The following is a 72,089-nucleotide window of genomic DNA, read 5'->3' as shown; positions in this document are numbered from 1 at the left end:
AATACCCACCTTTGGCAAGGTTGCTGATGTCACGCACCTTGAAATACACCTCTGGGAAAATTGTAGACCAGTAATCTCCATAGCACATCCAGTAACATCGTATGGCCATAGTGTGGCTAAGGAGTTAGTTGGGAGTTCTAACCCCTGACCTGCCAACTGTGTGTGTATGTGTGCATGTCTGACTGTGTAGAGAGCAATTCTTTTAGGGTACACACACCCCTTACATTTCACATACCCAACTTTGGCATGGCTGCTGATGTCACACACCTAGAAATACACCTGTGGGAAGGTTATAGACCAGTAATCACCATAGCATGTCCTGTAACTGCATATTGCTATATTGTGAATTAGAAGCATGGTAGGGTTCCATCCTCACACATGGCAGTTCTGGATGTATTGTGTGTGTCACTGTCTGTGTAGGGAGCAATGCATTTTAGGCTAGTCTCACAGTCATTTCAAATGCCCTACATTGGCAATCCTGCTGATGTCAGTCATTGTGAAATACACTTTTGGGCAAGGACTACTCCAGTAATATCAATGGCACGTACTATAACTGCATAGTGCTGTAGTGTAATACACTAGTTAGGTAGGGGTTCTACTCCTAAACATGACAGGTGTGCATGTGTATGTGTGTTTGTAACCCGTATCCTGTGTAGAGGTGGTTGTGACTGTGTGATGCCTGTGGCCAATGTGGAGCAGGTTTTGCATATTTCTTATATGGTGGCCATACTATATATCACAATGTCCACTGTACAGGGATAACACATGTGATATGGCTGAGAGTCCAGGGTGCAAAGCCATACCCAGACATGTGACATCAAGGCCAGGCAATCACAGTTAGCAACCCCAGTACTACCCAGAGCACACTCTCACCCCATGTGTCATACACACACACATGCCTAGGTAACAGCCAATATGTGGGTAGTACACTGTATATTGGCCACTGATAGTAACTGGAGTGACAGCAGTGGGCCACAGAGGGCATGACACCTAGTCCATCTGTCCAATATGCACATACGTGCAGACAGTGCGCCTCACCCATATTCCCCAATGGACACTTGCACAACCTGTGGTGCCATTACATGTGACCCACAACGGACATACCATGCCTGACAACATGCCTGTATGGACAGATGTCACTGACACCAAGGAATGCTGATAGCATGCACTCCATGTAAGTTCAGGGTAAAGCTTCTGGCCATTACCAGCTCCTGCCACAGGTGGGCAGGACTAGCACATCTGATGATAATCTGTGTCCACAACATGGGCCGGACACCCCAGATACAGTTCCACATGTCACTGTACATGCATGTGGGAGGTGTGCACATCTGAGATGCCATCCATGTCATGGATGAAGGAACACAGACATAGCAAGTGATGCACAGCATTGCCCACACACAGTAGTCACCAAGGTAACCAGATGGGGGATACAATACCCGCCTGTGTGGGTAAATGCAGACACTACATCCCTGAGCCACAATGCAGACCGTCATGTGGCCTGATGTCAAGATACACCCATCATCTAGCATTGGACAGCCGTCTGGTGCAGTCGAACACCACAAACCTGTGCAGACATGCACCCATGCATGTCAGTACTGGCACCCTGTGTGCTTTTATGTGTGTTGCATGCTGCAGATGTTCACGTCCACACTCCCTACAACCCCCATCGGCATACTGCAGCATGTTGTCTGATGTCAGACACCTTCCCATACCCTTTGCCCGTACAGCCCCCGTATGACCTGTGTGGTGCATGGGATACCTGCACAGTGATGTGAACAACCGATGAGTTGTACACCTGGCCCTGCTACGTGTGTCAATGTGTGTGTGTGCTTGTGAGAGTGTGGCTGTTGTTGACGCTGGCACCTGTTCATGCTAAAAGGCACATGTATGCCACCTACCGTACAGCTACTGTATCCCTGTTGCAGATGTCACTCACCATCACATATATGTTCTGAGTGCTTCACAACAGGTAACTCATGTGACACATCCAATAATTGCAGCGTACTGTGCTAGCACTACATAGTTGTCAGGGATTTGATACCCTGTGCTGCTAGGTGTGTGACACAAACATGATTCAGTTTTACCCTCCTACCCCTCCCTGACATGTATTTGCCTCTGTCTGCATCCCCCATCCCCTCTCAGGTGGACGTGGAGACCTACACCTGCTTTGCTTAGGCAGCAGCATGTGTAATGTAAGTAATGCTCATGATCAGCTGATGGCTTCTGCAGGAATCCCCAGCCCTCCCTTAGCTGATTGCATGTGAAACAGCTGTAGTAACATTCCCAGAGCCAATTGTATGGAAACATACTCCAATATCTAGGAACATCATGGTGGTGTTGGCCCTTTTCACCCACTGTGAGCAGGAACTAGATCTGTTGTGTGTAGCAAACAGCATCTCAGATGGATTGCTGTGTACCTCTAACAATATCCGCTGTGGAAACAGTGCAACAAACAGGATGTGGATGTACCTGACCTGATTACAGACTGTAAGTGCCACTATACTGCATCTGGAGTAATGTTGCTTTAACAGTGTTTGTATGGATATGGCTGTTGTACATGTCTCAGTACCTGCCATGTCAGTTCCATGTTTATGGGGAATCTCCATCTGCAGGGTCAGCTGCAGCCTGGGCAGTGTTGTGTCCATGGTTGCATATGTCACCCAAGGAAAATCTAGCTGTCGACTGCTGAAGGTAGTGTGAGGATTACAGTCAGTAGATGGAGAAAGCTGTGGTAGTCACAGATGTCATATCCCTCAAAAGACATATGTTGCAACAACCCTGTAACAACAGTAAATGTATGTGGCTATCACAGCAACATGTCAATATTGGTCCTATGTATGTGCTCCCAGCCACACTTTGTCAACCTCTGTACATATGTCTTGCATGAAGTGTGCATATGTGCTGTACACCATACTTTGTAGCATCATATCTGAGAACAAGCCACTGATATATCTGACTGCTACACATGTTATGTACAGTAGGGGTTACATTACATGACATTACCTGCACAGTCTGTGGATGTTCATTCAGTACTGAGGTCTGTGTACCTATGGTGAATTTTGACAGTGTGTGTAGTGTTGATATATACCTTAGCCTGTGTACAGACTGTGGTAGATGACATTGTTCTAGTTCCCCTACTATCAGATGTTACATGCTGCCCCACTGTATGGTACTGTAGTGGCGTACATGTTTGTAGGGCCATAAACACGTGTCCCATACCACAAACAGCCACCAGACCAAACTGTGTAGCAGGCCAGTATATGTAGGGTCAGTCTGTTAGTGGCACATATGAGGATGGTGTAGAACACATAGTCCATATTCTGTAATACCATGCTAGCTAACCATCTGTGGCTGTGGCTGTGTTCACATTGGTTGTGGATATGCATACACTGTCACACAGGTGTATCTTACCCTGTGCTGTGACATGCCTGTTGAGCCTGCTTTATATGCAGGTATATGTGCATTCCCCCTTGGGAGATGTAGGCCAGTGTTGAGCCAGTCTTGCCTGCAGCCTGCACAGTGCATTGTGACATGCCTAGCAGCTGAGTGTACCTACCCAGTGGGATGACATCTGCAGATACTAGCCAGATGTCCTGCTGCCGGCCCTCCCCTAACAGTCATGTATGTCAGACAGGGCAGTGGGATACAGTGCAGATGTATGTCAATACCTATTGTGTAGGATGTGGCCATGGCACCCCTGCACCAGTGGTCATACCATTACAGGCCAGGCAGGGTTGTGTGAATGCATGACCTATGGTGGACATCATATACCGGTTATGTGTTATACCCATCTAAATGGCCATCCACATCCATATTGTCAGGCATGGTACACATGTGTAGCACTAAGGGCTTATGTGTATACCTCTGGGCTGTACAGACTGTGTCGGACCTTCCACATATATTGGCCAATATCTCTGCTGCAGTCCACAGTGGCGTTACATGCTAGCAGCAGTACTGTACTCTGATATCCTTTGGGTGTCTTTCAGTAAACAATGGCACGCATGTTATAAGCAGATGTGACCTCCCACACACACCATGTCTGTGAAGACAATCCCAATGACAGTAGCTATAGTCTACTAGTATACCTGCTATACATACCTGACATCCCCTGCAACTACAGTGGGAACATACAGGCTGGGGTTGGCCTACACTTCATGTCCAGGACATATGATGGAAATATATGTACCTATACCTATCCAGATAGCCAGATATACATGATTACACATGTGTACTATACCTAATTAACACTGTCATGGCAACCACCTACTATAGATTCCCACATCATGTGTGCATGGTCCCATTACATTTCCTGTGTGATGGGCATCCATCCTGTGTGTGGGCAGCATTGCTACCAACAGCATGTAGCAATACCTCTTACAGGAGAACTGGCAAACTCAGGGCAGCTATGTATTTGTAGGAGGATCAGGAAGTACAGACAGACTGTGAGTACAGTTGTGTTATGCTTTGTACAGTTCTGGTGTTACAGGGTGTGGGTGTACATACTAGTTTGCTATGGAATGCAGTCTGTCTGCATAGCACACAACTGTGGGCCTATCATCATGCCTGCCATAGCTGTGCCTATCATGTCGTGTCTGTCCACCACACAGGTCTTGTGTCAGATAATACAATGGCAGTGTGTGTGGTGCATGTTACCGGTACATGGCTACATCCATGATCATCTCTACCATCAAATCCCTGACTAAGGGTATGTTACAGACTATCCTGTTACACCTGCACCTTGTATAGTGTATGGCAACAGTTGTCCACATATGTGCCTGTATTCCAGCCTCTGTCCATCACCTACATACCAAGCTTTGCACTTATGTCATGATGTCAGTGGTTGATCCATAGTGGACTGGCAGTATAACACACTGCCATGTATGCCATCAGTCCACTGCTGTTGTAACCCCCACACATATGGTGGGGCTGGGGCCATATATGTGTGGGTGCCACCTGCACAATACATGTGTGCCGAGCCTAGTGTATGTAACAGTGGTATATGGCCCTGTATTATTGAGTCTAGGGGGGAGCACCAGAAATGACCTAGGCTGCTACAAAATGTGGGGGTATCAGGGCTGAACTGCCTTAAGGTATCTAGATGTACAGTACCATATACTTCACGTATATACACATTACTGACATGGATCTGGCTAATGCAGGACTACTTCCCCTGCCATACAAACTGTTCTGTTTGTTGGTGTGCTTGTGATATTGCCAGTTATGCCATGTTATGTAGAAGTTACAACCCATGTGGTCATATGACGTCTATACCACCTACTGTGTTTGTACAATGTGTAGATAGAGGCTGTTGAACTATGCACCTGGATTACATACTGTTGATTGTTAGGCATTCTGTGGCCCAGTGTGTCTTCCCTATTGTACAATTCGAATGGCTTGGCCTGGATAACAACAGCTGTGAACATTTCCAGACTATTGTATGACTGTAACTGGTCCACTGTAGCATCACTCCGTTGATATAGCTGTCAGTGTCTGAACAGCTATATGGCATGGCATGTAGAACTGTAATAGTACACAATTAAAGGTTTCCATGTCTGCAAACCTGTAGGTGTTGTTTTACCTGTGGCCTCTCTGTGGGTGTATGTTACAGGCAATGATTTTCATTGGTATAGGTGGCACATACAGTGTCCAGTTGTTCAGGGGTCAACTGTAGGCATAGTGGCTGTTCCATATTGTGTGCACCTTCCACTTATGTATCTTACTGTACATATAACTACGTGTGTATGTATAGTCACATGTATATGTACATATATATGTGTGTGTGTGTATATATATATATATATATATATATATATATATATATATATATTTTTTTTTTTAGGTATAGATAAATATATATTTATAAATATGTATACCTGTATCTGCATATCTGTGTCTGTGTATCTGTAGCCTGGTAATGTTGATGGCTTCCACATAATACATTACCCATGGGAGCCAGACTGTACTGCATGATATATTACCAATACCACACCAACATCATACAGGTGGAAATAGTAAAGATAACATTGTGTGCCCATGTTACCAAAGGCAGGCGCCCGGTCTGGTGGACTCCAGCCATAAACAAACTCTACAAAAGAGGAGAAAGCTACTACATGACAGAGCAAAATCCCTAAATGGGAAGGCATCTCTGATCAATACTAGCAAAAAACTACGATCACTCATAAAATCATCCAAGGCCAACTTTGAGAGAAAAATCGCTAATGACACAAAAGACAATCATAAAGCCTTCTTTAGCTATGTTAGAAACCTGGGTGGAAACTCCCAGATATGCTCAGAATTAGTCCAAAATGATAAAAAAATCACTGAACCCACAGACACTGCCAACATACTGGCAGACAGGTTCAGTGCAAATTTCTCCCTCCCTCCCCCAAAGGAGAAATATCTATCCCACCAGAGTCTAGCCTCCCAAACATCTCAGATGCCCAGGTGAGAGCTGCTCTCTCTAAAGCAAAAAGACAGCATCAATGGGACCGAACGGTGTCCCGGCTGTGTGCTACCACGAACTCAATGAGGAACTAAACCCACACATAAGGCTGCTGTTTAATCTTAGCCTTACTACAGGATACACCCAAAGAATGGCGACGGCAACTGTGGTCCCACTCCACAAAGGCGGTGCTTCTCGGACCCTGGAAATTACCACCCCATAAGCTTGACGAGCCTTGTCTGCAAAGCTATGGAGAGGATCATAATGGAACTCATAAATAAAGACATTGGGGACCTACAGACACTGGATCCTACCCAATTTGGCTTTGTCAAGGGCAGATCCTGCCTCTTGAACTTGGTCGACTTTTCAAACAGTCACTAAGGCCATTGATGAGGGTAAGGCAGTTCACACAGCCTACCTTGACCTAGCAAAAGCGTTCGACACAATACCCCACTCGGGCATCATAGAAAAGCTCACCAGCTTAGATGTAAACCCATATGTCACAAGATGGGATGCAAACTGGCTCAAGGACAGAACACACAGAGTTAGAGTTGCTGGTGCCATGTCAGACTCTAAGCCGGTCAAGAGCGGTGTCCCACAGGGCTCAGTCCTGGGCCCCCTCTTGTTCGGCATTTATTTTTCTGAAGTGCAGGCAAACATAGGGGGATTGTGGCTGACAAAATTTGCAGATGACTGCAAACTGGGCACCATAATTGACACTCCATCAGACACAGATATCCTCCAGAAAGGTCTCATAGAAATGGATAACTGGTGCCAGAGCCATGGCCTTAAGCTAAATGCCAAAAAATGTATAGTCATACCCTTTGGGAAAAACAAGGTAACCCCTAATTACCACATAGGTGGTAATCCATTAAACATGGAAGAAGTTATCAGGGACCTGGGGACCCAAGTTGACAGTAACCTCTCTTTTGACACTCACATTGCCAAAGTGGTTAGGAAGACCTTCTACATTGCCCACCTGATCATGAAGGGATTCACATCCAGATCAGGAGAGGTCATTGTACCCCTGTACTCTTCACTTATCAGACCAATGATTGAGTACAACGCCCATTCGGAATGTACCTTACCCGACACCTGCAGCAGTTGGAAAGACCTCAAAAGTTCCTCACCAAAAGGATAAAGGGGCTCAAACATATGCCATATGATGCCCGACTGAAGAAACTCCAGCTCTATTCAGTCGCATACCGTGCCTGCTCAGAGGCCATGTCCAACCCAGAAGGCCATGTCCAACCTAATGGACATGCTCCACCTCAAAAATCCAAATCCACCAGAGCCACGAGCAAGAGACTTAAACCTCAACACGGATATAAATAGGACGTGCTGGAGGGACAGTTTCATCACCCAGAGACTCCTACACTATGGAACAGAATCCCAGTCCATGTGAGGCAGAGCCCCTCACTGACTCTGTTCAAGAGAAATCTTGACGAGTGGATGGGAGATCGTAGGTTTACCCCGGGAATCATCTCTGTATCACTGCTGGACAGAGGCACAGCAAACTAATGGGTATAGTATTCTCATCCTAAGGGGTGGTGAAAGCCACACACACTCTGGCTAGGCTTATAAATGCCCTAGGGCAGATAGCCTAGTATGAACCTATGAACCTATGTTGTCACTGGCCCTGGTTATGGGATCTCCAACACTTGGTTGTGTATTGCAGGGTGGACGTGTTTGGCTGGGGGATGCCTATTTGTACAACTCGTATAGTGTGTGATGCTACTCAACCCCATTAACGTAACATGTAGCCTGTTACACTCCTCTCCCTAACAGCTACATGTGCCTTGCAGTACCAGCACAGCAGTGTTGTACCAATGGGTCGGTAGGCATGGGGATCCCATTGAGGTCTGCCACGTGTGTGTATGTGTGCATATCTGTAGGGTACACCATTCAGAGTCCAAATACTCTTATTACAATACACATTGCCACACAGTAGTACGGATATTGCTGTAGTCACCCATAGGTGTGGCAATGCAATGCAACACCCTACTATGCCTGTGGCATGTGCATCACATGCATATCCCTGTGGTACCACTGTTGTGATATGCAATGGGTTGTTTTGGCGTCATGGCCAATGTGTGATAGTGGATATTTCAGAGTATCAAGATGGGGTTCCAGTGTGTACAATATCCAGTGGGGGATGTGCGTGCTGTGTACACTGTCTTTACACCATGGTACACCTGGTATATGGCCCATGTACCACTCTCAGGTGGCCAATGTCACCATTGCCCATACATGTAACAGATAACAGGATACAGCCCAATTACACATATGCTGTATGCAGCCTACCTGTAACACATTGGACACATGGACTAGTTCGTTAGCAACTATACAACCAGGTCTCTAAGATATGTATACCTGTTATGTGTCAGTCAATGTGTATATTATCATATGACACACTATGCATTCTCCATATACAAACATTACATCCCCCATTACCATAGTGTACGTGTCTGTGGATGGTCTGCATGTAACACGTGACCCGGTACACACCTCACCCTACAGATGGTGTCATGTGTGCAATGACATCCACACAGTTCAGTAGCACTACATACCTGGGTAGGGGTCTAGATACAGTGTCGCCAAGTAAGGATATGTGCGTATGTGGATGGGTTGACATATGGGTGCAGATTATACCTGTACCAGCAAGCCACTGGTCAATTTTGCATGGCCAATAACTGTTATACATATCTGTGGCATGTGTGCAACTGCACACCACATATGTCATGGCCATGTTGTCACCACACTGACATACCCTTGTGGAATATGACTGAAGACCATCCTCCTGCTTACACATGTACACCTACAGCACAAATGGATGACAGTATGGGGATAACAACTGGTGTTACCAACAGCTGAGATGCATCATAGCTGCATGGCTACACCACCTGACATGTATTCAGTACACAATACCCCTGACTACATTCTACACTGCAGTACAATGTGGCACTCTTTCACAGTCACAGTGTGCATCAGAACCATGTTAGCGTGTCCCTGCATTGATGTTCTGGATGACAAGGATGTGGCACAGGTATCATCATATGCACAGGGTGTGTTGCAGGTGTGCCAGAGGCTGAGGGTGGTCCAAACATGTGTCACTATGTGTGTGGGTGAGGGGTGTGGTTCATTGATTGGGGCGTGGTGATGTGGTGTGTGTCGGTATGGGGTCACCCTAGGTGCAGTTGCATAGTGTGTGGGTATGCATGCACACAGTTCTGCCATTGGCTGCCCTATACGGGTGATGTTGGACAGCTGTAGACCCTACCTGGCAGGGTGTGCAGTTCACTGCCTCCGGCCATGGACACGCCGACTGTGCCTGCCAGGGACTACATGGGCACATGCAGGTACAAACTTTGAGGTGCTACTCTCCCCTAATGATGACATATGTCCGCTGGAACCATATCCCACCTGGAACTGGCCAGGGCCATATGCATGAGGCTTGCTGCGGTGTGGACAGCAGCCCCAGTGGTGTGCTGGGGCTGGTACTGCCACTATGGTATTGGCTGGGCATCCTGGCATGTCCACATTGACTGCCAACTGTTGGTGTCTCTAGCCTATGTCCATGCAGCCGTCGCACCACTCCCACCACACGTTCTAGCACAGACATACCACGGTCGAGGAGGCCAACCGTCTCACCCCACTGTCTATCCATGACCTCGGTATATTCATGGAAGGCATCAGCGAGTTCATGGAGGTTGCCATTTACAGCTGGGAAAGCAGACCTCTGCGCTCTGTCTGGTGTGCATTTCTGTACGTGCCTGTGCCTCCATTATGGCCTGAAACATGCTTCTGGTGGTATCAGTTGTGGTGCCTCTGCCAGGGGCATGATGACCTGCGGTCCTCCCATGAGCACCACGGTACATCTGCCAATGTGATGGCCTTCCGGACATCTGGCTATGCCGACTGCGACCCGACACAGTTGGCATGGACACCACACTTCCTTGGTCATTGCCACCAAATGCCAACTGTCCCTATGGCCACATGTGATGTAGTTTGTAGGGGCACTGTAACTGTATGCAGGCTTGGGGTGGCTATGAGGGTGATGACACATGGTGCAGTGTCAGCCTCTGACAACCCCACCTGTGCCTCACCTGTACCATCATCATCATTAGTGTCTGTAGGGACACCTACCTCAGTTTGCATGCAGGAGGGACCCTGACCCACCTCTCCACCTGTGGGGGAAACAAATACACACGTTAAGACCTGTACAGCATTGCATAAGAGTATACACACTCACACACACTCACACTGACAGCCACCTTACTACCTCACTTTCCCTGGGTTTATGGACAGTCCCACAGTCAGTTACATACATTCCCCATCCTGCATGGCACTTGCTAATATACACGCATCACTACTGCCCATTAACATATCATTCCTCTCTATGCCTACACATGTGGTTACAACACCTGACCTGTTACTCCATTGCCTCTCTGACTTGGGTGGGGTACGTTGTACATGGCCTCACTGCTGTCACCCTGTATTACCCTGTGTATGGACAGTAATGGTGTATGAGGCCCCCATATGGTTGGGACTGCTACATTCACTACATATGTCACACATCAGAGCCTCATACTACAGTCTTGCTCAGTCCATGCCATATCTGCTGCACAAGTGACCCATCATGCGGACAACAGTACTACCTGGATACACTCACTGATGTGCTATGGTAATTCTCCATTGCATTTGTAGTGCTGCATATGTGGGTAGCCAGTTACCTATATGCTGCTGGCAATATGATGTGTATACCTGGTATGTACTTCACCTCCCAGTGCATGCTTCATGCTACAGACCTTGTTATGCTATCAGCTGTCCTGTGTTCACATACCTGACAGGTTGTCCTGGTGTCCCATGTCTCACTCCATGTATAGCACAATCCCAAGGGGAAGTACTGCCATGTGGTCAACCCCACTATTGCCTGTGCATACATGGATATACACAAACACACACACACACACGCGTACACACATAGAACATGCATTGTCCACACTCCACTAGATGGCACTTACAAACACAATCGAGAGACACACACACACACACACACACACACACACACACACACACACACACACACACACACACACCCACACTCCTACATGTGGATTTGCACATTTGTACACAAAGTCCTCCCATTACCCTTCTGTCAACATGCACCACATATGGTGCTCAACAACATGCAGTACAACTATAGTGACTTCACGCTAGCAGCAGTATACATGTGTGTGAGGCATGGGCTGTTTGGTAGGGGATGGCCCTTCCACCTGTTAACACTGCACTCATGTACAAAGTTTTACTGTGGACGTATTCCGCACTCTGCCTTGTACTGTGCACCATACCTTGCAAGTGTGGAATCCACTGATGCATCTGTAGTACTGTGTTGGCTATGTCAGCTCCAATGCTCACAGCCCCTATGTGTTATAGCAACTCATATCTGGAATGATATGTGAACAGCTATCAGTTGTGGATGCCTGATGTCTGTGTTACAGACACAACATCAGTAGTGCATGTATGACTATTACACTGACAACCAGCAGACCCTACCATGGCTGTGGGGGGTGCCCTACACATGTCCCAGACCTCTGCATGGCTGCAAAGTCTACTCATGTGCACATCCCTTGAAATGTACACACTGCTGTCATGAGTGCTGTGGGGGTCAGGGTTACATCTGCAACATTTAGTTAACCGGATTGTGTGCAGCTGCAGCCATGGTGGTGTTGAGTCACACATGTCCCTACTGTAGACCATGTGTCCTGCCACACTTCATATCCCTGTGGACACATTGCACATTGACAGGATGTACCCTTCCAATACCCGGGCATCGTCTCTACTGTGATGCAGTATATTTCACAGCAACAAAACATGAACGTGTACAGCATGTAGTATGGGTAGGTGTGTTAGACATGTGCATGGGATATCCCATAGCTATTACATGCCAAGTTTATCATCATGTATGAACACGAACCATACTCACCAGCTATGAGCTGCTGCCGTGGTGGTACGCTGAAGGGACCTACATAGGAGTGTGTGAAAGCTGATGTCAAGGGCCACAGCTGTGGCATTCAAAAAAGGTGAGTGCAGCATTACATTACATCAACAGTAGAATTACACAATATTACAGCTTATACATGATTGTTTATTACTACTACACAGCAGCAGACTGTGTATATGAAATCTCAGATTTGCATGATGTACCTGTACAGATGCAAATGCATACACAAGAGTGGGGTACTGATGTGCCCTGGGGCCTTACCTGCATGCTCCTCAGCTGGTGTATTGTTGGAACCCACCTCCAAGATGTGTCCTGCCAGGTGTTGATGCTGCAGGTGGCCAGGTGCCACAAGGCTGCTGAGAAGCTCCTCCACAGGGGTGAGGGGTGGATGGGTGGGTTGCCCCCGCCTGTTGTGAGGTGGTCCTCCCTTACGGCAGCTGCACGCCGACGTACATGTTGAAGCAGGTCGGTGCAATGATGCTGGACCTGCTCATAGCTGCAGTTATGCAGTCTGACATCACTGACCCTGTGGACTAGCTCGTTCCACAGGGTGGTCCTCTCCTGCTTGTTATGAGCTGTCCGCCCAAACAGCAGTTCATAGTGCTGTACCAGGTGGTCGATAATGATATCTCTGTCTCAGTGGTGCTATATGCTGGAAGACAACTATTTGACATGTTTCTTGGAAGACATAAAGATGGAAACAGGTCTGAGCCACCCATACAGCAGGGTTACCATAGTTCTTAATACACATATTTGTCTCCCCCAATCATATCAGCTACAACAAACCATTCACACACTGCAATTGTTATGTCAGCTGCTTACCTACCATTGGGACATATGTTGTATTGTACCAAGCTTTGTGCTTTGTGTATGTGCCATGCTTTGTGCTATGTGTTTGTAGCCATGCTCCCTGTGGGGACACTTAACTTTGCTGTCCTGTTACAGACTATTTCACCTGCATGCCATTGTCAGTGCCACTATATATATGTGTATAAATATACATCTATGTACATATATGAGTAGATATATGTTGTACGTTGTTGATATACCTATGTTTATATGAGTGTCTGTGTATCTGTACACATACACATCACATTCTGTATCACACAGATATGTGGAGTGCATAGAGACATCTGGTCCACATTCTGTAACTGTCTTTCATTCACAGCTGCACTGTTCTGTCTTGCTGTAACACAGACAGGTGCAACATGTGAACACAGACTAACATTAGGGTGGTAAATATGGTGTGAGATTGCTGGTTCACCTATTACACATCTATGGCATTTGTGCATGCTACATTACACATTAACATGACTGTCCTGCAAGTGGTGTGCTCTGACACCCATGTGTCTATCATGATGGCAGTACTTCTACCACCAGCTATTGTCCACACTAACATAACATACAAAGATATTATGGCTGACATCTTTGTCATTCATTGCTGATCTGCACAGTTGGCGGGTATTTCTCACTGCTTACAGGGACAGACAGTATTGTCCAGAGCAGTTGTTCAGTGGGACAACATTACAGGAACTACAGATGGCACATAACATTCAACATCATATATCCTATTAATCGATACCACATACTACATTAAATTACATACAGTTATGTTTTACAAACCTTTTATTTTTTGGATGGGTGTGATGCCTTCACAGTTTTGGCTTGTAGGTTCTTGTTTCCCACTATGTGTGAGTTTTGTTTTATCTTTTCTTTTTTTCCCTCTCTCTCCCTCTCCAGTACAGCGATTGAGTCGGTTTAAATGGATTGCAGCATGGTTTTTGTAGGTGATGCACATGATCAAGTGATGGGCTCTGCACTCATCAGTGTGCAACAGTTGCTGACTGCGTGCAGTCTGCTGTGTAGTGATTCAGTTAACCATTGTCATGGCAACTCAGTACTATAAATTGCTTATTCATGTGGGCATTTTCCCTTCACCTTTCCAGTATGGAGGACATCCTTCCTGTATGTGAGCAGCAGTGCTACAGATGGCAGGTTGCAGTACCTATTAAAGTGGGGCTTGCAGACACAGGGCAATTACACAATCATAAGAAGTTCCAGACCTACAGACAGAGTGAGTAGTGTTGTTATGTGCATTGTATATTGCTGGTCTTGCAGTGTTTGTGTGTACATAGTAGTTTAGGATGGAATGCAGTCTGTCTGCATAGCTCTCAACAGTGGGCCTATCCACATGATGTCCAGTGGATTGTCTGTTTGCTTTTGCCTGTGCACCACACAGGTCTTGTCCTAGATATATCCCCGGCAATCTGTCTGTTGCATGCTATCAGTACATGGCTACTTCCATTTGTGTTCCTGATGTGTTATTCCTCCATAAGGGTATGTTGCAATGAATCCTTAACACCAGCAATTTGCAGGGTGTGTAACAGCAATATTACATGTATGGCCCTGTTTTCCTGCCTCTGTCCTCCACATATATGGCTGGCTTTGTCCTGCTGTGATACGGTTAGGGGTTGTTTGGTATTGGCCTATCATTATTTACTGCTAGCATTCCTGCTATCATCCCAGTCATACCGTGGACTCCCACAACATTTGTTGGTCAGAGTCCATACATGTGATAGACACATAGACATTAGCACAGGTAATAAATGTCCCCCTAGGCCTTGAATACAGGGTGTAACTGGCGGCTGCTGAACTACATCTGTTATTGTTTATTGTTGCCTATCTTGACGGTAAATCCTTTGTCTACAGTTGTACAAATTGACGGGCTTGGGATGGACAGCATAGTGGGTTATAAATCGGCACTGTCGGCATATACTATTTTGTGTGGACCTTGCATTCCTCACTGATTAAATAAGTCCAGATCTATGTGCTGTAAGTAATGGCATACATTATTGTAAAATACACCATTAAAGTTTGTCTGTGTATACATACCTGTTTGTCGTCTCATGTCCTTTGAATAGTGAGTGGGTCTATGTGTAATGCAGTACTCCTGTTTAAGTATAAATGTCATTTAGTAGGTTATACAGCAAAATGATGTGGATATACTGATTTCACATAGAAAATAGAATGTGCTGCAATGGGACTCGAACCAGGAATGCATAAGCGTTAGGCAGATGCTCTGCCCACTACACTATTGCAGTTCTGCTTAATTTGTATATTTCTACCTTAATGTCATACCCATGCTCCCTTTCCCTGGCTCCCGAGCTCCATGTACACAGCATCCAGTTGCTAGCCCTGCCATACCAAACCTCCACACATTTCCCTCTCTGCACGTCTTGGTACTCCTCCATTTTACTGTCTCGATGCAACCTTCTGCAGGCTCTTCATCCATTTAGTCCATGTACATTCGAGCCTTCCCTTGATCCTCCTCCAATACTGGTGGAAACATCATTGTCACCCACAAAGTCTGGTTTGTCCCACCAGGGATGGACCTATGGTTGTGTCACGAGTAGAATTTGCTGGTCTACACTGTTTCTCCCACTGGTAGCATCCTGCTAGGGGTTTGAGAAGCAGCAGTTTGCTCATACACCAGACCAGCCTCATCTCCCACTTCCTCAGATGAAGCATGCCCCCATGGCATGCCCCGTTTTCCATTCCTCTCTTCAGTATTATATAAGACTACTGTTCTCACAGTATGTGTGGTCAGGCACTGTTCATTAATACTCACAGACTGCTCGGAATACTGTGATTGAGCAATGTGCACGTTTGTTGGTATTAATCTACATACTTACATACATTTCCTATACTGTTGACTGACTGTGCCAGATGATATGTTTGTGATAACAGTAGCTGATTGTATATCTGCCATGCCTTCGTGGTAACTCACTTGGAATATACTGTGCAGGGTGGGGGGTGACCTGGGAGTGCTGATTATGTTGTTACTGGCCACGATGAGGGCTGTGGGCTACAACATGCCTAAAGCACTGGGGGGGGAGTGTAGGTGGGTATGCGCTGGTGTGCATGAAGCTCAGGCTTGCTGACCTCCGGTTATGGCGGCTTACACTGGGTTGGCCTCCACATTGATTAAACAGTGCGGGCATTGCTTACCTCCACCCAAACGGGCATACTCCCGCTTGCTGCCATATACCCCCGTGCTACTTCATGAACATGTAGGTATTATACATGCTTAAGTCAGGTGTACATGTCAGGTATGACTGTTCGCCAAGGTCAGTGTAAGGTGAAGTGGGATTCCAGTTTAGCAGTTCTGGATAGGTTACACTCAGGTATTCGGGTTAGGTTTAGTTATGCCATACACATGTGTTGTAGAGTAGATGTGAATAATGAAGGTGTAGGTGGAGGGGGGGATATTTTAACTGTATAGTAGGCCATTCGACTGATTAATGGGGGAGCAGTAGTGCAGGTTTGCAGGGTGTTGGGATATGCATGCGAGGCAGGACAGGAGGTGTCGCTGTCAGTAGTTGGTGTAGGGGTGTGGACTGTTAGTTGGGGGGGTGGACTTCACCAGGTGGTGAGCAGGTGGTGATCCAAGTGTGCTTGAGTTTTCCCTTCATGTGTTATTTACATGTGTCATCTGGGACAGCTGCGGTAATACACCTGGCATTGGGGGTTCCAGATTCTGCCAATATAGTTGTGTGAAGGGTGTCACCTACTTGTGACTGCGAACATTACTAGGAATGAAACAGGGGTCGATAGGTAAGTGATGTTATTGGGCCACACAAAGGGGCTGATAGTAGGGGACATGTCCAGGGATGTGCAGAATAGCTGATGGGAAGTTCCACAGCTGGCCATTTCTTCTACAGTGACAGCTGTGTATATACCCTGCATTTGGGGATAGGTCTGGACACACACACCCATGGGTAGGGATGAGGACAGCAATAATACCTTGTGATGCCAGTTAGTTCGACTTACATGCCTACAGTGGGGTGTTGCGACTATGTGTTCTTTGGTGTCATTTAGTGGGTTTGCAACAATACATCTGGTTATACCATCCTTTGCCATGTAAACTAGATATTGCTGCTGTGGGACTCATACTGGACGTGGCTGCTCATTAGGCGTTGGCTCTGCCCAATGCACAATATTGCTTACATCCCTGGGGTGGTCCACATAGAACTGCTGCAGCCAACACCTGCATGCCTAGGCCCATAATAACATTCCCATAGTTCCCCACCCGCACCTCCTCTTTGGCACTCTTCCTTACTCCGGGTGAAGGTCGGGTCTGAACACACCAGTACACACTGCCCACTCCCCAATTCTCAGGACCCATCACATACGTTGTCTCTCCCCATGGGTCATCAGGCTTCCACAACCTTGTAGTCCGGGTACAAGCATGCCCGGCCATAGGTTATCTGTGTAATGGCTGGAAGGCCAAATAGCCATAAAATTTTTGGCTTGTCCCACAAGGGACATTCTTGTCTTTGTTTCAAGATTAGACTTGGAGGGTCTCTCCCACTGGTAGTATCCTGTCTGTAGTCTGGGAAGCGGTGGTATGTTTAGTTTTATTGCGTGTTTGTATATTTCACCTGTCTCGCTGGGGGGGGGGTTGATGCTATGTGTTACACGTTTGTTAATTGGGCCCCTCCCCCCCACTGGCACGGCCTGTGAACATATGTATTCCTTAATAGCTGCATCATATCCTAGCTATATATCTGTGTATATTTACACGCACACATACATACACACATATATATATATATATATATATATATATCTGTATATGTATATATATATATATATATATATATATATATATATATATATATATATATATATATATATATATATATATATATATATGTATATATATATATATATATATATATATATATATCTGTATATGTATGCATACATATATATATATATATATATATATATATATATATATATATATATATATATATATATATATATATACAGTACAAAAACAAAGCAGGAGGTAGCAGCCACGGCTATGTAAAATAACAGCTTTATTAGTAAAAGAGGTGAGCGCTTTCGTGGCACCAGGCACTTCATCAGACAATCAAAGAAGAGTGAAACACAGCATTTATACCAAGCTTATCATTGCCATCAACTACCCAATTAACCCTTAAAACCATATACCTAGTATAAAAAGTTTTATACCTAGTGTAAAAATTTTTAAAAGCTTAAAATTAAAAACAGCTTGACAATAGAAACAGCATATCACATCATACAACTTAATACATTCAATATAAAAGTATAAAAAAGTATAAAAGGTCGAGGGGGAGGGGGTTACTACCTACTATTTCTTTAAATCTCTATTTAGAAGAATGGGTTTAATATTAATTTTGTCATTCAGGCCTACCCCAATGCTAACTCATAGCCTTATAACCCATTCTAGTTCCCTAGTTTCTACTCTTATTCCTAACTTCTCCACCTCTGTTGTCGGTATAGACTTTATCTATTAATAAAAATAAAAATTTGTGTTTCTTATCATAGTCCCTCACATGCCTGGCTAAGGCATTTGTCTCTATTCCTCTGGTGATATCATATATATGCTCCCGCATCTGGTCTGTAAGCCTTCGCATTGTCATTCCAACATAGAAGGTAGGACAGACTGTGCAGTGTGCCAAGTATATAATATTCATACTGTCACAGTTAGCTAATATTCTGAAGGTAAACTCCTTTAGATCTGAATGTAGAAATCTACTTCCAGTGTCGAAGAAGATGCAGTAATTACATTTACTGCAGGGGAAGGTTCTATATCTGACTACATTTTCTATTCTTGTTTCCATGGGTTGTGGTCCACATAATAATCTTTTTATAGATTTTTTTATTCATAAAAGCAAATCTCGGGGTCTCATCTACCAGCCTTTTAACATCATCATCAGCACATAGTATATTCCATTTTTTTCAATATACTTCCTGCAAAGATTTAATGTTACTCGAGTAGGATACTTGTACTCTCATAGGTTTCTGACTAACAGTTCCTTCATCTATGATGGTATCCATATTTGAAAAATATGGCTTACCTGTTCCTTCCCTTGCCTCAGATAGACCCACTAATGACTGTTGTATTTCTTTTTCACTGTACCCTCTATGTATGAACCTTTCCTTCATGTTCTTGATCTCTTCCTTATACTTAGTTTGATTAGCTGTCATTCTTGATGCTCTCAGACCTTGGCCTCTTACAGTGTTCTTAAATATATGTCTCGGGTGCATGCTCTGTCTATGGAGATAGCTATTCCTATAACATTGTTTCCTATAGATTTCAGTTTCCAGAACACCTCTATCTTTTTGAAGTATCCTGACATCCAGATATTCTATAACATCATAGGAATGCTTCATTTAAAATTTAAGGAAGCTGGTACTATTATCTGTTTTGTGGAAGAATGATAGAAATGAGGCTACATCCCCTCCCCATAAAATAAAGAGATCATCCACAAATCTCCTGTAGAACATCAGATGCCTTCCCATCTCAGTGAGTAGGAATTCTTTCTCCCACATAGCCATAACAATATTTGCGTAGCCATTTGCACATGAAGTGCCCATGGCCACGTCATCCTTTTGTCTATATAAATTTCCTTCAAACAAAAAGATATTGATCTCAGTTCCATCAACAGTGATAATAAATCAATAACTTGTACATCATATATTTCGTCTTCCATTAAATACTGTTTGAAGAGCTCAACACCTTTACTATTAGGGATGACTGTGAATAGAGATTTCACATCCAATGTAATCATGAGCCATCTATCCTCCACAGCAATACTCTTACAAAATGCATGCAGATCTTTTAAAAACTGTTTTGTATCAATTAATGTAAATACATTCTTTTTCAACACAGTTTTAAGGTGGTGCTCCACAAAAATGGACAAAGGTTCAGTACACCAGCCCCTCCCTGATACAATGGGTCTCATGGGGGGCACTCTGGGATGTTTATGTATTTTGGGGAGTCCTTGCATGATGAGTAGAGCAGGTTTGTCTGCTATGAAGTACTTGAATAGCTCTTGGCTAATAACTCGACACTATAATCATTCAAATAATGCATTGTATATTAACACGCTACTTACATGCACCTGTTGAATATCTACTTTCTGATAAGAAATGTCATCGTTAAACATTGTCAGCATAGATTCCTTATAAAAAACATAATCCATCACCACTAGAGAACCACCTTTATCAGCTGGTCTCACTGAGATGGAGCGATCATTACACAAAACCTCCAAAGCTTCTTATTCTTCTCTGTTTAAATTATAGAAGCATTTCTTAAAAAAATACCACTATCATATTTCTTTTATACATGCTTTTTCAAATGTCTCAATAGCAGCATTGTTAACAGGAATATAGCTACTTGGTTTCTTAAAAATGTTCACACAGCTATTACTCATATTATTGCCACCAAACTGAGATTTAAGCATAAGATTCCTAGTAAACATTTTAAGTTCTATAATATTGTCAGTCACATCCATTCTACTTGCCAGTACAAAGGATTTCCCTTTGGTCAATACACTTATCTCAGAATCAGTTAAAATCCACCATGATATATTCCATACTAATGGATGTTGGATTGTTGCCACATTTTCTTGAGCATCATAGGTTGTTCCTCTTCTATGGACGCTTTCCGTTTCATCCTTCCTCTGCTCGTGGAGCGGTTCCAAAAATTTGTAATTCATATAGGACATGGTGAAGAAAGAGCCATGCTGTCAGATGGAACGGATGATATATGGCTACTGTTAAAGTTAGTAGATACATTTCTTTCTGCAAATTTGCTGCAAGCTCCTCTCTCAGGCCTCTGTATCTCACTGCTGCTTGTGGAATCAGAGGGAGGTGTAGCAGGAACTGGCATTACAGCATTAGAGTTCTCTAGTGTATCTCTAATAACAGAATTGGCAGGCTCAATCAGTTGATTAGGAACCAATTGAGATTCAATGGGCTGAGTAGCGCTACTGCTATTCACAGCATTGTTATGCTCTTTGGGCCAAGCAAAGACACGCCCACTAGAAAAATCTTGTAAGTCTCTTTCCACTTTCTTTTTCCTTATAGCCCATCAGTTGCTGATCATAAACAGATATAAGTTTCAAGACATAGTCTAATTTTAAATCAACAATAGCATGCGAATATTTTTCATAGAGTTCTGCTTGCAATTTACAGACATTGGTTCATAGGTTCATAGGTTCATACTAGGCTATCTGCCCTAGGGCATTTATAAGCCTAGCCAGAATGTGTTTGGCTTCTGCCACCCATTTTAAATGAATTTTGCTATGCCCTTTTTCGAGGTTAGTATACTATGCCTCTGTCTAACAGTGACACAGAAGTGATACCTGGGGTAAACCTACAATCTCCCATCCACTCATCAAGATTCCTCTTGAAGAGAGTCAATGAGGGACTCTGCCTCACCTGGACTGGGATTTTATTCCAGAGTGAAGGGAGCCTCTGGGTTATGAATCTGTCCCTCCAGCATGTCCTATTTATTTCAGTGCTGAGGTTCAAGTCTCTCGAGCGCGTAGCTCGATGGGATTTGGATTTTCTGAGGTGCAGCATGTCCATTAATTCCAGGTTGGACATGGCTTTATATGTCAGGCACAGATCACCTCTGAGCAGGTGGTATGCCACTGAGTAGAGCTGGAGTTTCTTTAACCGGGCAGCATATGGCATCTCTTTGAGCCCTTTGATCCTCTTGGTGTGGTACTTTTGGGTCTTTCCAATTGCTGCAGGTGTCTGGTAAGGTACATCCCAAAAGGGGCATTGTACTCAATTATGGGCCTGATGAGGGATGAGTAAAGAGGCACAGTGACCTCCCCTGATCTAGATGTGAATCCCTTCATGATTAGGTGGGCTATATAAAATGTTTTTCTAACCACTTTGGCCACGTGATTGTCAAATGAGAGATTGCTATCAACTTGGGTACCCAGGTCCCTAATTACTTCTTCCGTACTTAATGGATTACCACCTATGTGGTAATTTGTGGGCACTTTGTTTTTGCCAAAGGGGATGACTATACACTTTTTGGTGTTTAGCTTGAGGCCATGGCTCTGGCACCAGTTGTCTGTTTCTATGAGGACCTTTTGTATGATGCTTGTGTCGGCTGGAGAGTCGATTATGGCACCCAGTTTGCAGTCATCTGCGAACTTGGTCAGCCACAGTCCTTCCGTGTTAGCCTGTACATCCGAGAAATATATACCAAGTAAGAGAGGTCCCAGGACTGAGCCTTGTGGGATGCCACTTGTAACTGGTTTGGAGTCTGACATGGCTCCAGCAATTCTAACCATGTGGGTTCTGTCCTTGAGCCAGTTTGCAACCCATTTAGTGACATAGGGGTTTATATTTAAGCTGATGAGCTTATCTATAATGCCCGAGTGGGGTATTGTATCGAAGGCTTTTGCAAGGTCCAGGTAGGCTGTGTGGACCACCTTCCCCTCGTCAGTGGCCTTGGTGACTGTTTCAAAGAAATTGACCAGGTTTAAGAGGCAGGATCTGCCCTTAACAAAGCCGAACTGGGTAGGATCCAGTGTCTGTAGGTCCCCAATATCTTTATTTATGAGGTCCATGATGATCCTTTCCATAGCTTTGCAGACCAAGCTAGTCAGGCTTATGGGGCGATAGTTTCCAGGATCTGTTGAGGCACCACCTTTGTGGAGAGGGACCACTGTTGCTGTATGCCACTCTTTGGGTACATATCCTGTAGTAAGGCTGAGATTGAACAGTAGTTTTATGTTTGGGTTTAGTTCTTCTTGGAGTTAATGTAGGACGCAACCCGGGACACCGTCTGGTCCCATTGATGCTGTGTTTTTTGCTTTGGAGAGGCAGCTCTTACCTGAGCATCTGAGATGTCAGGGGGGCAGCACTCTGCTGGGATAGATATTTGCCATTTTGGTGGGAAGGGGGGGAGAAGTCTGCGCTGAACCTGTCAGCTAGGATGTTGGCAATGTCTGTGGGTTCTGTGTATTTTTTGTCATTTTGGACTAATTCTGAGCATATCTGGGAATTCCCACCCAGGTTCCTAACATAACTAAAGAAAGCCTTGTGATTATCCTTAGTGTCCTGTGCAATTTTTCTCTCAAAGCTGGCCTTAGACGATTTTATGAGTGCCCGTAGTTTTTTGCTAATACTGATCAGAGATGCCTTCCCTTTTTGGGATTTTGCTCTATCATGTAGTAGCTTCCTCTTTCTATTGTATAGTTTGTTTATGGCTGGGGTCCACCAGACAGGACGCCTAACCTTGGAAGACTGGGTCTTGGTTTTATTTGGGATTGCATGATCCATGCATTCCTGAAGGTGTTCATAGAATGCGTATATAAAGGATTTTGCGGTCTGGGCCGTATTTTCCACAGGCCCGAGGGCTTTGAAGGATTTCACCTCGGTTTTGAGGAGTGTGAAATTTGCTTTAGAGAAGTTTTTCACTGTGGTTTTCTTGGCAGGGGCTGGGGTCGGGATGCGAATATCTAGTGAGATTAGTTTATGGTCTGATCTTACCAGTGAGGGATAAACTTCTGGTCTGGAGCATAGAGTACCCATGTTGGTGATGATCAGGTCCAGTATGTTTTCCCCTCTTGTGGGAGTGGCAACAAGTTGTTCCATAGCATTTGAGTTTATAAATTCTAGGAACCTTTGGGCTAGGGTGTTGGAGCTAGATTAATGCTCCCAGTCTATGTTAGGGTAGTTGAAGTCACCCAATATAATGGTGTTTGGAGAGACCTTCATATTTTCCAGTGTTCTCAGGAAGGCCGAGTGGGGTTCCTGGGTTTGGGAGGGTGGTCTGTAGCAGGCTATAAACTGGAAGGCAGTTTTACCCACTGTTAGTTGCACATGGAAAGTCTCTGATGCTTCGTGCTGTGCCACCAACCTGGAGGTGTGGGTATCTTTGAATATTGATACTCCCCTCCTTTTTTGGGTCGGGCCCAAATTTTGGGGCCGAAAAACATGGTATGAGGTATAACATGGTAGTGCTGGGGTGCTCTTGGGAGCCTTGAACCAGGTTTCTGTTACTGCACAGATATCGATGTTCTCCATGCTAAGGAGAGTTTTGAGTGCATGCACCTTGAGGTTTAGACTTCTGGCATTGAGTAGCATTACTCTTAGTTTCTTATCCCTTGTGATACCTATGGAGGTGGGTTTGTCTTTTGAGCCTTGCCTAAAAAAGGCACTATGGGGGTGGAAAGAGCCTTTGCCAATATCCGAAAGCCCAGGGGTGACAGGTGCAAGCCGTCCATAGCGAAGCATCGTGGCTTGTCGAGCATGTCATCCCAGGCAGACAGGCATTGGATCCCCTTTGAATGACATCAATACTTAAGCCAATGTTGGGAATTGATCATCTCATCTTCATATTGTGTGGCATCATTTGGTGAGGTAAGAGATGCTACAGGGGGTCAGGTCGCCTACCAGCCTGGGCTACATGCTCAGAGAGCTCCTGTCTCTTTGTACATTCAGGGGGTACATCATCACATCCATCTCACCACAGCATGGACAATGAGTGAGTCATATTTGTATTTGGCTTGCCTTGAGCCTGAGTGAGTGTGTGTGTGTGTGTGATCCTGGCTCGACAGGCAGGCACCGTGACCTTCTCCTTGTTCAGCCTGGTTCTCCTCTGTGCCCAGTGTGCCTGGCGATAGTCACCTATTATAAGCAGTGGTGTTTGTGTTGTTTACTGGGTGTGTGGACTGTTCGTTGCCTGGCTTTGTGAGCTATGTTGTTTTGTTGTGTTGTTTGGTAACTGTTTTGGCTTGGTCTGCTTTTGGGTTGCTTCTGCTTAGGGTCAGACTTTTATTTAGAGCTTTTGCATGTTTTTCGTTTTGTGTTTTGGTTTGTTGTCGGCATAGGTCTACGTTTGTCGTGGTGTGGTACTGAGTGTGTTTGTCTCTCCTTACTGGTTTATTCTCCTACTGAGTGACTGAGGTTATATCCTCCAGTTTGGCTTTATTGGGTTGCATCTCTGGCTATATGGTTGCATTGTTGGGAGGTCGAGAGGGTTGAAGGAGAGTCAGGGTTTAATGGTGTACATGGGAGATTGACAACATTCCCACCAGAGCTGGAGAGGATTCACATGAGAGAGAGGGAGATGACATTGACAACTTGGACAGGCTTGAACAGTATTGGGAAAAAAAATATAATTGGGAAACAAAATTTTTTAGGAACAGTTTAGTTAATTGTGTTAGTGTGAGTTTTTTAGTGCTTTATTATATAGCTTAGACTATATAAGTGCCAGGCTTTAGAGGTGGAAGGTTATTATGGAAAGAATGAGAACTAGATTTAGAGTAGGAAGAGAGGTTTGGAAGAAAAGTGAAACCGAATTGTGTTTAAGCCCCATGGCACTAAACAATGCAAGGGGAAAGAAAGAGCAAACTTGTTTTATACAGGGGGACTTGAAAGAGCTAGAAAATGGCCCAAAACGGCCAATAGACTACCAGATTCTTGTGCTGGGAACACTCCTCCAGGGATAGATAGGCTGCTCCAAGCTCCCCACTGCCACTGGTGAACAAAGAAGCCTCCCTTTATCCAATAAAGGAAATAGGCAACACAGGAACTTTCCAAAAGTCCAGAATATAGCAAAGCCTGTATTTGGACTACTCTAGGTCAGGAAAGATGGGAAACAAGGATAACATTTTTTTTTTTTTTTTGCAACAAACAGCAGAAAAATGCAACAAATATGTAACACAGGCTAGCGCACTTGATTGTGTAGCCTCAACAGGTAAATGCAACAAACAGGACAAACTTTAAATTACAAGCGCAAAAGCTCGCTAAGGCTGGTTTTAAAGCAGGAGGTTAGAAAGAGATAGGAAATGGTCCAAAATGGCCAATAAGCTACAGGTCACTGGGCTGGAACCACTCCTCAAGGGACAGATAGGCTGCTCAGAGCTCCCCACTCTCACTGGTGAACAAAGAAGCTTCCCCCTATCCAAATAAGGATATGGCCAACACAGGAACTATGACACAGCCCAGAGATCAGCAATACCTGAAGACTGGACTATTCTAGTTCAGTAAAGGTTGGAAACAAGGATTTTTTTTTTTTTTTTACAAAGTAGCAGAAATTAGGTACAGAAACACGGTAAATGCTTTAATTCGGCTAGCGCACTTGAGTGTGTAGCTTACCAGTTAAACTAAGCAAAAACAAACTTTAAAAGTGCAAAAAACTCAGAAATACAGACAGGAATGCAATAAAACAACTTTGCAGAGCTTATTTAGTTAAAGAAACAGAGAAGTCTATATATACAGAAAAGCAGCTAAAACACACAAACACTCCAGATGCAGTGCAACCTAGAGCACTTGAGTTGTAGCAATATTAGGCAATTACAGTTATAATAAATGCTCTGAAATATACTCTATATTTCCAAAATGTTTGAGAAGCACAGTCAGAACACAAGGAGGTTCAGGCAAAAAAAAAAATATATATTTTTTTTTGAAAGGGAAAAAGGAGAAACAGAAGGCCTTATCAAATGTTCTCTCTGTACTAGGTAGAATGAGCAAATGACACAAGACAGGGAGGAGTGTCAAAGATCAGATTTACAGTAGGGGCGGGCAACTGCGCAAAGCCATAAAGTTTTTAAACAGATAAAAGTATTTAAACAGATAAAGATTTGTAAAGATACAGAATGCTTTTAACTGCAGACAAATCAGTTACTTGTGCAGATTAGTTAATAGCAATAAAATACACTCAAAGACTAGAAAGCAGACAATAAAAGTGCTATATATTAATTGTTAAAAAAAATTGGATGATATAGTGAGTTCTTCTGGCTTAAAGACATCTATTAGTAGCTGCATATAATTGTGACTGGTTTCTAAGTTAATCTGCTGCCACTTTAATAATAAATCTTTGTACACAGTTCCATATGTGGGCATTTTCAGTACCCTTAAGCCCTGAGGAACTATATTAGACAGGCTTCAAAATAAAGTCTCAGTGACTGAAGCCGTTTCAATTTCTGTAAATCATTCTCAATTTTAAACAAGTCTTTTCCTCATTGCAGCAACAACAAGTTACCTCCAACAACAATGAAATGAACAGTTTGACTGTCTGATGAAGTGGCTGGTGCCACGAAAGCGCTCACCTCTTTTACTAATAAAGCTGTTATTCTACATAGCCGTGGCTGTTACCTCCTGCTTTGTTTTTTACTGTTCATTTCATTGTTGTTGGAGGTAACTCTTGCCAGCACCGTTTGGTTTTTACTGCGGATTCATTTACATTACGAGTGGTGCTGGACATGGCAGAGGGAAATGTCTCTATTATTGAGCTAGATTATGCCCCTGAAAAGGGTAATCAAATGAATTTTATACAAAGGAACCTGCATGAACTTCTTGAGGTCAAAAACAACCCCTTGCTAGAGGTAGAGCCTCTAGTGCAAGATTTGCAGCAAGAAGAGCACAGTGAGTATGTTGTTGCTGCAATGAGAAAAAACTTGTTTAAAACTGAGAATGATTTACAGAAACTGAAATGACTTCAGTCACAGAGACTTTATTTTGAAGCCTATCTAAAGCTTAATATAGTCCATCGGGGCTTAAGGGTACTGAAAATGCCCACATATGGAACTATGTACAAAGATTTATTATTAAAGTGGCAGCAGATTAACATAGGAACCAGTCACAATTATATGCAGCTACTAATAGATTTCTTTAAGCCAGAAGAACTCACTATATCATCCAATGTCTATAAACTGCAAGAAGAACTCTATGAAAAATATCCGCATGCTATTGTTGATTTAAAATTAGACTATGTCTTGGAACTTATATCTGTTTATGATCAGCAACTGATGGGCTATAAGAAAAAGAAAGCGCAAAGGGACTTGCAAGATTTTTCTAGTGGGCGTGTCTTTGCTTGGCCCAAAGAGCATAACAATGTGTGAATAGCAGTAGCTCTACTCAGCCCATTGAATCTCATTTGGTTCCTAAGCAACTGATTGAGCCTGACAATTCTGTTGTTAGAGATACACTAGAGAACTCTAATGCTGTAATGCCAGTTCCTGCCACACCTCCCTCTGATTCCACAAGCAGCAGTGAGATACAGAGGCCTGAGAGAGGAGGTTGCAGCAAATTTGCAGAAAGAAATGTATCTACTAACTTTAACACTAGCCATATGTCATCCGTTCCATCTGACAGCACGGCTCTTTCTTCACCGTGTCCTATATGAATTACAAATTTTTTGGAACCTCTCCACAAGCAGAGGAAGGATGAAACAGAAAGCATCCATAGAAGAGGAACAACCTATGATGCTCAAGAAAATGTGGCAACAATCCAACATCCATTAGTATGGAATATATCATGGCAGATTTTAACTGATTCTGAGATAAGTGTATTGAACAAAGGGAGATCCTTTGTACTGGCAAGTAGAATGGATGTGACTGACAATATTATAGAACTTAAAATGTTTACTAGGAATCTTATGCTTAAATCTCAGTTTGGTGGCAATAATATGAGTAATAGCTGTGTGAACATTTTTAAGAAACCAAGTAGCTATATTCCTGTTAACAATGCTGCTATTGAGACATTTGAAAAAGCATGTATAAAAGAAATATGATAGTGGTATTTTTTTAAGAAATGCTTCTATAATTTAAACAGAGAAGAATAAGAAGCTTTGGAGGTTTTGTGTAATGATCGCTCCATCTCAGTGAGACCAGCTGATAAAGGTGGTTCTCTAGTGGTGATGGATTATGTTTTTTATAAGGAATCTATGCTGACAATGTTTAACGATGACATTTCTTATCAGAAAGTAGATATTCAACAGGTGCATGTAAGTAGCGTGTTAATATACAATGCATTATTTGAATGATTACAGTGTCGAGTTATTAGCCAAGAGCTATTCAAGTACTTCATAGCAGACAAACCTGTTCTACTCATCATGCAAGGACTCCCCAAAATACATAAACATCCCAGAGTGCCCCCCATGAGACCCATTGTATCAGGGAGGGGCTGGTGTACTGAACCTTTGTCCATTTTTGTGGAGCATCACCTTAAAACTGTATTGAAAAAGAATGTATTTACATTAATTGATACAAAACAGTTTTTAAAAGATCTGTATGCATTTTGTAAGAGTATAGCTGTGGAGGATAGATGGCTCATGATTACACTGGATGTGAAATCTCTATTCACAGTCATCCCTAATAGTAAAGGTGTTGAGCTCTTCAAACAGTATTTAATGGAAGACAAAACATATGATGTACAAGTTATTGATTTATTATCACTGTTGATGGAACTGATATTAGAGAACAATATATTTTTGTTTGAAGGAAATTTATATAGACAAAAGGATGACGTGGCCATGGGCACTTCATGTGCAAATGGCTACGCAAATATTGTTATGGCTATGTGGGAGAAAGAATTCCTACTCACTGAGATGGGAAGGCATCTGAAGTTCTACAGGAGATTTGTGGATGATCTCTCTATTTTATGGGGAGGTGATGCAGCCTCATTTCTATCATTCTTCCACAAAATAGATAATAGTACCAGCTTCCTTAACTTATCAATGAAGCGTTCCTATGATGTTATAGATTATCTGGATGTCAGGATACTTCAAAAAGATATAGATGTTCTGGAAATTGAAATCTATAGGAAAGAATGTTTTAGGAATAGCTATCTGCATAGACAGAACATGCACCCGAGACATATATTTAAGAACACTGTAAGAGGCCAAGGTCTGAGAGCATCAAGAATGACAGCTAATCAAACTAAGTATAAGGAAGAGATCAAGAACATGAAGGAAAGGTTCATACATAGAGGGTACAGTGAAAAAGAGATACAACAGTCATTAGTGGGTCTATCTGAGGCAAGGGAAGGAACAGGTAAGACATATTTTTCAGATATGGACACCATCATAGATGGAGGAACTGTTAGTCAGAAACCTATGAGAGTACAAGTATCCTACTCGAGTAACATTAGATCTTTACAGGAAGTATATCGAAAAAAATGGAATATACTATGTGCTGATGATGATGTTAAAAGGCTGGTAGATGAGACCCAGAGATTTGCTTTTAAGAATAAAAAAAATCTATAAAAAGATTATTATGTGGACCAGAACCCATGGAAACAAGAATAGAAAATGCAGTCAGATATGGAACCTTCCCCTGCAATAAATGTAATTATTGCACCTTCGTTGACACTGGAAGTAGATTTCTACATTCAGATATAAAGGAGGAGTTTACCTTCAGAATATTAACTAACTGTGACAGTATGAATATTATATACTTGGCACACTGCGCAGTCTGTCCTGCCTTCTACGTTGGAATGACAATGCGAAGGCTTACAGACCAGATGCGGGAGCATATATATGATATCACCAGAGGAATAGAGACAAATGTCTTAGCCAGGCATGTGAGGGACCATGATGAGACACATAAATTTTTATTTTTAGTAATAGATAAAGTCTATACTGACAACAGAGGTGGAGATGTTAGGAATAGAGTAGAAACTAGGGAACTAGAATGGGATATAAGGCTATGAGCTAACATTGGGGTAGGCCTGAATGACAAAATTAATATTAAACCCATTCTTCTAAATAGAGATTTAAAGAAATAGTAGGTAGTACCCCCTCCCCCTTCGACCTTTTATATATTTTTATACTTTTATATTGAATGTATTAAGTTGTATGATGTGATATGCTGTCTCTATTGTCAAGCTGTTTTTAATTTTAAGCTTTTAAAATTTTTCACACTAGGTATAAAACTTTTTATACTAGGTATATGGTTTTAAGGATTAATTGGGTAGTTGATGGCAATGATAAGCTTGGTATAAATGCTGTGTTTTAATCTTCTTTGATTGTCTGATGAAGTGGCTGGTGCCACAAAAGCACTCACCTCCTTTACTAATAAAACTGTTATTCTACATAGCCGTGGCTGCTACCTCCTGCTTTGTTTTTTACTGTTCATTTCATTGTTGTTGGAAGATATATATATAGCTGTGTATATATATATAAAGACATGTGGATGTATGGGTGGCTGCATATGTATATATCTATATGCGGGTATTTATATGTCTGCCTATGTGTATACATTTGTAGTACACACAGGGAGAGGTATATCTTCATGTAGTTATTGGTATATATACACACACACATACCTCTACATATTTAGCTACATATCCTGTCATGTTGCCTATTATTGCTGGGTACTGTTTCATGTGCATACCGGCCAACCTTGTGTGCCACGTATGCTTTGCGATGCCTATAACTAAATCCATTAGTGTACACAAAATCACACATGAAATCTATTGCTAATACTAGGTAATCATTCTTCCCATGCAGGACAGCCCGAACATTGTGTATACAACTTTCGTCTACACCCAGAGTTACATAGGTATCCATGGTTATGTGCATGGACTACAGCATGTGCCAGACCTTGGATACTTGGGTCAATAAAACATAAGGGATGGGTCTCGAGGGGGGGAGTGTGGAGGCGGGCAATGTGTAGTGGTGTGGTAGCTATGGGCCAGTAACCAGGGTTGAGATGGTGACTGTGTGTGTGCAGCGAGTGGGGGGAAGCGGAACTGTAGATAATGCATTTATGGCTCGTGGATGGCATTGGTTGGCTGGGCCTGTACTGCTCGGGCTGCCTAGTGGGTGGGGGAGAGGGGGATGTGATGACAACATGTGGAACATGACAGAGGACTCATTTAAATCCCTATTTCAAAGACACACATACATTACATTGAGCTTGGTAGTGTTTTGCAGGGTGGTCGTGTTTGGGCGGGGGGTATGCCAATTTGTCTGTGACGTATATTGTTTGAGGCCTGTCAAGGCCTTTCACAGTGCATGTGGACATGTATGTGTCTGTTAATCTCCCATTGCTATCTACAGATGTCTGGCCATGTATACCTCTGTGTGTGTATATATTTACTTACATATTTCTAACTATGTCTGTATACACCTATGGGGACATTTCTCTGTGTACATATGTGTAACTTGCTGTGTATATGTGGATGTATGGTTGTTGACATATATATGTGTAGTTGTTTTGGTATTTGCATGTATATCTGTTCATATATTTGTATATGTATGTATATATATGTGGATAGTTTATATATATATATATATATATATATATATATATATATATATATATATGTGACTACATCTATAGATATGTTGTATCCGTTTAGACAGTAACATATTTGCACACACACGTCCATCTAGCTGTAGGTCTACATTCTCTGTGCTGTTGCATGACTGGACTGGATGATATTTTTCTGACAATGTCGACTTTATTTGAATCTGTCACAGCTTAGTGGTAATTCCCTTTGTCTATGGTGTGTAGGTCCTTGGTTCGAGCCTTGTAGGAGCTGTTTATTTTGTTGCTGGGCAGAACACCGGCCATTGGATACAGACTGATTAAGGCACTTTAAAGCAGTTGTAAGCGGGTTTGCATGGAGCTAAGCACTGCCAACTGTCGGTTACAGTTTCTTACACTCAGCTTCTAAATTGCATAAGCTGTGTAGGCATAGCTTACCCCCACACAAACAGGCTGTTACCCGCTTACTGCTGCTTAAAACTGCCTACTCCCACTTACCCATGTGCTAATTTCTTTAAAAGAAAAGAAAAAGGGGTGACAGGACAGTGGTGAAAAAGGGGCACAAAGAGGGAAAGACAGTAGGCAAGATAGCTAGGGATGTGCAGGAAGGGTATAGGGAAGGTCCATAGCTACCCATTTCTTCTACAGCAACAGCTGTGCATATGCAATGACTTTGGGGGTACATCTGAACACTCCAACCCCTAGGAGAGGGGTGAGGACAACAATAATATGTTGTGATGCCAATTAGACCAGATTACGTGTCCAGCGGACATGTGTGCAAAATGGACAGCTATGTATGGGGCATGATTTTTTTTTTTGGGAACAGATTGCCCTTTTTTTTAAGGTGAGAGTGGAATGTTGGGAAAGGAGATTAGGTATGCTCAGGGAGGATAAGTTGGGTAGGATGACAGACAAGACAGCATACAGGGATGGTATATGACACATGTGGGGGTAAACACCTTGGACGGGAGGGGTGTTTGAAAGTCGCAAGCCCATGAGCCCCCAAATGGAAACAGTGGGACTGAGGTCCCCACCAATGGGCAGTCACCACTGCACCTTCACAGCCCCAAAGTGGCTGTGCTGGGAGCTGTGTAGGAGGGGCAGGCTCACCCTCTAATTGCACCACTCGGCCCTCAAGCTGGCATAGCCGATCTTGAAACTCCATATCAAGCTCCTTGCACACCACGGCCTGGACCTGATGATGGGTGACATGTTCCTCTCCTCACCCCATCCCCTGCAGTCGTTCCACCTGAAGGTGGCACACGGCCAATGGAGAAGGAGGCCCTAGGCTGGGCCTCAGACATGCTGGTGCCCAGTGCCATGGCCAGCTGAGGTAGGACAGGTGGGTCCGTTGGGACCGGCCTTCCCATACGAGCTATGTTGTAGCAAGTTTATGACAGATATGGGTTAGTAATAGTTAACAGCATTTGGGATTAGTTATAACAGCATGCATAGGTATTCCCATTAACCCAAAACACCAAATCTAAAACTGTTGCACAGCAAGCAGAACACATGCATATATGGAACAACAGTGGCCATTACAACAGCATGCAGGTTTCATTGATGGCAACATGCCACCAATATGGGTGTATTTTAACATGGCACATGCATAGAAACAAATGTGAATATTTATAAACCATTACGACATATGTCCCAACATAAGTTTGGAGTGTACACATACCAACTGAGGTGTGTCATTGGGTTATTTTTGCAGATATGGTAGGGGTGAGAGAGAGAGTTCAATTAACAACTAATATATCCTTGTGTGTCATTGGGTTATTTTTGCAGATATGGTAGGGGTGAGAGAGAGAGTTCAATTAACAACTAATATATCCTTGTAGTTTTCACAACATTCTTAGTCACTGCAGTGATCTGTCCCTTATATGTACTATTACACTACCCAATGGCCTTGTATTCTACACTGGTATGTTTATAGATTATTATATACGTGACCTGTGTCTTACATACCAGCGTGACAAGATGCAGGTGTTAATGCAACACATGTCAAGAATTGCTCTCATACACTTTGGGTGAGGTGCTAGAATGACAGGTTTGTTTTCATATACATTCTCTGAATATGTACATGTCTGACTATCAGTTATATGTCATTAACGGCTGCCTACATTTCTTGGATCATCACACTGATTTTTCAGGGAAACAGGGTACCAGGCTGGTGATGTGGGCCATTTATCTGGATATGCTAGACAGATTGGAACAGTTGCGGGGTATGATATGCATACAACTTTCTGTTTGAACATTCTAGCAAATTCTGTACAGTTGGGTGTAATTATGCATACAACTTTCTATCTGAACATTGTAACAAAATCTGTACAGTTGTGGGGTATGATTACGCATACAACTTACTAGCACTCCCAGGATTCAAACCCCTGTTGTGTGTGACAAAATCATAGAGTTAACATCACAGTACACTGTGCTATCAGAGAACTGATATGATGTTTTCTACTGTTTTCTTTGTAAGTCTCCCTCACTTGTACAATATGACTGACCTCTTGGCACTTCCAACACTGTTATACAGGACTTCATACACATTTTATCTGCATACCACAATGTGGGTAACACTGCTTAATAGAATAGTATTATTTATAGTATGCAACATTTCAAATACATATGAAAGAAGAGTAAACAGAAGCACTCCAGGGGTTATAACTTTATTCACAGAATATTACACATTTCTACTGGTACGACACTTTCTAAGGCTCTTATATTTATTTGTTATGACAGTACATGCTGAATAATTACTAACCTGCCTTGCAAAGCAGCTTTTGCAACCTAGCATCTGGGCCTGCTGGTTCACAGCTCACTCATCTGCAGCTGTCAGAGAAATACAGTGATATTTAGCCATACCTATCCATAGTATACACAAGCTAGGCAATTATTAACTACTTAGTAGAATGAGTACTCCTGGATCCACTGTTCCAGTACATCCCCCATCTGCCGCTTCAGGTCAGCATGGTGGTGCCTGACCTACTCACCGGTCCAGGGGATACCTGTGGCATTGGTGAGGTCATGGGCGAGACTTTCCTAGGCCTCCGTTTTATACTGCGAGCCCTGGTACTGGCCCTGCAGTAGTCTCTGCTCATGGTGTTTTACCAGGAGCCATACCATAATCTTTGACTCCTGGATGACCCAGCACTGCACTCTGAATCGAGTGCCTTCACCACACCAGTCATTCTGCCTGCAGTAGGAAGCTACAACCAGTTATGGGATGTATTCCCATTTGTGGGGTTTAAATACGGCCAACTTCCTGCACTTTCCATGATTGGCCAGTTTTGAAAAGGCTAAGCTATGGGCACACCTGCTTACCTAAGGTTGGCAGTGCTTAAGGAGGTATACCAATAGGCAGATTGAATCGGCTCCCCTACACATTGCTTACACTTAACAAGCTAAGCTGTGCAGCGGTTAGCATTGCTTAACAGTTACTTAGCATTATATTTGCTTTTTGGCAGTGATTTATTATTCATTACAGGCTATATATGTGTCTGGTAGCCATGATTCATGTGTACATACACTGTATGGGGTCCTGAGGACTTCTACAATTTAGTACAATAACACCTCACATCTGTGCTTACTGCAGTACTCCAGTTCACATATTTATGTGATGTAGCTGGGTATACAATATAAGCCTGTAAAGAAAGTCTTTTCACATGTTCAGCTTGTTTTCTTATGGAGAGGTTTGTTTCTTAAAATCTCACTCTTATGTACTGTTGTGTTGCCTTAGCGGTTAAGTACTGTGACTGTGGTGTACAGGGTCCTGAGTTCAAGCCTTGCAGAAGCTGTTTATTTTGTTGCTGGCAGAACACGGGCCGTTGGGTACAAAGTGATTAAGGCACTTTAAAGCAGTTCTAAGCGGGTGTTCGTGGGTTTGCCTGGAGCTAAGTCTGGTTACAGTTTCTTACACTCAGTTAGCTTCTACTTTGCTTAATCTGTGTAGGCAATGCTTACCCCACGCAAACATACTTAAACACGCTTACTAGTGCCTATATATGCTTACTACTGCTTATTTATGCTTAAACCTGCTTACTAGTGCTTTATTCATTACAACACTGACACTTCACATGTGCATTTAATGCAGTACTCCAATTCACATTCAAATGTTATTTAGTAGGTTATACAGCAAAAAAATGTTCATATACAGATTTCACATGGAAAATGGAATGTTCTGCAGTGGGACTCAAACCAGGAATGCCTGCTCGTTAGGCAGATGCTCTGCCCACTACACTATTGCTGTGCTGCTTCATTTGAATATATCTTCCTTGTTATCCTCTTCAGCCTTGTAAGCTGCTTTAACCATAGCTAAGAGATGGGCATACCCATGCACCTACAGTCAGCTTTAATCAGTGTTTTAAAAAAACATAAAAGGGTTTTTATATTTACTTTTTCAGTACTGTTGCTGTTGTACACATGGGGAACTGTTGGTGGGGATATGCAGACACCTATGAGCGATCTCGCTCATCTCTTAACACTTTCTGCTTTTCTGCATTGCAGGGGTATGTTTATTCTGAGAGCTCTGCTCTCAGACATGCCCCCTGCACTCGTACATGCTCCGTGTAAGCCTGGGAGCTCGGACAGCATGCCTTCATTAATATGCATGGTGCGCTGCTGTCCTGCTCCTAAATGGGTGCTTCCGTGTAGGACTACGCTAGTCCTGCAACGAAAGATTAGTGAATCCGGGGGATTGTTTTTACATTATACATTAACTATTTAATGTAGCTCAGGTCTCGGTAAACCCTGAAAAGAAACAACAAGCACAAAACAAAAATACTCTAGGTATGGGAGCAGTTTCTACAACATAAACATTGTGCAATATAGTGTGTGGGTGCTCTCCAATAGAGTATGCGATGGAATGTTCTAGTATGTGAGAAACTGTTCTAATGCAGTATATTGCTGTTCTGTGTATCACTAGAATATGTATTGCATAGATATCCTTTTAAAGGAAACTCTAAGAATTATTGGCAATTAAGCAAGGCATCAGCAATGGCTGTATGTAAAACTTGTTTTATCAAAGAAACATCAAAAAGATACAGAGGCATCTGAAAGTGTGAAATGTGAAGGAAGAACCAGAGGGCCAGGGAATCATCGCTGGAGGACAGATATTTGGTCCAAGGACTGAATACCTGTTGAAGACCTGGTGTCTTAATGCCTGGAAGTGGACTTGAACCAAGGACCTTATGGCAACTTTGATTTTATACTGCACCTGAGTTAACATTACAGTTCAAATGTTTTCTGTTTAGACCACAGATACTGTTGCTTGGTGAAGTCAGTCTTTTTTAAGTTTTATAAATAAAAACTGTTTGTATAGTACAGACTTTTGTGGCAACAACTTAATTTCTGCAACAGCAACAATTTAAAAAGAAAACTAACTAAGCTATGAAGTATAGCTTTAGAAGTTGGTAAGAAACTTGAAAACCAGAGGAAAAAACCTCACATGTCCTACATGAAAACATGCGTTGGTATTAGAAAGTCTCAAAATGAATACCCCTACATGCAAATATGTCTGCTTTAGGAGTCATTTGTTTTCTCAGCCCATTTCTTTGTCATTTCATTTTCCAGGGTTAGCACATACATTTATGCAATGCTTGACTCACTTTGGAGACCCAGTTGTTATTCAGCAGACATGGGTCTTATTAGAAAATCCAGTCCTGAGGAACAGCTTTGATGTGGTGGGATTTTGCCAGTTCACCTGTCAAGGGTGAAAGGTCTGGATTTTTGTAGCAGTGCAATACCCCAGAGTGGAGACTGGAAGCTTCAGCATAATGTTAAATATGGTGAAGCATACCAATAGTTAATCACTGGCCATATGTCAGTGTTAGTTTCACGGTACATCAGGCATGGACTGGAACAAAGGGCAGAGTATAAACAAAAGAATGAACTTCTAATGGACGATAGCTCATCTTAGCATAGTTCTTGGCCTAGAAGGCCTTGTAGATTTGATCAGCCACTGTGGAATTGAAGGGGTCATAAGAATGACGAAGCTGGGCATTTTGGCAGGGTGTTAAAAAAAAAAAAAGATTCTCTTTCTAGCCACACCATTAAGCCACAGCTTTTTTTTTGTTCAGTTTTAAAAATTAAAAATATAAACATAGGAACCTCCATTTCCTCAACTCACAAGGTCTGACTACTAGGTCTAAACTCCTAAAAATCAAACTCAAAAGCCTGGTATCCCATCCAAGTATCCACACAGTTTCTATGTAGATATACAGATATATACTGAGAGATTTGGCCAGGATTGATGTGTGATGATGGGCGATGCAGAAGTTGTAATGTATATGCAATGTTCAAAACAAATTAAGTGCATATATTTATAGTTATTATGCAAATGCTATGTAAAAACAGAAAAAAAAACATAAAAAGTATATTTTTATTGGGAAGGTGGTTTTTGAATTGGTTACCCATTATTTATTTTTATTATTCTGCAAGCTGCACAATCTGCAGAAGAGGAAAGAAAGAGGAGAAATAACTCAAATCCATCATTTCTCTTTAGATTTTATGATGTCAAAGAGGACACAGACAAGGACACCAACACACACTTCATCATTGGAGTGATATGGGTGAGCAACAACAAACTCCATACACTGCTGTGAAGCTTGAATGATAGAATCTAGAATCTAAGTCCAGAAACCACCACAAGCTGACTATTCCCCATAAAAAATCCCCAATTTTAATAAAAAAAGCTCCAAAAATAAATTAAATAAAAAAAAATTTTAATAGTTTCATATCTAACAAATGACCCTAATGTCAGACCCTAATTTGCAGTTATATTAGCTATTATTTATAGGTTAGTCATTATACTATTCGTAAAAGCAAACGTTTTCTCAGTTTTTCTAGAGATGGTTGATCATGACATTTGATGAGATGATGTTTGCTTGAGTAGGAGATTTAGTTCAGCAGGCATTTTCAGCAGGCATCATACTGATATGTAGTCTTCTGGTGGTAGGTAAGTGCATGATTTACAGATATTGCATGTAAATAGTAATAGTGAAAGTGCAGTGTATGTCCATGTGTAGCAATCAATCAGAGTGATAGTATTATATATACACAGAAACTGTGTGTGAGATCATTCTTGCTTCTCATCACTATGCCAATACAGAGCACTGTGTTCTGCACTGCTTCTCTTTGTTATTCACTACCACACTGATAAGTGGTACACAGAGTGGTACACACCTCCTTTAATGGGTAAACTCGCAGTATGGTTTCTTGAAAGGTTCTTGACTTACTGCAATTATCTATGAAACTCACAACATCACAACAACAACAACAGACACAACTGACCCAGACAACTACAAACCCTTCTACTTAACAAAGTACACTGAACGATGGACTACTTACTGACAGACTCTATGGGGACATGGCAAGAGAATCTGAAGCTGTAAATCATACTTTTCTACTTAACAAACAACAAAAACTCAATTTAAGGCTAAATACTATCCACTGGTTTAAACGTTATTTGCAAAACAACTTTCCAGGTATATAATTGGAGTAAAGCATGAATCAGTTATTGGTCTCTTTTACTGTTCTCACTATTTATAAATGATTTTCCTTATAACCTACCAACATCAACATGATTATGTATGCAGATGTTCTACTAGTTTGATTGGCAAATAAAACCCTTTGGCAGCTTCAACACATACACTGCAGAGGAAATTCATTAATCTCTGTAACTGGTTAACTAAAAGTAGATTGAGAGTTAATCCTAAAAAGTCAGTTATTATGCTAGTTAAAAACTGGCCAGTTCACACCCCACCTATCATACAATACATTGAAGTAACATCAAAAAGAAAAACAGATCAAAGAGTCAAAGACAGTGATAAAATGGAAGACTCAGCAAAGGCTTCATTTTACTGCCATAACACCTCATATGTATGGAGACTACGAACACCAAGTACTAAACTCTTGGTTTATATATATCCATCCATCCACAACCCCTTTTTTCTCATTTTGCACATAGGGTTGGGGTGTCATATTAACAATAACAATCATTTAGAGACAATATTCACACTGACAGTGCCAGGTGGCTTTCCTTGCCAAGCACACACATGGACATGCAGACATACACAAACACACACACACACCAACAACCAATTTACTGTGTCCAATCCACCTACTACTTATCTTTGCATTACAGAGGGAATTTTACTCCAAGATTCAGACTCTTTCCCCTCCTAGAGAAGTTATTCACATTGTGTGATGCATACTAACAGGTATTTGTACACAGTAGACATTTGTAAAAAAGCACAATATTTAATTGCAAAAAACCGCTGAACCACATCAAGGTATTCAATTGTAAACAGGAGTCTATAGCATATATCAGGTACCACACATTAACACATACACACAAACGCACACGCAGACACACACAAACATACACATGTACAAACATAAATTTGCATAGTTTAGAATCTTTAACATCTTGGTAACTGTGTGTGTGTGTGTGTGTGTGTGTGTGTGTGTGTGTGTGTGTGTGTCTTGACTTTCTTAATGAACCCTTCTATTGCATCAGCAGACTAGAGGAAACCTTTTCCTTTGTCACTCCTTGTCATCTCTTCTTTAACAAGATGATATGGTTTCATGAGTTCCACTTTGATCTAAGAATGATCTTCTGTTCCAAAAAACTTTACAAAGAAGAACTTCTTCCCTCATGGTTTCTTTACATGTTTAGGAGGAGTAACAATCTTTTCTGGTCGTGGAGGATACCGCCCCAGCTTCACCCAAACAAGATCCCCAACTCGCCATGTATGCATATTTTGAAAGTTTGCGCTTTTAGCATACTTGAGCTGTGGGAAACCAGAAAACATTTCCTACATGTTTCAAACAGTAATTAAGTAGATTAACTTGCCTGGGTGAAGAAAATATTTTTATAACTGTTGAAAAGCTGTTAACAGGAAAATCTTAAATTAATATGCATATTCTCGGTCTAACTACCTCCTCCCTATCCATTCTTCTCCCTTTCATAAGGTTGCTAGAAGAACCACTCCAGTCATATACTCCTCTGAAAGAACCAAGAAATCTCCTACAGTATCCCCTCATACTTGTCTCTTGGTACAGCTGCTTATTAAATTGCCATAATGTGTTTGACTTATGCACTCGTGTACTCCTGTATAATTTTATACCAGATGGTCTGTTGCTGTTCATTTAACTGGTGCATGCCATGTCTTACAGACTAACAGTAGTGTCATCATTATTACACCCGTTAGCAATCAAAGATGGTACATCAAAAGTTTAGTACTAGAAATTATTCTCTCTATCCCTTCTACCTCCACTACATGCATTTCCCTTCACATAGCTATGCTTGGGAATGGCCCTGCTTTGTTAACAATAGTGTATTTGTATTCAAGACATTCTGCCCGAGATACAACATGAAAATCATTTCCTAACCAGTAACTCTAATATTTCCATCATTTTCAAGAACTTTCTCTACTGCAGAGCAGCTGTATACATATAGGTTTGCCACAGAATGAGAACATCAGCCTTCTCCAACAAACAGCTTTCCTTACCCATTTACAAGATGCTGCCTTTAAACTTATCTTGCTCAAAAATGTACTGCCAATTTAAGTGCAAAAGTATACCTAAAAATATGAGTATACCTGTAAAATGCGGCAGTTTAAAACACTAATACAAAGCTTTCAGTCATCTTTAGGATATAAGAGATTTAGACAGCATGTTGAATTTTTACATCAGCTGTGATTATAAACAATATCCTTTGTATTCTTAGACGGTCTTCCATTCTCCTTCTCTCAAACACACATAAGCATTACTAGAAAATTAAGCATAACATTTATAAAGCTGCTGCATGAGAAAACTGTGAGCCAGATTCCAAAAAGACTTGCTCTCAGATTAATTCACTGACTCAGGTAGCAACTCCTTTGGAATCTGACCCATTGATGTAAAGCATATTTATAGATAGGCCTTGTACTGAAGTTAGTCACTTACCCTGAGAATAAGTCTTTCAGAACTGGGCCCTGTGGCCCAATACCGCTGCTCCCTTATAAAATAATACAAAACATCTAGATTTACTCTTCTTGAAGTTTGAGTGAAAATAGGAATACATTGGAAAAGGGAAACTATACTATTTTCAGTCCAATACAACAAAATACCATTCCACTCAGAAAAAAAGTAAACAAAATCTTATTTTAATCCATAGAGACATAAAAGCACTAGATTTCAGACTACCACATCTTTTCTTAAGTAAACATACAACATTTTGAACACTGCAACAAGTGAGATGTTTGAAATAAAATTGCTATAGCATATGTCTCATGACAGGTAAACCAATATTTTTGCAGTTGTAAAGCTGGTTATAATTATTTACATTTTTACAAAGCACATTATTTTGTCATTCTGTAAGTTTATAAACACACATTCTCACTGGGGCTGCAGCCCTTGGTTGACAGTTACCTAAAGCATAAAATGAAGCAATTTACTGCTGAGTGCAATGTGGCTGTGATGGAATCAGCACCTTCATATCAGAGGCAGCGGTTTTCTACAGGAAAAGCAGGACTGCCATCTGTCATTAAGGGGTAGGAGTTACCTGAGGTAAAGGAGTTTAAGCATCTTGGGATCTTGTTCAGGGGCACTGGGAGAGTGACCACTGGAAGGGTATATCAGTGACATCGCTACAAGTGTTATAAATGACTGTGGTGGAGAAGCAAGAAGTAAGTTTTTGGTAAAGCTCTCATTTTACTATTCAGCTCATTTTTCCATCCTCAATGATAGTCATCAGCTTTTGGTAATGACCAAAAGGATGAATAAGTGGACACAAGCTGCAAGGCTGAGTTTCGTTTGCAGGCTGTCTGAGTTCACTCTCCAAGGCTGAGCATACCTTCAACCTCTTAGTTCAAAAAATCTGGACAATGCCTGATAAAATGGGGGAAAAGAGGCCAACAACAAGGGCAGGTTTTAAATATTGCTCTTATAAACTTAGAAAGTTGCTAGAGTAAAAGGGTATGTGTTAATGTACATTTTCTGAAAAAAATGAAGTCTGAAACTCAAATATGTGTCATTATTTAGTGACTTCAGTCCTCAGATCATCCCAGTGGTTTGCCAGAAAAAAACATAAATTTTAGGAGGAACAGACCAAAAATATGAGACAAAAATCTGGACATTCTGCGTAAATCTGGACAGTTGGGAGGTATGAGGCAGAGAGAGAGCTTCACAATCTGGGATAATTTTGGACTACATCTGTTACTGCTACCACTGTGGGTTGAGATATCAATTGACGTGCTCTGTACATTCTGTTAGGATGCCTCCTGGGGGCAACCCATGGAAGGGTGTACCAGAAATGGTTCATTGGGAGCCACTGAAAGGAGGCATTAGGGAGATGCAGCACATATTAAGTTCCAAAGTATTTCAGTTTAATGCCTGGGGATTCTTAAAGAATAAACTGGTACCATTTCTAGGGATAGGTTCAGCTGATCTACCCTTCCCAACTTGCTACCTCAATGACCATCCATAACACAAGAGCTTTAGCAAGAAAAGGAGGATGGATAAAGACAAATGGAGATCATTATCTGTTAGTCTCGCATTCTCCTGAAATTGCTAAAATTTTGAAAGTTTCCCAGTGTCCTCATAGACTATAAGTCTTACAAAGGTAGCCCATAGGTAAGTACTAGGCAAGCTGCTCTTGTGGGTCATTTTAAGCATAGCCAATTTTCACTTTCAAAAGTGAGAATTAAACCTTGTACCTAGTGACTGTGAGCTAACACCTTAATCATTATTCCAGTCTCCACCTGTTCTGTCACTCTTATTGCCAATAATAAACTTCATCATCCTTTAACTTTAATGATCATATCATGTGGCATTTGATAAACAATATCCATGCAATCCTCAAAAAAATGTGTGTGTGTGTGTGTATATATATATATATATATATATATATATATATATATATATATATATATATATATATATATATATATAAACAGATACACACATCACACACATATATCTATACATAAACACACACACACGACCCTTCAGCATAATGAATGCCTTGAATGTCAAAAGATTTTGCCAGCAGCCTTTTAGTTTGAAAAGTTAGACTATCAAACAATACCAGTAGCTGGTTTTGTGAGATTGTGGTATATCTGAGAGAGGGATGTTGCCCTTTTCCCACTGTAATGTAATCTTGCAGATGGTATGTATAATGAGCACGAGATGTGAAGAGTGCAGGGAAACTGCATCAAAGATGAGTCACTTATTTTCTACAGCTGGTTTTGTTGTGGATTATAGTTTTTTTAAGTTCAATATTCTGCAATTCAGGTATTTGTCTCTCTAATATATTGAAGTTAAAGCACAGATAGATATGTAGATAGATAGATAAATATGAGCACACATAACCCCGCAAATGAATTTCAATAAATTTGACAAGCCTTATTTTAGCAAACCACAGCTTGGTAATCCTGAATCACTGATTTCCAATGCAACAATGATCAGAAATAGGTTTCAACATGGGTCTTGGCCGGACACATTCAACACTCCCACTGAAATATTCTCCAGGTTTAGCTCAATTAAGAATTAATGAAGTAGGTTCGTCAATCATTGGTACCAGGTCATTAGGTCTATCCCATACATGTGTGTGTGTGTGTGTGTGTGTGTGTGTGTGTGTGTTTTCCCTCCCTGTTTTTTTGCTTTTGACAAAGATTCCTCTGACTGCACTTCAGGTGGAAATTCTTTGGTCTCTCATATATGAAATTTAGCTTGCAAGCTCTCTGAAGAATTCTCTCCTTCATTCCTTGCACAGTTTCAGTAAGTTAACATGATAGATTTGCTCTTTCTCTTTTTTGGTTAACTTTTTAATGTACTGCTTTTATTCTTTCCAGCATCCCAGAAGGCTTTTATCATTTAGCAAAAATGTGTATTTCATGGACGGCAATAGCAGTAGTACCTGATGTTCTGGGTAAAATTTTCTAAATTGAGACTTCTTATTATAGACTCATTATCGCATTGCTTGGGCTCTCTGCATGTACTTCCTTATTATGGGCATCAACCTCTTTAATCTTTCCTGCAAACTAGCATAGTATTCCAACACACTTTTGAATGATGTTGTTTCTTCTTCTACTTCGTCTTCCTCTCAAGTTTTCTGAGCAATGGCAATAAGATCTATTGGATGGATGCCTGATATACAAACATTTGCATTTGGAAAATGCAGTTAATGTTTGAGGTATCTCTTAGATTGCAGACATTAACTAGGGTAATAAGTGGTCTCAGTTTTTACCACCTGCATAGGGAGTGCCTTTGACGTTAAGTATCTCTTTAGGGTTGTCCACTTTCTAGAATAACTGCACTATTTCTCTAGCATTAGTTTCAATAAAGACACTGCTTCTGGAAATTTGGCAGCACATCCCATTCTGACTATTATGTACTGCTACTCACTGCTAGATTCCCCAGAGATCTTACATTGTCCATCAGAATGCATCCAAATGATTTGATGATACACACTGGTATCAAGGGACTTTTATATCCCAGATGGGTTGTAGTTTTCTCATTCAGGACAGGAAGCACAGACATTTTTTATCACTTTCATTGTGCTTTTCAGTAAAACCAGACTAGCATTGTTCCCTTAGTTTTGTTCATTCCCAGATGTCTTCCCAAGATTATAGAGAGGTTCATAACTAGTGTGCTGTATGGTTTTGGCACAAATAGCTTAACTAGGATTTCTTCCGTTTCTATACCTACTTTATATAAAAGATAATTTTTCAACTCATAGCTTCTTCTATAACCTTAGTTATGTTCTGTCTTTCCCGACTTTAAGTATTATCCTCCCATTGCACATTGTTAACTTTTATGGGGCTTACTTAAGTCCATTAACTCAAGATTACTTTCTTCAGTAATCTAACTCAAGGTGGAAGGTGTAGCTTCTTCCAACAAAAACACTGCCACTATAGTCTCTTCTATGCCTTCCTTTGCAAATGGCAACTGTAAAAAAAGTTACCTTCTGCTTTATTATCTCTGCATTCAGTACATGACGCCTAAGTGCTCTTTCATCCTTTAGATTGCACTCCCTCTACTTCAGTTTGAGTGAATAACATCCTGTCACTTTATTTTCCTTAGTTGTATTGCTCCTGTACTACAAAGAATACATCAGAACAAAATTTGTCAGGTTTACACTTTTTTTTTTTGGTTTATAGAGTCGTTTTGCTTATTATTCACGTGAACTTCCATTCTCTGGTTCAGCCTGGCAGAAATAATTTAAAACTGTGCATTTTTCTTCTTATTTCACTTTCAGTACTTATTTTGCACTGAGAATACTCACATGCTTTTCTTTTTATATTCTTCTCTCTGTTTTTGTGCTAATATTTCTTATAAGCTTCTGTATTACCGCAGTTTTGAATTCGCTTTTACTTCAGAGCTTTCTACTAGTTTCTATAATAACATCACTTAATGTTTTGGGTTTATTTTCCACTATTATTAAAGTCTACTTCAGATAAAAAACAGATTTTTTTTTTATTCTCTAATAGTAACTAAATCTGGTTCCTTTGGCAGTTTCTGTGCTATCTACCTTCTAGTGGTTTTGATTCTCAATTATTATACAAGTGTCAATGACCTGCTCTCCCCCTTTCTTTCTAATAAGAAAGTTCATTTAAAAAGTGACATCAAGTAGACTCATTTACATTAGCTGTTGTTTCATCACGGTCCATGTGAATAACTTCATCTGAACCACACAGTTCATTTTTCACATTTCTGTCAGTAGCAATTTCTTTGGTGTTAGTAGCACAGAACAATGCTAACACCATTCTAGTGGTTTTCATTCTGAATCACTATACAAGTGTCACTGTCCTGATCTCATCTTCTTTCCAATAATAAAGATTATTTCATTAGCTTAGTTGTGACAAAGTGGTATACAGTAATGTCACTTATTCTATATCTAGTCTTCTTTATTTTTAAAGTTATTTGATTTTACAAACTCCAACAATGATTCAACAATTTGAAACAAAATAAAACAAAACTAAATAATGAAGTCCATAGCTAGAAGTATATACATAAAACCATTAGTACTAATCTAATAGATCATTAAATTTCTGCCAGGCTATTTATTGTTGAGTTACATTTTTAGTTCTCATTTTTATGGCTAATAATTCATTTTTACAAACAAGTTTGGCCAGACAGATAAATTTATCATGAAAAGAGAGAGCAGTTTTACATTTCTGGTTTTTAGTTATAATTTTCTTACCAATAGCTAGGATAGACCAAAGAAGCGGTATTTGCGATACTGGAATAATATCTGGGATTGTAGCATTGAACAAAATCAAGACATCAGTAACAGTACAATTATCTGGCCACAATGCTTGGCTAAAGCTTCTAAAATCAGTCCAGAAATATGACACTATGTTGAGGTCTTTAATCATATGAACCCAATCTGCATCAAGGGCTTCATTGCATCTCCAACAATTTATTTTTTTCTGATTTATATATAGCAGCAATTTTGTGGAGTGTTAGAAAAATCCTGTGTAAAAATGTCCATGTATAAATCTTCTAGTATAGACAGGATGTTGATTTTCCGGGTTTATATTGTAACATTGAAGTCTCAAAACTTCGAAAGCTACAATATCGAAACCACTACATCAAAAGTGGAAAATAGCAAAACTGTGGAACATTGAAATCTTGGCTAGGGCAAGATTTCGGTGGGCTGTTCCGTGGCTTCGCTATTTCCTCCACTGTGGTGCGATAGTTATGGACCTTAGGGTTAGGAAGCGGGTTAAGGTAAGTGGATAGGTAGTACTGTATGTATGGTTTAGTGTAGGGTTACAGGTAGAGTTTTGTAAAGTGTATGTGTGCATTATTTAGTTTGTTTAGATATAGCTCCTTAGGGTAAGTGTGCGTTAGTTACAGACCTTAGGGTTAGTGATTGGGTTAAGGTAAGTGGATAGGTTGTTCTGTATGTATGGTTTAGTATAGGGTTAGAAGTAGGGTTTTGTAAAGTGTATGTGTGTGGATTATTTAATTTTTGGTGTGCTTGTGTTGTGTGCGTGTTTCTCTGAACAGCAAAATTTTCCCTGGGAAAAAATTCACTGTATTGAGTATTCGATGTTATCACATTTCGAACTTCCAAGTTCGAGCTTATGGTGCTTGATATTTTGAAAGTTCGATTATGTGATATAAACCCAATTTTCCTGCAGATTTTAAGGACAGTTTCTTATGTTTTTCTCAGAAAATTCTTCATTATTTATTTTTGTTGAGTAATTCCAGTATGACAATTCAGGGGGAATTAATTCAGTTCTAATAATCTTATATATGATTGGCATGTATGACTTACCTTTAGATGGATTATTATTTATATTAGAAAAGAAGTCTAGGATTTTTGGAATAGTTTTAGTTTGTATGTCTAATGCTATTTTAATTTTGTCTTGAATATACTCCCTACATATCTGCGTATCTAACCAACTACTATTTTCCAGACTTTATCTAGCAATCAGATAATCAGATGATTGTATTTTATTCACATTCAGAAAATGATGCCAGTAAATTAAATTACTATTCTTTAAGTCAAACATTTTACTTGTAATAAAAGATATTAAGCATCCATTTGTGAAAGCTATAGGAAATGTTATTAGTAGATCTCTGACTCAATAATTCAAATTATAAATCTCTTGAATATTAATAAAACTTGATTTATGAAGGGGTAGATAGTAAACCTATGTTTTTCATTTAATATACATTCTTTTAAAACCCTAAAAAAGGTATTGATGTCCAAATGTGTATATGTTTCGATTGTAGACTTATTATCTATTAGTATATTTTTATGTACTGATTTCCAAAGGAAAGCATAAGAAGAGTCAAGCCACTGGAGTATTACTTTAATAATTACAGACTTAGAATATAAGTCAATATTTATTACTTTAATAATTACAGACTTAGAATATAAGTCAATATTGGGAAAACCAATGCCTCTCCCTTCCAAACTTTTGATGTGCCAGTCTAGGGAGATTCTTGCTTTTTGGGACTACCATGAGAACTTTACTAAAATAGAGTTTTTTAAAACTTTTTTTAGAAGGGGAACAATTAATGACTGACTAAAAAGTAAGATTCATGGTAAGATTATCATTTTTATCAACAAAAGTCTATCCTCAAATGTGAAAAATAATGTATTCCAATTGCCTGTTAATTTGGATAATGTATCAATTAGGTTTTAGTAGTTAAGTAAAATTCATTTTTTATTATTAGTCTCAGTAGTAATTCTTGAGTATTTCAATGGTAAATTGTCCCAGCCAAATTTTTTTGTAAGAGTTTAACTTACTGGTTATCTCTTTGTTTATAAGCACGGTTTTTGTTTTAAGATAAAATTTTAGACCTGAAATCTTTTCAAAATATTCCACAGAGCTAGCTATATGATCCAACGAGAGTTCAATATTACAAGTGAGCAGTATATCGTCAGCAAAAAGATGAATTTTAGAAGAAAATTTTCATTTATTTTAAAACCTTTAAGGTTTACATTAGGCCTTACATAGTTAGAAAATGGCTCTATAATAAGTGCACATAGCAAAGGGGATAAAGGACATCCCTGTTTGGTACCTTTTAAGATATCAAAGGGCTACATATAAAGGAGTCTATTTTGACAAAAGAAATTGAGATATCATAAAGCTTTTTAATTAACTTTATGAAATCAGTTGAAATGTTATATTCATTTAGTACTCTGAACAAGTATGACTAATTCACAGAGTCAAAGGCTTTATGCATATCTAAGCTTATTATTGATAACTGTTTTTTTTTTTATTTTTGTTGCCATGTCAATCAAAGAGAAGAATCTTATTATATTATCTTGAACTTTCCTATAAGTATAAACTCAGTGTGATCTTCATTTACTAAACCAATGCGCATTTGATTTAATCTTTTTGCTATTATAGCCATGAAAATCTTGTAGTCTACATTTAAAAGTGATATAGGCTGATAAGAGGAACATAAAACAGGGTCTTTATCTGATTTTAAAATGGGTGTAATAAGAAAATATCTCCATGATGGGGGAATCTTAGATGTACTGTTAACTTCTTCAAAAGCATTTAATAAAGTTTTTAAAATAATATCAGGTAAAGGTTTTAGCTCAGGAATTATCCCATCCATAACTGGTGCTTTATTAGTTTTAAGATTTTTAATTTGGTCTTTTAATTCCTTAAAGGAAAAAAGACGTAACAATCTTACTTTTCTGTTCCTTTGACAGTTTATGTATGTTTTGTTGCTGGTATGCAGGTTTGACTACATAATATTTGATAAAATATTTTAATATATCTTTCAGATCTGTAGCTTTAATTGTCTTATTTCATTCATTATAAACACTCTCCTTGATATGGTTTTTTTATTCATGTTTTTCGATCTAATAGTTATTCTATGAAGGCTCTTGGATTTTACTGAATACGACTGTAATTTACTTTTTCTAGATTAATGGAAATCTTACGATGTAAGATTTCTAGATATTTCTGATTAAGATTTTTAACTGTGTGTTTGCACCTTTATCACTGGGTTAAAGGTGTCATTTTAATTTATCAATTTCAGTTTGGACAGCATTTAACTCTTTATCCCAAACACAGGAGGGTTATGGCTGACAAAGTTTGCAGATGACTGCAAACTGGGCGCCATAGTAGAAAACACATCTGACACAGATATCCTTCAGAAGGGTCTCACAGAAACGGATAACTGGTGCCAGAGCCACGGCCTAAAGTTAAATGCCAAAAAATGCATAGTCATACCCTTCGGGAAAAACAAGGTTACCCCTAGCTACCAAATAGGTGGCAATCCACTGAGCACAGAAGAAGTTATCAGGGACCTGGGGACCCAGGTTGATAGTAGTCTGTCATTCGACACCCATGTAGCTAAAGTAGTCAGGAAGACCTTCTACATTGCCCACCTTATCATGAAGGGATTCTCATCTAGATCAAGGGAGGTCATAGTCTCCCTTTACTCATCACTCATCAGACCAATGATTGAGTACAATGCCCCATTCGGAATGTATCTGACCCGACACTTGCAGCAGTTGGAGAGGCCACAAAAGTTCCTCACCAAAAGGATAAAGGGTCTCAAAATCTGTCCTATGCTGCCCGACTGAAAGAACTCCAGCTCTATTCAGTCGCGCTGCTCAGAGGTGACCTTTGCCTAACATACAAGGCCATGTCAAACCCAGATTTGATGAATATGCTTCACCTCAAAAAATCTAGATCCATCAGAGCCACAAGGAGACTTAAACACGACACGGCTATTAATAGGATGTGCTGGAGGGATAGATTCATCATCCAAAGACTCCCTATGCTGTGGAACAAAATCCCGGTACATGTGAGGCAGAGCAGTACTGGCCTTGTTCAAGAGAAATCTTGACCAATGGATGGGAGATCGCAGATATACCCCAGGGATTACCTCAGTGTCACTGCTCAACAGAGGCACAGCAAAATAATGGGTATAGTTCCCCATACTAAAGGGGTGGCGTAAGCCACAAAACGATGGGCTAGGCTTGTAAATGCCCTCGGGCAGATAGCCTAGTATGAACCTATGAACCTATGAACCTATTCTTTCTTTTAGAAATATACCAGTTCTTTACCATATAAATAAGCTTTTAACATGAGCCATAGTATGACATCAGTGACCTTGCCATTATTGTTAAATTCCATACATTGATTTATCTCTTTTAATAACTATTCATTAAAGCCTTTTATTTTAGTTATATATGCTGGGAATCTTTGGCATGAAATTAAATTGCTTGGACTTAAAGTTAATTTAAATGTAATAGCATTGTGGTCCAATAAGCAACATGAAACTATTAGTACATCCTCTGTTTTGGAGTATAATGCATTGGATACCTATATTTTATAAATAATGGTTTGATTCCCAAATCTAAAAGAATAGTGAGTATATTATAAAGAGCTATCTAGTTTTAAAACTGATATATCTCTCATATGCATTGTATTTTTATAATGATTTAAATGTTTTGCTACTGAAAATAGCCTGATTTATTTAACATTTGTAGTGTATTTGTCTGATAGAATGCAGTAAAAATCACGAGCTATCAACAATTCTCCTTTAGAGTGTAGTGTTATAATATCTAAGTATTTCTTAACTGTTTTAGAATCAATCTCAAGGATCCAAAAGGAATTTATAAGGGTATAGCATTTCTTTATCAGTTTCTATTACTACCAATCCCAGCATACCATTCTTGTCAGAATAGGAATCCACTATTTGACGTAGATCTGATGTGCTTTTCTCCCAGAGAATAAGAACTCCTCTTCTTTATGAACTAAAACTGAGAGTCAGTTAAAACTGAATAATCTTTTAACAACAATATATTTAAATCTTTAGTCAATAAATGGGTTTCTTGCAGAAAAACAATGTAGAGTTAAATACTTATTTAAGCTACCCCTCTTTAAAGGGTTATTCAACCCATTTATATTTAATGAAAGGCATTTATATGCTGGCATGTATTAGAACAGTAGGTATAGAAACTACTATGAAATGATTTAGTGCATTAAGCATTACACTAACAAAAGAGCAACTTGTTATGGACAAACACAATAAGGATGATGTGAAAATTCAGAATTAAAAACATTTTTGCCTCCAACATGGAATAAAGTATGCCAGGCTTGATGGAAAGTTCATAGAAACCACATACTAACAACATCATAGCACAACCAATCACATTGCTACTACTACTTCTATGTACCTAAACTGAAATTTTTAAATACATATTTTTATATTTTTTAAGAAGATATTAAATTACTACAGAACAAACAAACAGAAAAAACTACACAACAAGGTTAATAAATAATAAGACCTATCAAACATAAGTACCTTAAATAGCTATTCATTTATAATAATTAGCTTTAATTATATATTAACTATCATATTAAAGTTATGCTCAAACCATTCTCAATACTTGAAATATTTACATGAATTAAGAAGCTCTGTGTTATGAGTAAATAATGTCTATTAAATTACATGTGCCTGTAATTTAACCAGAATAACATTCATGTCCTATATGTACAACATTGTATAACAAAATGATTACCTGTACTTATGACGCTTTGTAAAAAGATTATGAACCAGTACCTATATTAACATTTTGCCTATGTAAATTACTTACATTTCCATGACAGTCACTACAAAAACCTGATAACTGATTACAAATTCCCATCTAGTCTCTCAAACAGACTAGACATTTGTGAAAATAGCTAGAATAGATTCTATTTTCATTCATATTCATTAACTAACAAAAGTGAATTACAAAGCAAGCTACTAATAGTCTGTATTTTATGCAAAAGTATAAGTTATTGTAATGAAATTATATGTGTTTTTCAACTTATGTTATTCTACAATTCCCTACATAAAACACACATCTGAGTCTTCTGACTAATAAAGTAGTGCTACAGCATTATCTAGTATGAACAAATGCTTCACCTAGGAATAATACTCATTACAAACTTTAGAATTACATTTAAAACATCAGTGTATCAGCTACAGAAGGAATAGGAGACTCAGTAGTAATGTTGAAAACATTTAACAAAAAATTCCACTTAACTATTAAGTTTACATTTGTGTATTGTGTTTGAGGTTTAATGAGAGCACCTTTGTGTGTCCCATATCAAATATGTACTCTTTGTACATTATTTCACTTGTTCCCCCTTTCGATAATTAAACAGATGTTCCAGGTGTATATAGCTAAACATAAGCCAGTCGTAAGTATAATGAATTACTATTATATTAAATTGCACTACTTACAGTTTGTCTTTAATACTGGGAAAATAGCTATTTAAATACTAGAGCATTTAAAAGTCTGCTTTAACAATCCTTTTCAGAGTTATGTAATCTTTCTGCTTCTGAGGGGTTAAAGGTCATGGTCCATTTCCTGTCTGACTTAGGAACTATTCAGGAAGAATTTAGACTGAGACAGAGACACACAGAAGCTCAAGGCAAGCTAAAAACATTCTTTAAACTCTTCTGAAGTAATTTGGCAAGAAAGTAAATTAAAACAAAAGTCTTTAAATGCAGAAGACCCATGCTTCTGCAAGCCATATTTTAACTGAAAGGCTTTTTTAACATCAAGTAAGCAGGGGAAATTTATACAACCTTAATAACATCACTAGAAAGAAAATTGGATTAAAAACACATTGATGCACACATTTTAACTATATCCCCCACTGTCAGTAATATTATATGTGAATACTGAGTTAAATATTAAAGATTAAAACAGTGCATTTCCCAACAGTCAAACAAGCCCCCAAACCTGACTCAATCTATTAAAATTACTAAGTTACTTAATTATTGTAGGGAAAAAAAGAGTGAGAGGACAGAAAACAGGGGAAAAGGAATAAAAAATTAAAACTATTTGGATATTTCCCTTTAGATTTATAATAATTTAGTTTAAATAAGTTTATTACTACATACTTTACTCCCTCTACTGGAAAAAAACTACAATATTACAGTAACAGGGAGATTAATACTTGTAAACCGAAAATAATTTAAGGAAAATAGAAAAGTATCACCTTTAGGTGATTTCATTTAAAAGATGGTTCAGAAACAGCCTATTTTAAGACAAATAAAATATTAATAATAGGTAGTTTTATTTGCCTCTGAGCTTTTTTTGTTCTCTAACTTTCCAATCATTCTTTGTAGACTATATTTATAAAGATACACTCAGGTCCACATCATCAGTAGAACTAAGTAAATTATTTTTCTGGATGAAGGAAATTGCATCTTCTAAGAAATTAGATGTCCTCACTCCGGCAAGAATAATCTTAGTCTTGCAGGGTAGAGTAGGTGTGTTTTTTCTTCTGGCTTTCTTCACTGATTTTAACAGAGGAATACAATCTTTTCTTTTCAAAACCATCTCAGAGGAATAGTCATTGTCAAATATAATGAAAGAATCACCAAGTTTTATCGGTAAAGCAGACCAGGCTGCTTTCAAAACTAGATCTTTCTCTTGACTAGAACTAAATAAGACTATTATAGATTTTGAATTTGAAAGTTTTTTGCTTGGTGTCACTACAGTCAAATATCTGTGAGCCCACTCAATGCCAAATGACAGGGCTTAAGGAAGCTTTAATGTTTTAGGGATAAGACGTTTACCATGTTATATCCTTCTACTTGCTCAGGGACTCCATAAATCTGAATGGTGTTCCTCCTTGCCCTATTCTGCAGTTCATCAATTTTTACCAAGAACTTATTTTGTTGACAAATAAAATCAATGTTAAGTTCTTCTGTAAGTCTGCTGTCAATGTCAGTGATAGAAGCTGCCATAGCAGATATCGGGAGCATACCTCTCAACCATACAGAATTTCTTGGTAAATACCAGTTTTGAGGGCAAAATATTGGGGTGCCACTAATTCCCACATGGCCCCGTTAATTTCAGAATTTCCTGGTTTTTTTACTCCTGACATCATCACGTGCAGGGTGTGCACAATGACGTCAGCTTCTGCAGGCTGGTCTGTGTTCAAGCAGGGTATAGCACATCTTTCTTCCCCAGCTCCTCCTTCCTCCTCCAAGTAAAACATGTAAACTCTTCTTTAACAGCTGCAGGGCAGGCATTAGTGTACTATAGTCTATGTTGACAATGGCATTTGTGTGTGATGCAATTACATTTTAAAAAAACAAATTTTACTTAACAGCAGGCACTTTTATTTAACAGCTGCAGCCTGCACTTTTGAAATGGCAGGAGAAACTGTGTGCACTTTTAAAATGGTAGCATCCGCGCTTTTCTTATTTAACTGCTTAATGCTGCGATCCCACTTCAGTTGTCTAATTCTAGTTCTTCCAAAGTGACATATGCAAAGCACATAAGCAATGAGTGCCATGGTCGGATATAAGCTGCTATTTTATTTATTTATTTTATTTATTTATTTTATTTATTTATTAAGAACCTGCATTTTCTCTGTCTACAATCTGTTTTTTCACCCCTGTACAACATCAACTTATCTACCTAAAATATCTTCACATCCCTACAAATTACTTGTCCTTATCACCTTCAGCCTTACCAATTACCCCTTCTTATCTGGTTCCATCTCTACTTTACCTGCTTACCTCTCTATATCTTCAGCTGTGGCTGATACTTTTTTGCTGCTCATTTTTCTTCTTTTGTTCTTCCCCGCTCCGTTCGCCCTGCGGGCTCACTCCGCTCCCCTACATTCCCACCCACCCCACCTACATCTAGCTTTATACCCACTTAGCCACTCCTACTTCCTCTCAAACTACTAAACCCCACCCCTGCCCCTTCCAATCCCAACCCACCTACATTACACACCCACATCACATATCTCCCACCTCCTTACTCAAGCCCACTACATGGCTTATCAAAACCCCAATATGTTTGAAAAGTACTCATCCCTCTTCATTCAACTATTTCTCCTTCTGAACCTTACCTACATTTACTATCTTACCCAACCTAATCTCATCACCCACTCTCCTCACTTACACGCAACTTATCCTCTCCACACAGTACAATCCAAGTTTCATAACCAAATCTCTCCTGAGCTATATCCCCTCAACAACAGCCTATGTTTTCAATACAAACTAATCCCGCCTTATAAAACCTCAACACCCACTCTACCCCCCATATCACCCACTAATCTTTCAACTTACTCCTCTCAAACAAAACAATCCAAATACCTCTACTACCTAACTCAACTTCTAACTTCCATACTTTTATCTGGTGATATATACCCTAACCCTGGCCCAAACCCCTCCTCCTCAATAGCTAAATCCATCCTACTTGCATTTCTTAATGCACAAAGCTTAGCTAACAAAATTCCAAATCTACATGCCTGGCTATTCCATAACAAACCAGACATCCTAGCCATTTCTGAAACCTGGCTAAAAACTCATATAAAAGATGCAGAAATAGTACCACCTAATTACTCTATCATCAGAGCAGACAGAATCCACAAAAAGGGTGGTAGTGTAGCTCTACTCTACTCATCATCCCTATGCTTAACGCCCTATAATAAAGTCATTCTCAAGTTTGCTAATGCAGAATTAATACTAGCTCATCTCCAGCTAAACAAACACAAATTTATATACATAGCCTCTCTCTACATTCCCCCTGGAGACAACGTCCCAATACTCGAAGAGATCCTCTCTTGGCTATCAACTAACATGTGCAATGAAACTATAATCATGGGAGACACCAATATTAATTGGTCCTCCATTCAGTCTCCTACTCACCCCCTCAACATCAACTGATACAACTACTCTCAACTCATCAACTCCATAACTAGGCCATCCAAAGACTTCTTAAGCAGCAACATCTTAGACTGGATTCTAGTCTACCACCCCCACAACTATCCTGACAGTGGAACACTCCCTGACTTCCTCAGTGACCATCTTCCCATCTTTGCTAGACATCTTCCTTCTCCCTTACATGTCACTCATAATTACATAACTACCCGATGCCATAAAAACTTTAACCCAGAAGCTTTCTCTGACACCCTTAAATCACTTAACTGGTACCCCTTAAAAATTCTACCACTAGAAAATGCAATAACTCACTTTAATACTACCTTCCTAAACATTCTAAATAATCACGCTCCCTTAATAACCAAACGAATAAAAAGGAAAGCCACCCCCTGGTTAACAAAAAACACTTTAGCCACCATGCAACTTAGAGATAAAGCCTGGACACAATACCAGAAAAACAAATCTACATCTAACCTCAATGAATATAAAACTATCCATAACTCAGTTAAAAAACTTATCTCATCGGATCGTCAAAACTACTTCATCCAACTTCAAAACAACCATAAATCCAACCCACAAAAGTTCTGGAGAGGTATAACTACCCTCTTAAAACCTGGTACCACAGAAAATCCAAGCCCTTCCCCAAATGTACAAGACACAGATCTTGCTACCCAATTCAATTCTTTCTTCATAGACTCTATTTCCAAACTAACCTCTTCTTTTTCAAATAACAATCCACCTCCTTCCTCCACTTCTCCCAAACCATCTCCCCTTCCAACATGTTTCTCTCACTCCCCACCCTCTCAACCCCCACCATTTTCAATTAAACCTATTCCTACTTCTACTATAAAAAAACTCCTGCAGAAATTAAAACCATGCACCAATGCCCCTGATAACATTCCCTCATACTACCTCAGCATAGCTGCTGAAGCTATTGCCCTCCTATCAGCATCCTAATCAACTGCTCTATCCAAGAAAGTTTGGTTCCTCAAATCTGGAAAAAAGCTTACATCCTTCTTCTGCATAAAGGAGGAAACAATACTAATATTGCCAACTTCCGTCCCATCGCCATCCTCTCTCCCATTTCTAAAGTCCTAGAGAAATGCATTCACCTTCAACTCCTTCCCCATCTCTTAGACAACAACCTATTAACCCCTACCCAACATGAATTCAGACCACATCATAGCACTATGACTGCCCTTCTATCCTTCCTCGAAACTGTGAACAAAGCTAGAGATTCTGGCTTCACTGTTTCTACCATCCTTCTCGATCTCTCTAAGGCCTTTGACACTATCTCTCATAACCTACTTCTTACTAAGCTATCTAACCTAAACCTCTCACCCTCTTCCCTCAACTGGTTTACCAGCTATCTATCTAATAGGCAACAAGCTGTCAAATGGTAAAAAGTCACCTCCTCCTTCCTTAACACCCCAACAGGTGTCCCACAAGGTTCTATATTGGGCCCCCTCCTCTTTAACATTTTCATTAATGACTTTTCCCACTCTATCCCTCTTGCTAACATTATTCAATATGCTGATGATTCCACAATCATCTGTGCTGCCTCTTCCATTCCAACTCTTTTAAAGCTCACTCAAGATGCCTTCTCCACCATGGAAATGTGGATGAAAGACAACCATCTAGCACTCAATGCTGCAAAAACTAAACTTATGATATTTACCCCCTCTAAAACTAACAACTTCAATCGTAATTTATTCTCCATCACCAGCCAAAATAATATACCTCTTGAGCTGGTATCTGAAACCAAACTACTAGGAGTCCAAATAGATGACAAGCTTAAATTCAGCTCCCATCTACTACTAAACATAAAAAAAACCACCAAAAACTTGGCATGCTCTACCAACACAATCGGTTCCTCACCTCAACTACTAAGCTGACTCTCTCTGCTACATTTCTCTTACCCTCCCTTCTCTATGGAGCACCTCTTCTAACAAACCTACAATCATCTCTCAAAACCAAACTGTCCTCTTGTTACAATAAAATAGCCAGATTCGCCACTAGCAACAAAGCATCAACCCATCACTGTGAACCTCTCCACAAACTCAGCTGGCTAGAGCTACCCAACTACCTCTCTTACACTCAGCTCACCTATGCTCATAAACTCATCTTCCAGCCATCCCTCTGTCCCGCACTCTCTACTACCTTTAAAATGCACCACACTCAAAGATGTCTAAGATCAAACAATCAAAACCTTATAGAAGTTTACAGACCCCTCCAGACTCCAGGACAAAACCTCCTGTCCTTCTCATTAGCACGTATATGGAACTCCCTTCCCCCTCCACTCATACCATTACTTGCCTCCCATCCTTTAAAAAATTACTCCACTCTCATCCAACCTCCACATGGGAATGCTCCTGCTCCCATCTCTCATAACCTACTCTTTACTTTTTCTCTTCCTTCTCTCAAACCCCAGGTAGCAAACTCATGCTTGCTTCCAGTATACAACTCCTTACAAGTATCTAGCAACTCCTTATCCTACTGCATCTAACTACCTCTCCTCAATCAAAAAAAAAATGATGCCATTATTACCTTTGATTGTAACACTCTTGTTCTGTATAATTATCAGAAATTGTATAATGTTAACCTCACTAATCCTCATGCAATCTATGTGTGTATCCTAATCTTTATGCAATCTGTATTTGGAGCTTTTCTCCCCAGGACTCCCATTGAAAACGGGTTATTCTGGCCCAATGGACTATCCTGGTTAAACAACTGCAAATAAATAAATAAATAAATAAAATTTTGCTGCTCTAACAGAAATATATTTAATTAAAACAAGGATATAAGCTGTGATTTTGCTAAGTACTAAATGCCTATTAGAAACCCAGCCAAGAGTGCTTGTGAAGAAAATCACAAACCATTACTCTCGCTAACAATACCATAATGCAAGTACATTCCAGAAATATTTTCTATCTTAAAAAAAAACAAGTATACTAAACATATTCAAAGACCAACAAATCTGCTCTGAAATTCTGACAGACGATTGCAATGTGCTCTCTCTTTACGTGAAGTGTACATAAGTATGCAGATGCAGCCAATCGGCAGAACTTTCAGAGTTTCACTCTCGTTTTGAAATTGGCATGCTAGAAAAAGGTTAGTTGAGAATTTAACCGTGAAAAAAAGCACATTAAAGTGGATTAAGCTGCACTTAAACTTATTTACAGTATTATGCTGCTTTAAATTCGGGTGCGATACTGTACTCTGTTTCATCTATGTCGCGTTTCTGGAATGGTTTCTTATTTACGTGTGGGTGACTTCTACAGGTGAGGTTTAAATCAGTTGCACTGGAAATGTTCTAACACGCTCATGTTTATGTAGTAAACTGAGCAATTTTGTCAACCACTCTGCTGTATTCATCTTTAAAGCGCAGGGTGATGGTTTATAATTGTGATCTGATTGTTTTTATTGGTTTATAATTATGATGTGATTGTTTTTATCATATTGTGTTCTTAAACACAATGGTTTTTATGCGTAATGTCCAGTAATAATGGCAGTGACAGAAAAAGTGTAAAGAAAGGTTGGCTTAACTTGGCTACCTTGAATGCATATGTGCTTAGACGGGGAGTGAAGTGTATATATATATTCACCAATTAGTACTGGATTCTGTTGTCCAAACATTAGTACAATTTAATTCTTTTCATGAATTAATTTCCATTTATAGAATTCCAATGTGCACACCTTTGAAAGAAGTATTGTGATGGCTTGTTTTCCGAGTTCCAAAATATAGTCTCTTATGGCCATTTTACTCTTCTGGCAGTACCAGTTACGAACTACTCATTATAAAATACTCCCCTTTGAAATAATCCTGGAAATGTATAGTTTTCCAACTCATTTGGTATGGGAGTGAATCAGGTTTATGTGGTCACAGTAATTAAGAGAGTGTGTTTACAAGCTATGATGTATTTAGCAAAGACATCTCTGGAACATCTAATCAAAGTGTGGTGGGACTAGTGTTCCTATGGGTGATGATGGGAGAGGATCAGATACTTTGTTAGTAGCCTGCATTTCTTTCAATCTACAAACACTGACAAGAGGAACAAAGGCTTTTGAAAAGTAGGAATATCCATCCAGACATCTGGAAGCTAAATGACATAATATGTGAATATTGTAGAGCACAGGCTTCCCACGTCTAGCAGTATTGTTGGATACTAAGCCATGTCAAAATGACACAAAACTATACACATATTAAAACAAATGTAAAATATGTAGATCTTAATAAATGATACTGAAAAATATCTATCTTATAAAGTCCTATATTTTTGCTTCTGAAAAAAGGAATTGTAACGTATTTGCCCTCCTATGTTATATATTTCTCAACTGGAGGCTGTGTCCCCTTACAAAACTGGCAGTGATAAACTGGACTTTGCTACAGATATTAAGTGCTAATCATATGGGTGAACTGGTCCACGGTACCAGTTTCAGCTTTGACATTTTCCAAAAATGTCAAAATGAAATAAAATTGATTGGAAACAGTGAACAAGTCTGTGTGTAGGCCTACTGTTCTAGGATCCCAGTAATTTTTTTTAGTGGTTGGGTTTTTCATATTTGGTGTGACCTTAAAAATGTGAGCACGGTATATCAATATTGTACTTCTGAATTTGTGCTTCTCATTTTGGGGATTTCACAGTAAGGAGAATTCATCTTTTTGTTGTGTATATGGTAAGATAGCCCTTTTGAATGTACCGAAAAAGTGTAACTGCTTAGGAAAAGCAATGAATTATTTTTAATGCTTTTATAAAATATCTTTTAAATATTTTTACTTTCAATAGAAAGTTGTTGGAAGAATGAATTAAACATGCACACACCTTTAAAATGTAAGTATTTTGATAACTGAAAGGAATAGCTGAAACAAAAGCTGCAAATGAAGGTCAGTTTGCTGTTTTATTACTTTTTTTTTTTTGACTGCAGAAAACTGAGATGGGCAAACTGTAGATGATTTTTGTAGCCTTTAAAATTTCATTGTTTTGGTGGCCTAACACTGTTAATCCAGCTAGAATTTGTGGTTTGTTCCTGAAAAATGGTTTGGCAGGAGAAACTGTGTGCTTAGTGTGTTTAACGTATTAACTTAACATGTGTGAGAGGCACTTTTACTTAGCTTCAGCCTGAACTTTTGAAACGGCAAGAGAAACTGTGTTAACTTATTGTGTGTGATTACTTTTAACTGTGCTTCAGGAGAAACTGTGTTAACTTATTGTGTGTGATTACTTTTAACTGTGCTTCAGAAGAAACTGTGTTAACTTATTGTGTGTGATTACTTTTAAATGTGCTTCAGGAGAAACTGTGTTAACTTATTGTGTGTGATTACTTTTAACTGTGCTTCAGGAGAAACTGTGTTAACTTATTGTGTGTGATTACTTTTAACTGTGCTTCAGGAGAAACTGTGTTAAATTATTGTGTGTGATTACTTTTAACTGTGCTTCAGGAGAAACTGTGTTAACTTAATGTGTGTGATTACTTTTAACTGTGCTTCAGGAGAAACTGTGTTAACTTATTGTGTGTGATTACTTTTAACTGTGCTTCAGGAGAAACTGTGTTAACTTATTGTGTGTGATTACTTTTAACTGTGCTTCAGGAGAAACCGTGTTAACTTATTGTGTGTGATTACTTTTAACTGTGCTTCAGGAGAAACCGTGTTAACTTATTGTGTGTGATTACTTTTAACTGTGCTTCAGGAGAAACTGTGTTAACTTATTGTGTGTGATTACTTTTAACTGTGCTTCAGGAGAAACTGTGTTAACTTATTGTGTGTGATTACTTTTAACTGTGCTTCAGGAGAAACTGTGTTAACTTATTGTGTGTGATTACTTTTAACTGTGCTTCAGGAGAAACTGTGTTAACTTATTGTGTGTGATTACTTTTAACTGTGCTTCAGGAGAAACTGTGTTAACTTATTGTGTGTGATTACTTTTAACTGTGCTTCAGGAGAAACTGTGTTAACTTATTGTGTGTGATTACTTTTAACTGTGCTTCAGGAGAAACTGTGTTAACTTAATGTGTGTGATTACTTTTAACTGTGCTTCAGGAGAAACTGTGTTAACTTATTGTGTGTGATTACTTTTAACTGTGCTTCAGGAGAAACTGTGTTAACTTATTGTGTGTGATTACTTTTAACTGTGCTTCAGGAGAAACTGTGTTAACTTATTGTGTGTGATTACTTTTAACTGTGCTTCAGGAGAAACTGTGTTAACTTATTGTGTGTGATTACTTTTAACTGTGCTTCAGGAGAAACTGTGTTAACTTATTGTGTGTGATTACTTTTAACTGTGCTTCAGGAGAAACTGTGTTAACTTATTGTGTGTGATTACTTTTAACTGTGCTTCAGGAGAAACTGTGTTAACTTATTGTGTGTGATTACTTTTAACTGTGCTTCAGGAGAAACTGTGTTAACTTATTGTGTGTGATTACTTTTAAATGTGCTTGTGCTTAACCTTTTGGCTCTGCAGGTATTACTTAGCAGGAGAAACTGTGGTGTGTGTGTGTGTGTGTGTGTGTGTGTGTGTGTGTGTGTGTGTGTGTGTGTGTGTGTGTGTGTGTGTGTGTGTGTGTGTGTGTGTGTGTGTGTGTCTGTCTGTCTGTCTGAAATGTTTGGCTCATACTTTTGGTCTGTTCCTCTTAAAATTTGTGGTTTTCTGGCAAATCAGTGAGAAGTGAATTACCTAAATAATGATGGCCATTTAAGTTTCAGTCTTCCTATCTTTAAGAAAATGCATGGCAATACAAAACATTTTATTCTAGAAACTTTTCTAAGATTATACAAGTGATGTTTAAAATGTGCCCCAGTAAACACCATTGCTACACATTAAAAAAAATGGTTACCATTTACTACAGGGTCTGGGCTGGGGCCATATTTTGGTTGTCTGTTCTTCAATTTGCATTTGAAAGTTGGCATTCCACAATTCCATGGGAGTAGACAGGGTTCTGAAATTATGTATGTAAATTTCGTGTTAATCAGCATACAGATTTGTACCTATTTTTCGTGGGCCTTTGCCCAGATTTTTGATGTTTCCAGGTTGTGAGGTATGATCGGGAGTTTATGTTGTTTCACTATTTCCTTGATTAATTCAATCTGCTTTGTACAATGTTGTTTTATTTTCTCGACTTTGGAGTCCAATTTATCAATTTTTAAGGACAGGTCTTGTATACTACAAAGAATAGACTGTAAGTATTTCTTCAATGAGTTTTCCTGTGAAACTACTTCAGAGTGGTTCATCTTCCTAATCTTGAAGTTTTGACAGGAAAATATTTGAAATATAAATTATTTTTTCCACCAAAATGTCCAAAGAAGTTTCCCACATGATATTCCAGCTTATTTGAATGATTTTTGATGAAAATGACAATGTAATCCTGTCAAAAATGTATAGGAGAAGCATAGCAAAATTCCTGTGCTGCTAACTGCTTGTCATCTTGTCATAGAAAGTTGTTGGAAGAATGAATTAAACATGCACACACCTTTAAAATGTAAGTATTTTGATAACTGAAAGGAATAGCTGAAACAAAAGCTGCAAATGAAGGTCAGTTTGCTGTTTTATTACTTTTTTTTTTTTTTGACTGCAGAAAACTGAGATGGGCAAACTGTAGATGATTTTTGTAGCCTTTAAAATTTCATTGTTTTGGTGGCCTAACACTGTTAATCCAGCTAGAATTTGTGGTTTGTTCCTGAAAAATGGTTTGGCAGGAGAAACTGTGTGCTTAGTGTGTTTAACGTATTAACTTAACATGTGTGAGAGGCACTTTTACTTAACAGCTTCAGCCTGAACTTTTGAAACGGCAAGAGAAACTGTGTTAACTTATTGTGTGTGATTACTTTTAACTGTGCTTCAGGAGAAACTGTGTTAACTTATTGTGTGTGATTACTTTTAACTGTGCTTCAGAAGAAACTGTGTTAACTTATTGTGTGTGATTACTTTTAAATGTGCTTCAGGAGAAACTGTGTTAACTTATTGTGTGTGATTACTTTTAACTGTGCTTCAGGAGAAACTGTGTTAACTTATTGTGTGTGATTACTTTTAACTGTGCTTCAGGAGAAACTGTGTTAAATTATTGTGTGTGATTACTTTTAACTGTGCTTCAGGAGAAACTGTGTTAACTTAATGTGTGTGATTACTTTTAACTGTGCTTCAGGAGAAACTGTGTTAACTTATTGTGTGTGATTACTTTTAACTGTGCTTCAGGAGAAACTGTGTTAACTTATTGTGTGTGATTACTTTTAACTGTGCTTCAGGAGAAACCGTGTTAACTTATTGTGTGTGATTACTTTTAACTGTGCTTCAGGAGAAACTGTGTTAACTTATTGTGTGTGATTACTTTTAACTGTGCTTCAGGAGAAACTGTGTTAACTTATTGTGTGTGATTACTTTTAACTGTGCTTCAGGAGAAACTGTGTTAACTTATTGTGTGTGATTACTTTTAACTGTGCTTCAGGAGAAACTGTGTTAACTTATTGTGTGTGATTACTTTTAACTGTGCTTCAGGAGAAACTGTGTTAACTTATTGTGTGTGATTACTTTTAGCTGTGCTTCAGGAGAAACTGTGTTAACTTATTGTGTGTGATTACTTTTAACTGTGCTTCAGGAGAAACTGTGTTAACTTATTGTGTGTGATTACTTTTAACTGTGCTTCAGGAGAAACTGTGTTAACTTAATGTGTGTGATTACTTTTAACTGTGCTTCAGGAGAAACTGTGTTAACTTATTGTGTGTGATTACTTTTAACTGTGCTTCAGGAGAAACTGTGTTAACTTATTGTGTGTGATTACTTTTAACTGTGCTTCAGGAGAAACTGTGTTAACTTATTGTGTGTGATTACTTTTAACTGTGCTTCAGGAGAAACTGTGTTAACTTATTGTGTGTGATTACTTTTAACTGTGCTTCAGGAGAAACTGTGTTAACTTATTGTGTGTGATTACTTTTAACTGTGCTTCAGGAGAAACTGTGTTAACTTATTGTGTGTGATTACTTTTAACTGTGCTTCAGGAGAAACTGTGTTAACTTATTGTGTGTGATTACTTTTAACTGTGCTTCAGGAGAAACTGTGTTAACTTATTGTGTGTGATTACTTTTAAATGTGCTTGTGCTTAACCTTTTGGCTCTGCAGGTATTACTTAGCAGGAGAAACTGTGGTGCATGTGTGTGTGTGTGTGTGTGTGTATGTGTGTGTCTGTCTGTCTGAAATGTTTGGCTCATACTTTTGGTCTGTTCCTCTTAAAATTTGTGGTTTTCTGGCAAATCAGTGAGAAGTGAATTACCTAAATAATGATGGCCATTTAAGTTTCAGTCTTCCTATCTTTAAGAAAATGCATGGCAATACAAAACATTTTATTCTAGAAACTTTTCTAAGATTATACAAGTGATGTTTAAAATGTGCCCCAGTAAACACCATTGCTACACATTAAAAAAAATGGTTACCATTTACTACAGGGTCTGGGCTGGGGCCATATTTTGGTTGTCTGTTCTTCAATTTGCATTTGAAAGTTGGCATTCCACAATTCCATGGGAGTAGACAGGGTTCTGAAATTATGTATGTAAATTTCGTGTTAATCAGCATACAGATTTGTACCTATTTTTCGTGGGCCTTTGCCCAGATTTTGATGTTTCCAGGTTGTGAGGTATGATCGGAGTTTATGTTGTTTCACTATTTCCTTGATTAATTCAATCTGCTTTGTACAATGTTGTTTTATTTTCTCGACTTTGGAGTCCAATTTATCAATTTTAAGGACAGGTCTTGTATACTACAAAGAATAGACTGTAAGTATTTCTTCAATGTGTTTTCCTGTGAAACTACTTCAGAGTGGTTCATCTTCCTAATCTTGAAGTTTTGACAGGAAAATATTTGAAATATAAATTATTTTTTCCACCAAAATGTCCAAAGAAGTTTCCCACATGATATTCCAGCTTATTTGAATGATTTTTGATGAAAATGACAATGTAATCCTGTCAAAAATGTATAGGAGAAGCATAGCAAAATTCCTGTGCTGCTAACTGCTTGTCATCTTGTCATAGAAAGTTGTTGGAAGAATGAATTAAACATGCACACACCTTTAAAATGTAAGTATTTTGATACCTGAAAGGAATAGCTGAAACAAAAGCTGCAAATGAAGGTCAGTTTGCTGTTTTATTACTTTTTTTTTTTTTTTGACTGCAGAAAACTGAGATGGGCAAACTGTAGATGATTTTTGTAGCCTTTAAAATTTCATTGTTTTGGTGGCCTAACACTGTTAATCCAGCTAGAATTTGTGGTTTGTTCCTGAAAAATGGTTTGGCAGGAGAAACTGTGTGCTTAGTGTGTTTAACGTATTAACTTAACATGTGTGAGAGGCACTTTTACTTAACAGCTTCAGCCTGAACTTTTGAAACGGCAAGAGAAACTGTGTTAAATTATTGTGTGTGATTACTTTTAACTGTGCTTCAGGAGAAACTGTGTTAACTTAATGTGTGTGATTACTTTTAACTGTGCTTCAGGAGAAACTGTGTTAACTTATTGTGTGTGATTACTTTTAACTGTGCTTCAGGAGAAACTGTGTTAACTTATTGTGTGTGATTACTTTTAACTGTGCTTCAGGAGAAACCGTGTTAACTTAATGTGTGTGATTACTTTTTAACTGTGCTTCAGGAGAAACTGTGTTAACTTAATGTGTGTGATTACTTTTAACTGTGCTTCAGGAGAAACTGTGTTAACTTATTGTGTGTGATTACTTTTAACTGTGCTTCAGGAGAAACTGTGTTAACTTAATGTGTGTGATTACTTTTAACTGTGCTTCAGGAGAAACTGTGTTAACTTATTGTGTGTGATTACTTTTAACTGTGCTTCAGGAGAAACTGTGTTAACTTATTGTGTGTGATTACTTTTAACTGTGCTTCAGGAGAAACTGTGTTAACTTATTGTGTGTGATTACTTTTAACTGTGCTTCAGGAGAAACTGTGTTAACTTATTGTGTGTGATTACTTTTAACTGTGCTTCAGGAGAAACTGTGTTAACTTATTGTGTGTGATTACTTTTAACTGTGCTTCAGGAGAAACTGTGTTAACTTATTGTGTGTGATTACTTTTAACTGTGCTTCAGGAGAAACTGTGTTAACTTATTGTGTGTGATTACTTTTAACTGTGCTTCAGGAGAAACTGTGTTAACTTATTGTGTGTGATTACTTTTAACTGTGCTTCAGGAGAAACTGTGTTAACTTATTGTGTGTGATTACTTTTAACTGTGCTTCAGGAGAAACTGTGTTAACTTATTGTGTGTGATTACTTTTAACTGTGCTTCAGGAGAAACTGTGTTAACTTATTGTGTGTGATTACTTTTAACTGTGCTTCAGGAGAAACTGTGTTAACTTATTGTGTGTGATTACTTTTAACTGTGCTTCAGGAGAAACTGTGTTAACTTAATGTGTGTGATTACTTTTAACTGTGCTTCAGGAGAAACTGTGTTAACTTATTGTGTGTGATTACTTTTAACTGTGCTTCAGGAGAAACTGTGTTAACTTATTGTGTGTGATTACTTTTAACTGTGCTTCAGGAGAAACTGTGTTAACTTATTGTGTGTGATTACTTTTAACTGTGCTTCAGGAGAAACCGTGTTAACTTAATGTGTGTGATTACTTTTAACTGTGCTTCAGGAGAAACTGTGTTAACTTAATGTGTGTGATTACTTTTAACTGTGCTTCAGGAGAAACTGTGTTAACTTATTGTGTGTGATTACTTTTAACTGTGCTTCAGGAGAAACTGTGTTAACTTAATGTGTGTGATTACTTTTAACTGTGCTTCAGGAGAAACTGTGTTAACTTATTGTGTGTGATTACTTTTAACTGTGCTTCAGGAGAAACTGTGTTAACTTATTGTGTGTGATTACTTTTAACTGTGCTTCAGGAGAAACTGTGTTAACTTATTGTGTGTGATTACTTTTAACTGTGCTTCAGGAGAAACTGTGTTAACTTATTGTGTGTGATTACTTTTAACTGTGCTTCAGGAGAAACTGTGTTAACTTATTGTGTGTGATTACTTTTAAATGTGCTTGTGCTTAACCTTTTGGCTCTGCAGGTATTACTTAGCAGGAGAAACTGTGGTGCATGTGTGTGTGTGTGTGTGTGTGTGTGTGTGTGTGTGTGTGTGTGTGTGTGTGTGTGTGTGTGTGTGTGTGTCTGTCTGTCTGAAATGTTTGGCTCATACTTTTGGTCTGTTCCTCTTAAAATTTGTGGTTTTCTGGCAAATCAGTGAGAAGTGAATTACCTAAATAATGATGGCCATTTAAGTTTCAGTCTTCCTATCTTTAAGAAAATGCATGGCAATACAAAACATTTTATTCTAGAAACTTTTCTAAGATTATACAAGTGATGTTTAAAATGTGCCCCAGTAAACACCATTGCTACACATTAAAAAAAATGGTTACCATTTACTACAGGGTCTGGGCTGGGGCCATATTTTGGTTGTCTGTTCTTCAATTTGCATTTGAAAGTTGGCATTCCACAATTCCATGGGAGTAGACAGGGTTCTGAAATTATGTATGTAAATTTCGTGTTAATCAGCATACAGATTTGTACCTATTTTTCGTGGGCCTTTGCCCAGATTTTGATGTTTCCAGGTTGTGAGGTATGATCGAGTTTATGTTGTTTCACTATTTCCTTGATTAATTCAATCTGCTTTGTACAATGTTGTTTTATTTTCTCGACTTTGGAGTCCAATTTATCAATTTTTAAGGACAGGTCTTGTATACTACAAAGAATAGACTGTAAGTATTTCTTCAATGAGTTTTCCTGTGAAACTACTTCAGAGTGGTTCATCTTCCTAATCTTGAAGTTTTGACAGGAAAATATTTGAAATATAAATTATTTTTTCCACCAAAATGTCCAAAGAAGTTTCCCACATGATATTCCAGCTTATTTGAATGATTTTTGATGAAAATGACAATGTAATCCTGTCAAAAATGTATAGGAGAAGCATAGAAAAATTCCTGTGCTGCTAACTGTTTGTCATCTTGTCCACCATCTACCCCTAGTCTTGTCATAGTCCACAAGAATAACGTCATCTAAACCACGTAGCTCAGCTTTCACATTTCTGTCAGTAGCATTCTCTTTAGTGTTAGTAGCAATGAACATAGCAATATGACCTCACCCCTATATTTATAACAAATTAACACATTATATTTGTGTGTGTGTGTGTGTGTGTGTGTGTGTGTGTGTGTGTGTGTGTGTGTGTGTGTGCACGTGCGCATGCACACTAAGTGTTATAGAGCATATGTGCATTATATAATGACACACCATTTAAAATTAGTTTCTCTACCTTGTGGCCACTAAGTGGATCTGGCTCCTTGTAACTATGAGATGGATTAAGTAGATAATTACAGAATTTAGAGAATGAGGAAAACACACAAACACATACACACACACACACACACACACACATTCATGATGTAGAATGAATATATGTAGTAACACTTCCAGTCAACTGCATGAAGTCAGTAGTGTAGTGAGCCAATAGATGATGTTTATACTCCGAAGTGAAAAATTAAATAAATAAATAAATAAATGTAAAAATACAGTTTTGTACCTACCATAAATGTAGATGTTCGAGGATCTCCATTGCTGCAGTCCTGACAAATGGGTACTCCGCTGCCCACCATTGGCCCAAATACCAAAGGGCTAGAACCGGCGTCGGTCACGGGCGCCTGAGACTGACGTAAGTACTTGTCAGTACAAATGCGCATGACCGATGCCATAACCTCAGTCTTTCTTGCCTCAGATGTCAGAATGCAAAAAAGAAAACACCACCCAAAAAACCCCAATCTAAAAAGAAAAAGGGGGAAGGAAATAGGACTGCAGCAATGGAGATCCTCGAACATCTACATTTATGGTAGGTACAAAACTGTACTATGTTCGTTCGGCTCCCATTGCTGCAGTCCTGACAAATGGGTAGAATCCCAGAGCAACGGAAAAAGGGAGGCTGGCCAACTAAATAGCAGGAGGAGCTGCAGACATGCCCTGTAAGACTGCAGTGGCAAACCCAGCCCTAGACCTAGAATAAAGAGGCAAATGATAATGCTTTGTAAAGGTATGTACAGAACTCCAAGTAGCTGCCTCTAGAATGTCTTTAGTAGCTACCCCTCTCAAAAAAGCAGTAGAGGTGGCCGTAGCCCTAGTAGAATGAGGCCTGATCCCAACTGGAACCTCCTTACCATGATGAGAGTAACAAAAAGCAATACAATGGCCGATCCACTTGGAAATAGTTTGTTTCGAGACAGCTTTCCCACTTGAAGCCACAGCAAACGAAACAAATAACTGCTGAGATCTCCTGAACTCATTGGTTCTGAACAAATAAAACCGTAACTGCCTATGCACATCCAAAGAATGCAAAACTCTTTCCCCCTCATTTTGGGGGTTAGCATAAAAAGTAGGCAAATGTATAGATTGGTTCAATGCCACATTAGAAACTATCTTAGGCAGAAAAGTAGGATTAGTACGCAAGGAAACTCTGTCCTGGTGAAAAATCAGAAAAGGTTCCACTGCCATGAGAGCCTGTAATTCAGATACCCTTCTAGCAGAAGTAACAGCCAATAAAAAAGCAGTCTTCCAGGACAACAACTTCAATTTAGCCGTAGCTGCAGGTTCAAAAGGAGGCAGA

This window comes from Protopterus annectens, chromosome 15.part0, assembly GCF_019279795.1.
Source record: "Protopterus annectens isolate FY-2018-M chromosome 15.part0, PAN1.0, whole genome shotgun sequence".
Lineage (NCBI taxonomy): Eukaryota > Metazoa > Chordata > Ceratodontiformes > Protopteridae > Protopterus > Protopterus annectens.
Note: the sequence above shows the minus strand (reverse complement) of the source record.